The sequence below is a fragment of the Arachis stenosperma genome, chromosome 6 (genome assembly GCF_014773155.1).
Source record: "Arachis stenosperma cultivar V10309 chromosome 6, arast.V10309.gnm1.PFL2, whole genome shotgun sequence".
In the NCBI taxonomy this organism is placed as follows: Eukaryota; Viridiplantae; Streptophyta; class Magnoliopsida; order Fabales; family Fabaceae; genus Arachis; species Arachis stenosperma.
In genome coordinates, this window is record NC_080382.1 from 121,261,561 (window position 1) to 121,333,649 (window position 72,089).

At 36.4% G+C, this 72,089-nt stretch overlaps 2 protein-coding genes and 2 non-coding genes across 4 annotated transcripts; 2 read left to right on the top strand and 2 right to left on the bottom strand.

Annotated features, from left to right (window-relative positions):
• Positions 1-8,736: 8,736 nt before the first annotated feature.
• Positions 8,737-9,135, bottom strand: LOC130934503 (uncharacterized). Its single transcript, XM_057864067.1, has one exon. The coding sequence runs from the start codon at positions 9,133-9,135 to the stop codon at positions 8,737-8,739; it is 399 nt and encodes a 132-aa protein (XP_057720050.1).
• A 4,458-nt stretch (positions 9,136-13,593) lies between these two features.
• LOC130938209 (small nucleolar RNA R71) lies at positions 13,594-13,701 on the top strand. Its single transcript, XR_009069384.1, has one exon. It is a non-coding gene; the product is annotated as a small nucleolar RNA R71 (small nucleolar RNA).
• A 14,269-nt stretch (positions 13,702-27,970) lies between these two features.
• LOC130936093 (uncharacterized) lies at positions 27,971-31,388 on the bottom strand. The gene is made up of 2 exons (XM_057866080.1): positions 30,705-31,388; positions 27,971-28,535 (listed from the first exon to the last, which is right to left on the bottom strand). The coding sequence occupies exons 1-2, from the start codon at positions 31,178-31,180 to the stop codon at positions 28,286-28,288; spliced, it is 726 nt and encodes a 241-aa protein (XP_057722063.1). The 5' UTR covers positions 31,181-31,388; the 3' UTR covers positions 27,971-28,285.
• A 15,511-nt stretch (positions 31,389-46,899) lies between these two features.
• Positions 46,900-47,007, top strand: LOC130937796 (small nucleolar RNA R71). The gene has a single exon (XR_009068995.1). It is a non-coding gene; the product is annotated as a small nucleolar RNA R71 (small nucleolar RNA).
• Positions 47,008-72,089: the final 25,082 nt, after the last annotated feature.

Below are 72,089 nucleotides of genomic sequence, written 5' to 3' on the forward strand. Positions count from 1 at the left end.
CTTCAATACTAACAATCTCCGTGGGATCGACCCTTACTCACGTAAGGTTTATTACTTGGACGACCCAGTGCACTTGCTGGTTAGTTGTGCGAAGTTGTGTAATGCCATGGTATTGAGCCACCAAGTTCTTGGAGCCATTACCGGGGATTATTTGAGTTGTGAAAAAGTATTGTTCACAATTTCGCGCACCAGTCCCTCAGACATGCTTTCTGAATGGAGCATCATATGTATTTTCTATGATGGTCTCTCTGAACTATCCAAGATGTCTTTGGATAGCTCTGCTGGAGGATCTCTTCATCTGAAGAAGACGCCTACAGAAGCTCAGGAACTAATTGAAATGGTTGCAAATAACCAATTCATGTACACTTCTGAAAGAAATCCTGTGAACAATGGGACAAGTCAGAAGAAAGGAGTTCTTGAGATTGATGCTCTGAATGCTATTTTGGCTCAGAATAAGATATTGACTCAACAAGTCAATTTGATTTCTCAAAGTCTGTCTGGAATGCAAAATGCACCAAGCAGTACTAAGGATGCTTCATCTGAGGAAGAAGCTTATGATCCTGAGAACCCTTCAATGGAAGAGGTGAATTACCTAGGAGAACCCTATGGAAACACCTATAATTCTTCATGGAGAAATCACCCAAATTTCTCATGGAAGAATCAAGAGAAACCTCAACAAGGTTTCAATAACAATAATGGTGGAAGAAACAGGTTTAGCAATGGCAAGCCTTTTCCATCATCTTCTCAGCAACAGACAGAGAGTTCTAAGCAGAACACTTCTGACTTAGCAACCATGGTCTCTGATCTAATCAAAACCACTCAAAGTTTCATGACTGAAACAAGGTCTTCCATTAGGAATTTGGAAGCACAAGTGGGACAGCTGAGCAAGAAAGTTACTGAACTCCCTCCTAGTACTCTCCCAAGTAATACAAAAGAAAATCCAAAAGGAGAGTGCAAAGCCATAACCATGGCCGAATTTAGAGAGGAAGGAGATGAAGTGGACGCCACTGAGGAAGACCTCAATGGGCGTGCACTGACCTCCACTGAGTTCCCCAATGAGGAACCATGGGACTCTGAGGCTCAAAATGAGACCATAGAGATTCCATTGGACTTACTTCTGCAATTCATGAGCTCTGATGAGTATTCTTCCTCTGAAGAAGATGAGTATGTCACTGAAGAGCAAGTTGCTAAATACCTTGGAGCAATCATGAAGCTAAATGACAAGTTATTTGGAAATGAGACTTGGGAAGATGAACCTCCTTTGCTCACCAAAGAACTGGATGACTTGTCTAGGCAGAGATTACCTCAAAAGAGACAAGATCCTGGGAAGTTTTCCATACCTTGTACCATAGGCACCATGACCTTCAAGAAGGTTCTGTGTGACTTAGGGTCAAGTGTAAACCTCATGCCTCTCTCTGTAATGGAGAAGCTAAGGATCTTTGATGTACAAGCTGCAAGAATCTCACTAGAGATGGCAGACAACTCAAGAAAACAAGCTCATGGACTTGTAGAGAATGTTCTGGTAAAAGTTGAAGACCATTACATCCCTACTGATTTCATAGTCCTAGAGACTGGGAGGTGCATGGATGAATCCATCATCCTTGGCAGACCCTTCCTAGCCACAGCAAAGGCTGTGATTGATGTTGATGGAGGTGAACTGATCATTCAAGTGAATGAAGAATCCTTTGTGTTTAAAGCTCAAGGATATCCCTCTGTCACCATGGAGAAGAAGCATGAAGAGCTTCTCTCAAATCAGAGACAAACAAAGCCCCCACAGTCAAACTCTAAGTTTGGTGTTGGGAGGCCACAACCAAACTCTAAGTTTGGTGTTGAACCCCCACATTCAAACTCTGAGTTTGGTGTTGGGAGGTTCCAACATTGCTCTGAGTATCTGTGAGGCTCCATGAGAACCTTCTGTCAAGCTACTGACATTAAAGAAGCGCTTGTTGGGAGGCAACCCAATGATTATATTTTATATATTTCTCTTTGTTATTTTATGTTTTTTGTAGGTTGATGATCATAAGAAGTCACAAAATCAAGTGAAAAAGCAAAAACAGAATGAAAAACAGGAAGAAAAACAGCACACCCTGGAGGAAGAATTCACTGGCGTTTAAACGCCAGTGAAGCTAGCAGTTGGGCGTTTAACGCCCAGTCTGGCACCATTCTGGGCGTTTAACGCCAGAAAGGGGCACCAGACTGGCGTTAAACGCCAGAAAAGGGCAAGAACCTGGCGTTAAACGCCAGGAATGGGCATCAGCCCGGTGTTTAACGCCAGAAATAGCTCAAAACGTGATTTTGAGCAACAATTGGTGCAGGGATGACTTTTCCTTGACACCACAGGATCTGTGGACCCCACAGGATCTCCACCTACCCCACCACCACTCTCTCTCTTCTTCCCCCATTCACCAATCACCTCAACACCTCTTCCCCAAAACCCCTTCACCTATCAAATCCCATCTTTCTCTTCACCACTCACATCCATCCTTCATAAAACCCCACCAACCTCACCCTTCAAATTCAAACCACTTTCCCTCCCAAACCCACCCAATATGGCCGAACCCCATCCCCCCTCTCTCCTATAAATACCCTTCTTCACTCCTTCATTTTCACACAACCTAAACTCCACTTCCCCCCTCCTTGGCCGAATACATAAGCCATCTCCTTCTCCCTCATTTCTTCTTCTTCTACTCTCTTCTTTCTTCTTTTGCTCGAGGACGAGCAAACCTTTTAAGTTTGGTGTGGTAAAAGCGTTGCTTTTTCGTTTTTCCATAACCATTTATGGCATCCAAGGCCGGAGAAACCTCTAGAAAGAGGAAAGGGAAGGCAAAAGCTTCCACCTCCGAGTCATGGGAGATGGATAGATTCATCTCAAGGGTGCATCAAGACCACTTCTATGAAGTTGTGGCCTTGAAGAAGGTGATCCCCGAGGTCCCCTTTTCACTCAAAAAGGGTGAATATCCGGAGATCCGCCATGAGATCCGAAGAAGAGGTTGGGAAGTGCTTACCAACCCCATTCAACAAGTCAGAATCTTGATGGTTCAAGAGTTCAATGCCAATGCATGGATCACCAAGAACCATGATCAAAGTATGAACCCGGATCCAAAGAACTATCTTACTATGGTTCGGGGGAAATACTTGGATTTTAGTCCGGAAAATGTAAGGTTAGCATTCAACTTGCCCATGATGCAAGGAGATGAACATCCTTACACTAGAAGGGTCAACTTTGATCAAAGGTTGGACCAAGTCCTCACAGTCATATGTGAAGAGGGCGCACAATGGAAGAGAGATTCAAGAGGCAAGCCGGTTCAATTGAGAAGGCATGACCTCAAGCCCGTGGCTAGAGGATGGTTGGAGTTTATCCAACGCTCAATCATTCCCACTAGCAACCGGTCCGAAGTTACTCTAGACCGGGCCATCATGATTCATAGCATCATGATTGGAGAAGAAGTGGAAGTTCATGAGGTTATAGCCCAAGAACTCTATAAAGTGGCGGACAAGTCTTCCACCTTGGCAAGGCTAGCCTTTCCTCATCTCATTTGTCACCTCTGTTATTCAGTTGGAGTTGACATAGAAGGAGATATCCCCATTGATGAGGACAAGCCCATCACCAAGAAAAGGATGGAGCAAACAAGAGACCCCTCTCATCATGAGATCCCTGAGATACCTCAAGGGATGCACTTTCCTCCACAAAACTATTGGGAGCAACTAAACACCTCCCTAGGAGAATTGAGTTCCAACATGGGACAACTAAGGGTGGAGCATCAAGAACACTCCATTCTCCTCCATGAAATTAGAGAAGATCAAAGAATCATGAGAGAGGAGCAACAAAGACAAGGAAGAGACATTGAGGAGCTCAAGCACTCCATAAGACCTTCAAGAGGAAGAACAAGCCGCCATCACTAAGGTGGACCCGTTCTTTAATCTCCTTGTTCTTTTTCTGTTTTTCGAATTTTAGTGCTTTATATTATCCATGTTTGTGTCTTATGATCATTAGTGTCTATGCCTTAAAGTTATGAGTGTCCTATGAATCCATCACCTTTCTTAAACAAATGTTCTTAATTGAAAAAGAAAAGAATTGCATGAATTTTAAATTTTATAACAGTTTAATTATTTTGATGTGGTGGCAACACTTTTGTTCTCTGAATGTATGCTTGAACAGTGCATATGTCTTTTGAATTTGTGGTTCATGAATATTGGCTCTTGAAAGAATGATGAAAAAGGAGACATGTTGCTGAGGATCTGAAAAATCATAAAAATGATTCTTGAAGCAAGAAAAAACAGTGAATACAAAAAAAAAAAGAAAAGAAAGGGGCAAGCGAAAAAAAACCGAAAAAAAAAAGAAAGAAAAAGAAAGAAATAAAGTTGTGATCCAAGGCAATAAGAGTGTGCTTAAGAACCCTGGACACCTCTAATTGGGGACTCTAGCAAAGCTGAGTCACAATCTGAAAAGGTTCACCCAATTATGTGTCTGTGGCATGTATGTATCCGGTGGTAATACTGGAAGACAGAGTACTTTGGGCCACGGCCAAGACTCAATAAGTAGCTGTGTTCAAGAATCATCATACTTAACTAGGAGAATCAATAACACTATCTGGATTCTGAGTTCCTAAAGAGGCCAATCATTCTGAATTCCAAAGGATAAAGTGAGATGCCAAAACTATTCAGAGGCAAAAAGCTAAAAGCCCCGCTCATCTAATTAATACTGATCTTCATAGATGTTTTTGGAATTCATTTCATATTCTCTTCTTTTTATCTTATTTGATCTTCAGTTGCTTGGGGACAAGCAACAAATTAAGTTTGGTGTTGTGATGAGCGGATAATTTGTACGCTTTTTGGCATTATTTTTAGTATGTTTTTAGTATGATCTAGTTAGTTTTTATTATATTTTTATTAGTTTTTAGTTAAAATTCACTTTTCTGGACTTTACTATGAGTTTGTGTGCTTTTCTGTGATTTCAGGTATTTTCTGGCTGAAATTGAGGGATCTGAGCAAAAATCTGATCCAGAGACTCAAAAGGACTGCAGATGCTGTTGGATTCTGACCTCCCTGCACTCGAAGTGGATTTTCTGGAGCTACAGAAGCCCAATTGGCGCGCTCTCAACGTCGTTGGAAAGTAGACATCCTGGGCTTTCCAGCAATATATGATAGTCCATACTTTGCCCAAGATTTGATGGCCCAAACCGGCATTCAAAGTCACCTCAAGAAATTCCAGCGTTAAACGCCGGAACTGGCACCTAAATGGGAGTTAAACGCCCAAACTGGCATAAAAGCTGGCGTTTAACTCCAAGGAGAGTCTCTACACGAAAATGCTTCATTGCTCAGCCCAAGCACACACCAAGTGGGCCCGGAAGTGGATTTTTATGTCATTTACTCATCTTTGTACACCTTAGGCTACTAGTTTTCTATAAGTAGGACCTTTTACTATTGTATTTGACATCTTGGTAGCTATCTTTGAGTTTCATGCTATCTTAGATCATTTGGGAGGCTGGCCATTCGGCCATGCCTAGACCTTGTTCTTATGTATTTTCAACGGTGGAGTTTCTACACACCATAGATTAAGGTGTGGAGCTCTGCTGTACCTCGAGTATTAATGCAATTACTATTGTTCTTCTATTCAATTCCGCTTGTTCTTTGTCCAAGATATCACTTGTTCTTCAACTTGATGAATGTGATGAACCGTGACACTCATCATCATTCTCACTCATGAACAAGGTGACTGACAACCACTCTTGTTCTACAAGCATCTGAGGCTCTAGTGAATATCTCTTGGATTCTTGATACACGATGCATGGTTGATCACCTGACAACCGAGTGCTCGCCTGACAAATGAGCCAGCCATTCCGTGAGATCAGAGTTTTCGTGGTATAGGCAAGAACTGATGGCGGCATTCAAGAGAATCCGGAAGGTCTAACCTTGTCTGTGGTATTCTGAGTAGGATTCAATGATTGAATGACTGTGACGTGCTTCAAACTCCTGAAGGCGGGGCGTTAGTGACAGACGCAAAAGAATCACTAGATTCTATTCCGGCCTGATTGAGAACCGACAGATGGATAGCCGTGCCGTGACAGGGTGCGTTGAACATTTCCAATGAGAGGATGGGAGGTAGCCACTGACAACGGTGAAACCCTTGCATAAGCTTGCCATGGAAAGGAGTAAGAAGGATTGGATGAAGACTGTAGGAAAGCAGAGAGACGGAAGGGAAGGCATCTTCATACGCTTGTCTGAAGCTCTCACCAATGATATACATAAGTATCCCTATCTTTATCTTTATGCTTTATTCGTTTATCACTATACCCAATTGAGTCTGCCTGACTGAGATTTACAAGGTGACCATAGCTTGCTTCATAGCAACAATCTCCGTGGGATCGACCCTTACTCACGTAAGGTATTACTTGGATGACCCAGTGCACTTGCTGGTTAGTTGTGCGAAGTTGTGTTTATGCCATGGTATTGAGCACCAAGTCTTTGGAGCCATTACCGGGGATTGTTTTGTGTATTAAAAAGTATTGATCACAATTTCGTGCACCAGTAAGTGAGCTAAACAAGCAATGGCCTCAATCATATGCATGCATATAACACATTAACATTGGACATATAGGATAAAACAAAATTTAGATTACAATGATAGAGAAGTAGATACACAAGAAAAAGATATTTGTGGTTAAATAGTGTAACCATGTATTTAGGCTCAAAGTCTCACAGGTTGTGTGTTTTTAGCTTGAAAACCATGTTCCAATTTCAATTTCAAACAAATTTAACATAAATGTTTTGATTTAAATTAGTGAAATTTTCAAAAATATGGTCTTAAAAGAAACTTATTATCTTTTCAATCAGGTAGAACATGCATGCAATTAACCTACTACTATGTAATCTATCATATTCTAAAGAAAAAGAAATTGGTGTTAGGGGAAAGAATTACCTCCGAAAGTCAGGTACTGACCGACCTCCCCACACTTAAGGCTTTGCACCGTCCTCGGTGCCATCTGTCAGGAACAAGGGTGGGCTGGTGGCAGTATCTCCACAGTCGGGACCGTCATGGCTCACAGTAGTGATTGGGAAATCGTGCAGTGTCCTTTGCTGGGAAGGCTTTCTCCTTTTCATCGACCTTTATAATCCTTTTAATTCTTTTTGTTGAGGGCTTAACTGCAGTTGAAGATGGCTCTACCACTAATGCTCTTTTTGTTCCTCTCCTTACTGTGGATGTGGGAGTAGCTTTCTCTTTGCCTTTCTTGGTGGCCATCCTGAAAGGAAACGAGTAAAGACATGAACATTTCAAGGGATATAGCAAGGAAAAGAATGGGAAAGGTGGTAATCAATGCACAGAAAGGAATAATAATGTTAACACATGGTCATGACTACATGTGAAAAAATCAACAACGGAAGTATAGCAAGTGCATGTGATGACAGTTAAATGCAAGGTGTTTATTGGCATGTCGGCAAGGGCATGAGTAGCATAGATCAAGCATTCAATGTCCAAGTTAGATTACCAAGTCTTCCAAACTAACAATATATTTGTAATAACAATTATATAAAAATTAATAAAATAGAAAAAGGGTTTTGTGAAAAATAAGCATTTAGAGTAGTAGATTAAAAGAAATCTAAAAATAGTGCACAATGCCATATGGGCGTTTTCACAAACACATAGCATGCATGTTAAATAAGATACGGAAAGTATTAAATTGAACATGCAAGTAACCCTATAAGAATAATATATAACTGTTAAACAAGTCCTAAACAATCCACAAGCAACATATAAAAATAATGACCCAAATAAATCTCCAACACCAATAGGAGGAGAAAGAAAGAAAAAGAAAACATGTATAGGAAAAGTAGAAGAGAAAGAAAAAGAAAACATGAAAATAAGAAGAAGAATAAAAAAGTAGGGAGGGAAGAAGAGAAGAAAAATCTTGATAATGGTGGTGAGAAAGAGGGAGTAGAAGGGATGAAGAAGGGAGAAGGAAGAAGGGGGAAAAGTAGGATTGGGGTAAGAAAAGATAAGATAATCTGGCAGATTTGAATAAGTTGGGCGGCGCAAATGACGCGGACGCGTGGGTCACGCGGTCGCGCATACAGCCCTTGAATGAGGTGACGCGGACGCGTTGGTCACGCGGATGCGTGACATGATTTGCGCTAGTGGCGTGAGGGCAGCTTCGCGCTCGCACAACTCTCTGTGTGAAACATGTATTGCCAAATTTCAGGGTGACGCGGTCGTGTGGTTGACGCGATCGCGTGCATGGCCAAATTATGAAAATGGCGCAGTCGCGTGGGGCACGCGTTCATGCGGCAGGGCTTGTGCGGTTAGCACAGGTTCAGCCTAGCTCTAGCGCAACTCACTGCAATACACCCTTTTACGTCGAATTGCAGAGGCACGCGTTCGCATGGTTGACGCAGACGCGTGGGGAGACCATTTTACAAATGACGCGATTGCATCATCCACACAGTCGCGTGGGTCAAATGGTGCCAGAGGCACGCCTCCAGCCACACTCCTGCGTAACTCTCTGTTTCTTTTCTTCAATGTTGCGAAGGCACTATGACGCGAGCGCGTCGCATGCCTTAATCCCCCTTTTTTATATACAATATGCAATTTTCAGATGAGATGCAAAATATAGGCATTAGTATTGAGAAGAGTTATTGACGAAGGAAATTAAGGAGAGGGGAAGGAACGATCATACCATGGTGAGTTGTCTCCCACCTAGCACTTTGCTTTAACGTCCTTAAGTTGGACACTCCACTAGCTTAGTCTTCTACTGTAGGCGGATCTTCCAAGAGGAAGATCTCTAGTTCCTGGTTTTTCGCCATCTTTTTGCCATGGAATAACTTCAAGTGATTTCCATTGACTTTAATAAATTCAGAGCTTGAAGGATGGCTCAAGTGAAAGACTCCGTATGGTTCCGCCCTCTCTACTCGATAGGGACCGTCCCATCTGGATATCAGCTTGCCTGGCTTGAGCCGTATTCGGGAGTTATAAAGGAGGACTAAGTCCCTAGGTTGGAACTCTCTTCTCTTGATGTTCTTGTCATGCACAGCTTTCACCTTCTCTTTATACAGCCTGGAGTTTTCATAAGCTTCTAAGCGAAGGTTCTCTAATTCTTGCAGTTGCAACTTCCGTTCAGCTCCGGCTCTCTCATAGTCCATGTTGCATTCCTTTACCGCCCAGAAGGCTTTGTGTTCTAACTCAACTGGGAGATGACAGGCCTTTCCATAAACTAAGTGGAAAGGACTCATCCCAATCAGTGTCTTGTATGCTGTCCGATATGCCCAAAGCGCGTCTTGGAGCCTGGTGCTCTAATCCTTTCTATGAGGCTTGACTATCTTTTACAGTATGCGCTTTATCTCTTTGTTAGACACCTCTGCTTGCCCATTAGTTTGGGAGTGATAGGTTGTTGATACTTTATGAATTATCCCATGCCTCTTTAGTAAACCTGTTAGTCTCTTGTTACCAAAGTGAGTGCCTTGATCGCTCACGATTGCTCGTGGTGATCCAAAGCGACAAATAATATGGTTTCTAATAAAGGAAACAACAGTGTTAGCATCATCAGTATGGGTAGGAATTGCTTCCACCCATTTAGAAACATAATCTACAGCTAACAGTATATAAAGGTGGCCATTAGAATTTGGAAATGGACCCATGAAGTCAATGCCCCAAACATAAAAAATTTCACAAAAAAAACATAATTTGTTGAGGCATTTCATCCTTCTGGGATATATTACCAAATCTTTGGCATGGAGGACAAGATTTACAAAGGTCAGCAGCATCTTTAAAAAGAGTAGGCCACCAGAATCCACAGTCTAAAACTTTCCTAGCAGTTCGTTGAGGGCCAAAATGTCCTCCACTCTCAGATGAGTGGCAGGCCTCTAAAATGGACTAGAATTCTGATTGAGGTACACACCGTCTAATTACCTGGTCAGCACCACACCTCCATAGATATGGATCATCCCATATATAGTATTTGGACTCGCTTTTCAGCTTGTCTCTCTGATGCTTAGTGAAATCGGGAGGAAAAGTGTGGCTAACTAGATAATTAGCTACAGCTGCATACCAAGGAACTACATTAGATACTGTCTGTAAGCTATCAAATGGGAAATTATCATTGATAGGAATGGAGTTATCTTTAATGTGCTCAAGGCGACTCAAGTGGTCAGCCACTAAATTTTGGTTATCACTCCTATCTTTAATTTCCAGATCAAATTCTTGCAGCAGTAGCATCCAACGTATTAGCCTTGGTTTAGACTCCTTTTTAGCTAATAAATATTTTAGAGCTGCATGGTCTGAGTACACTACTACCTTAGTACCAAGTAAATAGGCTCGGAATTTATCCAGAGCAAAAATAATAGCTAGAAGCTCTTTTTCGGTAGTAGTGTAATTAGATTGAGCATAATCTAAAGTCTTAGATGCATAAGCAATTACAAAAGATCGTTACCTTCATGTTGAGCTAGTGCTGCTCCTACTTCATGATTGGAGGCGTCACACATGATTTCAAATGGTTGGCTCCAGTCTGGTCCCCTCACAATCAGAGCTTGAGTTAGGGCGGTTTTCAGCTTATCAAACGCTTGTTTGCAATCCTCACTGAACTCGAACTCAATGTCTTTCTGCAGTAGTTTGGATAAGGGTAGTGCTACCTTACTGAAGTCCTTAATGAATCTCCTGTAAAAACCTGCGTGGCCAAGGAACGAACGGACTTTCCTCACAGAGGAGGGGTAAGAAAAACTAGAAATAACATCCACCTTTGCTGGGTCTACAGAGATACCAGTATCAGAAACAACATGTCCTAGAATAATACCTTGTTTTACCATAAAATGACACTTTTCAAAATTTAAAACAAGGTTTGAACTAACACACCTGTCCAATACTCTAGATAAACTATCCAAGGAAATGTTAAATGAATCACCATATACGCTAAAGTCATCCATAAAAACTTCCATACAGGTCTCAATGAGATCAGAGAAAAGACTCATCATACACCTTTGGAAAGTAGCTGGTGCATTGCATAAGCCAAAGGGCATTCTTTTATAAGCATAAGTCCTAAAAGGACATGTAAAAGTAGTCTTTTCCTAATCTTCAGGAGCTATATGGATCTGAAAATAACCTATATAACCATCTAGAAAGCAGTAATGAGATTTTCTTGACAGGCGATCAAGCATCTTATCAATGAATGGCAAGGGGTAATGATCCTTGTGAGTGGCTTGGTTGAGACACCTGTAGTCAATGCAGACTCTCCATGCGTTCTGCACTCTGGTTGTTAGAAGTTCCCCTTGCTCATTCCTTATTGTTGTGACTCCAGACTTCTTGGGCACCACTTGTACTGGACTGACCCATTCGCTATCTGAAATTGGGTAAATGATATCTGCTTCAAGTAGTCTGGTTACTTCCTTCTTGACAACTTCTAAGATGGTGGGATTCAATCTTCTCTGAGGTTGACGGACAGGTTTTGCTCCTTCTTCTAAGAATATTCTATGTTCACAAACTTGAGGGTTGATACCTACTATATCCGCCAAGCTCCATCCAATTGCTTTCTTATACGTCCTCAATACACTAAGCAGTTGTTCTTCTTGTTGGGAAGTGAGCTCCCTTGCAATGATGACTGGAAACTTCTGCTTGTCCTCAAGGTATGCATACTTGAGGTATGGAGGAATGGGCTTTAATTCCATTTTCAGCTCATGGTTTGGCTCTGGATTATCTGGGGCTGGTGAAAATGGTAATGAATCTTCAGTATGTTCAGAGGGTGTCCCCACTCTTGGGTCTTGCTCCATGTGATTCTCTTCCATGTCTTCTTGGTGAGTTGCTACTATGATTTCGTCAATGATGTCACATTGGAATATGGAGTGATCTTCTAGGGGGTGCTTCATAGCTTCATCCAGATTGAAGCTCACTGTTCTTCCATCTACCTCAAAGGAATAGGTTCCCGAAAAGGCATCCAGCTTGAATTTCGAAGTCTTCAAAAATGGTCTTCCAAGCAGGATTGACGAAGGCCTTCCTGAGTCATTTTGGGGCATCTCCAAGATATAGAAGTCAATGGGAAATTTGAGCCCCTTAATGCTCACTAACACATCTTCAGCAATTCCAACCACTGTGATAATGCTTTTATCTGCTAACACAAAACGAGCTGCCGACCTTTTTAAGGGAGGGAGCCTTAAAGCATTATATATAGACAAGGGCATAATACTCACACACGCTCCTAAATCACACATACAGTCAGAAAATATCATACCTCCAATGGTACAGTTAACCATGCATGGGCTCGGGTCACTACATTTTTCAAGTATATTTCGCATTAAAGCAGATATAGAACTACCTAAAGGAATAGTTTCTAATTCATTAATTTTATCTTTATGTATGCACAATTCCTTTAGAAACTTTGCGTATTTAGGTACTTGCTGAATAACATCAAAAAGGGGAACAGTTACCTCAACCTTTTTAAAAATCTCTACCATTTTGGGATCAAGTTCCATCTACTTTCTGGATTTCTTAGCGAGGTGTGGAAATGGAATAGGAGTGGTATCTTTTACAGCTTCAGCTTGCTGGGGTTCCGCATTCCTTGGTTAGGCTGCTTCTGCTTCAGCCATGCCTTGTGCTTCATCTTCTTTTTCAACATCCTCTACCTCAACTGTGTCCGCAGCTGGGGCATGTTCTGGTGGGCTTAGTTCCTCAGAATTCCTCTCTTGCAGTGTGGTTCCAGATCTCAGGGTAATGGCATTGATGCCATCCTTGGGGTTGGGTAATGGTTGAGAGGGGAGTCCACTAGAGCTCGAAGACTGGTTGTTGGAGTTATTCAGTGATCCAATCTGTGAGACAAGGGCTTGCAAGGTAGAGTTCAGACCATTTAGAGTAGAAGTAAGGTTGTTTTACATGGCCTGTTGTCTCTGATCAATAGATTGTAGTAACTCATCATTAGAAGATAAAGAGGGATAAGTGATCTGAGGGGTCTGCTGAAATGCCTGAGGCTGCCTTAGATGAGGTGCTCTGTAGGCTTGATTCTGATTCTGCTGCCTGAAGTTGTTATTGTTATTCCACCTCTGGTTTCCATTGTTATCTCTGCCTCTTCTGTTATGATTGTCCCTCTAATCCTGGTTAGAATTATCTCTCCAATACTGGTTAGAATTATCCTGTCATCCATGGTTGTAGCTGCCACCTTGATTATACCCTTGATTGGGGCGATCATAGAAGTTATGAGTGGCTACCACAGTGTTGTCTTCCTGTTGGAGCTGCGGACATTCATCAGTATAATGACTGTAATCGGCACAGATCTCGCATACTCTTTGTGGAGCCAACTGTTGGTTTTGTTGTGGCGGAGAATGCTGAGCTTGTTGAGCTTATTGTTGACTCAATTACATCTGCTTCAGTAAGTTGGTCATTTCACATAAGCTCTGAGTTAGAGCAACAGTCTCTTTGCTAGAGGATACCTTTGCAACAGCTCTTGACCGACTTTGTTTCTGCCTGTGATTCCTAGTAGATTTAGCTAAGTCGCTGATCAATTGCCATACCTCATCAGTAGTCTTGTACTTTTTCATAGACCCATTGCTAGCACCTTCCAATGTGGTCTTATCTTGAGGCTTCATGCCCTGTGTAAAGTAGCCGAGCAACACTATCTTGTTAATCATATGGTGGGGACATGCTTCCAGAAGATTATTGAAGCGCTCCCAATATTCGTAGAGAGTCTCATATTCGTCCTGAACGATCATAGAAATGTCTTTCCTCAGTTTATCGGTAACCTCAGCTGGAAAGAATTTCTCCAAAAATTATCTTCTAAGCATATCCCAGTTAGAAACAGTTGCTCTGGGTTAACTGTAGTACCACTCTCTTGCCTTTCCCTCAAAAGAGAATGGGAAGGCTTTTAACAGAATAGAAGTTTTATTAATACCATCATGCTTAACAGTAGAACAAGCTGTCTGAAAATTCCTAAGGTGCTGGATAGGCTCTTGAGCAGGTAAGCCATGAAACTTGGGCATCAAGTTGAGTAGTGCAGTTTTTATTTCAAAATCCACAGCCACCACTGGGTGGTGCGCCTGATACAGCTGCAGTGTAAAATCAGGGGCTCCAGCCTCCTAGATAGTGACTCTCCTAGGTGCTGCCATGTCACCTGCACGTAAATCAACCGAATCACTAGAAAGGGAGCTTGTTTCTTCCTTAAGTGACGTTTTAGATTCGTCCTCGGAGAGGACTAACCGACGCCGAGCTTGCCTTATACGTGAAATAGTTTTTTCAATCTCAGGGTCAAATACTGGCAAGCTTGGATTAGGAAGTGAACGCGTCATTCAATGAAAGAAACATGCAGCTAATAGTAGCAAAATAAAAAGAAAAATGCAATTAAATAAATTCCAATCAATAAATTAGCACACTATTGCAATTCCCCGGTAACGGTGGCAAAATATGACGTAGGAGAAAATCGGCAGATTAAGAATTAATTAAAAAAATAGCGTTGCAAGTACAGTTCTTAACCGGCGAAAATTCATTTATCAATTTAGAAAAGAGTTGTCACAAATTTTAGAAATAAAATACTGGGAGTATGAGTCCCAGGTCGTATCCCAACGAGTTGCAGGAAAATGTGCTATTTTATCAATCAGAGGTTTTCCAAATGGGTTTTGAGTTTGATGAACAAAAAATTAAATTAGAGAATTTATATGATTTAAATAAAAATCTTGACCGGGAGAAGATTAATTGGAAGTTCTATCCTTGTTGGAATTTTGTCAAGATCAATTAATAATTAGTCATTGTTTTCATTTAGTTAACCCTCAACGAATGAAGGAAAGTCAAATTAAAAGTCAACTTCTATTCACAAGTCCTAATCCTCTCCCTTGGGAAGGATTAGAGTTAGTAACTAACAAGCCAACCAACAATGAACCAATTATAATTGAACTCTTGAGTATTCCAACTCAAGGTTCTCCTTTTAATCAACTCCCAATCAAGTTGGGGAACTACTCCATCATCATAAATATTGACTTCACAAAATTAATGGAGAAAATAAAAAGAGACATAATAAACAATAATCAAAGAGATTAAGTAAAAGTAAAAATAGTCTTGTATTAATGAATTCTGAAAATAATCCAATAACAACTCTGGACAAATTAAGAATATAGAAGAGTAAATGAAAAGTAAATAACAAACTATAATGACCAGTTCCGGAGGTAGACTCTTCTCAAAAGCCAAAGCCACAAAATCTTCAAATCCTAAATTATGAATGTCAAAAGAGAAACCTAGGGGAGGAGTGAAATCAGATCTAAAAAAAACTAGAAATTATGCGGAATGAATTCTTCCTCTCTGTCTCTGCATGTTCCCTGGCTCTAATCTGTGTTTCTGGACCGAAAACTGGGTTGAAATGTGGCCCAGAATCTATGCCAGCAACTTCTGTAATTTTGCAGATCGCGCACGTCACGCGACCGCATCGTCTACGCGTTCGCGTCACTCAGCATTTCCCGTGCCACGCCTGCGCGTCGTCCACGCATTCACGTCACTCATGCAGCTTCCAATCCACGTGGTCGCGTCAGGCATGCAAGCGCGTCACTGTGATTTCCTCCATTTCGCGCAATCGTGTGAGCCATGCGCCGCGTCACTTCTCATTAGTCATCTCCTCAATTCCTTGTGTTCCTTCCATTTTTGCAAGCTTCCTCTCCATTCCTTACGCCATTCCTGCCCTATAAAGCCTGAAACACTTAACACACAGATCACGGCATCGAATGGTACGAAGGAAAATAAAAATATACAATTAAAAGGTCTTTAGGAAGCACGTTTTCAATCATAGAATATTTTTAGGAAGGAATTGTAAATACATGCAAATCATATGAATAAGTGGGCGAAGACTTTATAAAACCACACAATTAAACACAATATAAATCATAAAATAGTGGTTTATCACCCCACCATGGTAAACTCTTTTCATTTTTCTCTTTTGTAAATATTGAAAAAAAAAACTTAATTTGATTTCATGTTTAGTTTAGTTAGTTGAGTATATTTGGTAGTATAATATGTTAAATAAGGTTTTAGGGTGTTTTGGTAGCTGTTCGGAGGTTTGGAAGGCTTCGTTTGGAGCAAGAACTTGGAAAAATTTTGAAAAACAGAGCACCAACCCACGCGTGCGCGCACTTGGAGCGTACGCGTGACCCAAGCATTTTCGACCATCCACGCGCACGTGTACATGGCGCGTACGCGTGGATGCAAAAATTCCATCCCCAGCCAAAAACCCGAGAGTTAGGCCTGCACTGTGCGAACATTGGGCCTAAGGCACAAACCAACCCGCGCGTACGCACACCTGGCGCGTACGCGTCCTTGATTCTAATTGCGCAATGCACGCGTACGCACACTGTACGCGTGCGCATCGATAGCGCCATATGCCCTCTTGGAACATTTTCCAGAGAGTTGGGCCAACCTTGGGTTAACGCTGTGCCATGCGCCTAATCCCACTCACGCGTGCGCGCACCTGACGCGTACGCGTCCTTCTGCCAATCTGCGCATCGACGCGTGAGTGTGCATGACGCATCCGCGTCGAAAAAAAAAGTTTTTTTTCTCCTCTTCCATTTTCTTTTGTTTATCGCATTCGTATACTTTTATTCTTTGCATTTCAATTTTGTTTTTATAGCTTATTTTCATTTTATTTTCTAAGTTTCTCATTTTAATAATAGTGTTGCATCTTCCTACTCAATGGTTGAGAATTTCTTGCATTATTTTGGTGCCTTTTGACTTGTTTGATATTATTGGGTGATGAAACTTTTAAAATCAATGCTCCATCTTTTATGACTCTTGTGTTCTTTGTGCATTGATATGACCTCATATTGTCTTTCATGACCCAATCTTTCTTATTTGATCTTGATGCTCAATATGCTTTTCATGCTTTGATTTTACTCTTGGATCAAGTATTAGTTGATATGCCTTTTGCCTATATTGCTTTCTCGCTTACATGTGTAGCTAACATGTAGTGAGAACCCTACTTTTATTTGGCATTAGCCCCAGCCTATGTTCTATTTTCTTTGATATCTTTGTTATAGGTTTAATTTTCTTTCTTTTCCTCTCCTTTTAGGTTGGCCACCAAAAAGGAAAAATGGAAAAAATTTCTAAATAGGGCAACAAACAAATCATCCACACAATCTTTTGAGGAAGCTCATCAGTTGTTTCAACCCATCCACCTTGCTCTTCTTTGCATGCACCGAGGATTGTGCAATCTTCAAGTGTGGGGAGGTCGTCCGACCGATCTCCATGGATAACAATTTCCTTTTTCAACACCAATGTTATCTAGTTATTGCATTGCATGATAGGTTGCATGTTAGTTAGAATTTGTACATATTTTTACCATTTATTTCTTATTAGGACTTTGGTTAGGGTAATGATTTCTTTTCCAAGAAACTGTTTTAGGGCACCCTACCAATTTGAAAAATTCTGTTGAACTTGCTTGAAAGAATTTATTTTGGAACATAGTTTTTGAGCTAAGAACACAAACTTGTGAGATTTGAGCCTAATGACATGGTTACATCTTATAACCTTCCTTCTTATGTGCATTATTCTCTTTCTATGATTGTGATCTTTGATTTGTTTAATTCTATATGTCCAATTATTCCTTATATTCATGCATTTATATGATTGAGGCCATCATTTCATTAGCTCACTTACCCAAATAGCCTTACATTTTATCTTCCTTTGTTAGCCAACTTTGAGCCTACGATTAACCCACTTATTCATAATTTTAGCACATTACAAGTCTTAAAGCGAAAAACAATAAATGTCCTTTATTTGGATCTTTGATTAGTTTAGGCTAGTGAATGTGTATCATTCAAGTGTGGAAAAACTTGGGACATTGGTTGAGAGAAAAAGATGTTTTTGTTTTGTATTTTTATATTTGGGACCTGGGTACATACTCATGTATTGATTAAATGTATAGACCTTGTGCATTGATAATGTTCTTGTATATTGCTTGAAAGAAAAAAAATATGAGAAAAACAAAAGAAAAAAAAGTGAAAAAGAAAAAAAAAAGAAAAAATAATAATAATATAGAAAAAGAAAGGAAAAGAAAGACAATAAAAAGGGGACAAAATACCCCAAAGTAAAACTCAATAAAGAATCAATGCATAAGTGTTGTGAAAATCAAAAGAGAAAATGCATGAGTATGTGAAAAAGTGAAGGATGGGTAGTTAGGTTAGCACTTAATTGTATAGGTTATTATATAGATTAGGTGGGAAAGCTTAAGTCAATCAAAGATTCAAATTGTAGTCCACTTAACCATATATGATCCTACCTTGACCCTAACCCCATTACAACCCTTAGGAAAGTCCTCATGATATTTGTAAGCATGCATTGAGTAATTGTTGATTGTTAGATGAAAAATAAATCTTGGAAAGCATAATTAGGGGAGAATTGAGAGAATTGACCCTATACACTTGAGCGACTAGAGTACAAACACTTCCGGTGAGGGTTCGATGCTCAATTCTTCGATTCCCGGCTTTCATGAGCGTTCTTCTTGCAAGTCTACTTGAACTTCATATTTATACTTGAATTGGTAGTATTCATGAATCGTCATATGACCTTAGCCCTACCTGTTTATACGTGCTCTTGGAGGATTGATTTATTTTTAACCAAGTAGGTAGAATCATTTTACATTTAGTTGTATTCATTTAGATAGGATGCATATAGATAGGTTGTATTGAATAAATGTCATACCCCTTGCTTCATTCTTGGTTTAGCATGAGGACATGCTATAGTTTAAGTATGGGGAGGTTGATAAATCTCATTTTTAGAATTTGTCTTGTGTTGAATTTAGAGGGTTTTGTCAACTTTTCTCCTATTTATCCAATGAAATAGCATGGTTTTATAACTTCTCCTTTAATTGTGCTTAAGAGTGAAAATATGCTTTTTGGGTCTCAAAATAGCTAAATTTAATTCACCTTGATTCCATTAGATACCTTGATATGTTTGTTAAGTAATTTTAGGTTTAGGAGGCAAAGATTGGATCAATGGAATGAGGAAAAAGCATGTAAAATGGAGAACTCATGAAGAAATGAAGGAATCGCAAAGCTGACAAGCCCGACCTCTTCGCACTTAATCGATCATAACATGAGCTACAGATGTCTAAATGACGTGGTTTCAGTTGCGTTGGAAAGCTAACATTCAGGGCTTTAAAAAGATATAAGATTTGCCATAGTTTCCATGCATCTAAGGACGCGTACGCACACTGTACACGTATGCGCCGATGGGTGCACGTGATTCACTTAATGCAACTCGTGGCCAGCAATTTTTTAGGAGCATTTTGGGCTCAATCCAACTCATTTCTGATGCTATTTAACCCAAGGATTGAATAGGGATGAGGAATCTTTACACTTAGTTAGTTTTAGTTTAAGTTTTGGAGGGAAAGTTAGTTTCTAGAGAGAGAAGCTCTCACTTCTCTCTAGAATTAGGATTAGGTTAGATCTAGATTAGAATTCTTAGATCTAGGTTAATTTCATGCTTTGATTTACTTTTTCTTTAGTAATTCTTCTTCTTCTACATCTCTTCTCTCTAGTTTAGCATTTAATTCTTGTAATTCTCTACTTTTATGTTGTGCACTTTTATTTCTTCTATTTATCTTAATGCAATTCATGATTCATGTTTCTTTATTGTTCATTTGATTTGATGTTGTTTAATTCCTTGCAATTGAGTAGTGTAGATTTACTTTTCTTGCAACTTTACTATGCTTTCCTTTTATGCATTCCAAGTATTTGATGAAATGCTTGGAAGGATGCTAGAGTAGAGTTTTATGCTCTTGGCTTGAGAATGTAACTTAGGAACTCTTGAGTTACTAATGTCCAAGTAATTGATGATTGGGAGCCATTGACTCTAGTTCTCACTAATTGAATTAGTGGAGAGTTAGGACTTATGGACTAGGATTGATATAACTCATTTGACTTTCCTTTACTACTAGTTAAAGGATGACTTAATGGGATTGATCCTTGCCAATTTTCATATTGCGGTTAGTGATTAGGATAGAGATCCTTGACCACCAACCCTTGCCAAGACCATTTTAACCATTAGTTTATTTCCTTGCCTTTTATCTTTCATGCTTCTTATCAAAACCCCAAAACATACTCCATAACCAATAACAAGACACTTTATTGCAATTCCTAAGGAGAACGACCTGAAGTTTGAATACTTCGGTTATTATTTTAGGGGTTTGTTACTTGTGACAAACAAATGTTTGTATGAAAGGGTTATTGTTGGTTTAGAAAGTATACTTGCAATGAGAGTTCATTAGTGAACTTATAAACCGTCAAAAATCCACTCATCATTCACACAGAGGTTAGTCACAGAACCTATTACCTTTGACATTGTTGTGCTCTGTTCTTTCTCTTTATTATTTGTTGATGATTTTTCCTATATTTTGTGTTCTATTACATTAATAAACTATTGTGTTTAATTTATGCATTCAGTTTAGGACTTAGGGTTCGCTGCTAGGGGTTGTTTTTTTGCTTTGCTAGGAAGTTAGTTATTTTGATCGGTTAAAGTTTGGTTGTTTTTGGATTGTGAGTTGTATGTAGTTAATATTGAAATATCTTTGCAGATGAAGGATCACATAACCATAGCATTTCACCATGGAAGTAGGTTTGTTTCCAAGGAGAATGGTTCTGTAGTTTATGCCAGAGACAACACAAATGAATTGGTTGGGTTAGATGAAGACACGATGGATGTATTTTCAATTAAAAGCTACTACAAAATTTTAGGATATGATAACATAGTGGAGTGTTAGTGGTTGGCTCCTGAAAAGCCTCTGAAGAATGGGTTGAGAACTCTGTCGCATGATGCTGAGTTGTTGGGGAAGTGTTATCATGCAAAGTGTAACCAAGGGATTGTACATATTTACTTTGAATACGGAGTGTCCTAACCAGAATTTAATGATGACTGTCCAGAGTTGTGTCAGATTCTTCCTAACCCCATTCCCTCACCAAACCCAAGTAAGAATGACAAGAAAGCCTCACCTAAGAAGAATGTCATAAATTCGAACACAAGTAGTAGCTCTAAGACAATCACAGAACCCAATTCAACCTACAAGGCCAAAGAAGTTGTCTCTCAAGAGAAGAGCAACTCAACCCCCAAGTTTTACAAATTTAGACCCAATACAGAGAGCAAGCTCCAGGATAGCAGCAAGATTGGCAGGGATTATGAAGTTTGTCCCTATCCCCGATTTCATACCTCCAAAGAAGAAGTGATGCATTATGTTTTGTAACTTTTACTTGGCTTGAAGTTGGATTCAATTTGATGATTGTTTTTAGGAATGAGTTTATGTAATGATGCAATTGTATTTTGATGAAATTGCATTTTGGTAAAACTGTGTTTCATGAATTTATGTTTGGATACATTTACATGGTTTTATCTTGAAGAGTTTAAGAAATCTATATAATGATGATATTGTATAAACATCAATGTTAGAAGTCCTTATTATTTTGAATGTTAGAACAGCTAGTGCTGTCACATTGTTATTATCTTGGAAATAATACTTGCATATTAGTTGTTATCAATCAATCTAGTGCTATTATTTTAATTTCCAGTCATTTTGATTTCCAATTAGAATTCCAGTTTTAAAATTGTACACCATGCCAGAATTGAACAAATTGTCATACTCAATAATCAATTGCATTCATGTTAATTTCATTTTTACAATCAGCAATAATATAATATATTATTTTTCTACAACTAAGTCATAACTAATGCACACAACTACAATTAGAAATAAGCTTAAAACACAACTGCATATTTTTAAAACCTAACATCAGTTTCCAAATTTCTAATTGTCCAACTTAAGCTCATCCTCCAATGGTCAGCATTTTTTTCAGGTTCAGCTCTCCTAACAATGGCGTCATCCTCCTCGTCTGCCCAAACAAAAAGATTGCACTATCTCTTCTCCGTAGTCTGATGATTACACAAGAAAAAAAACATAAAATACAACTCATAATGGGAAACAATTAGTTCTAAAAATTCAACTACTCATATTATAGTTTGGGCACCCAAAAAAAGGATGCTCGGGATTAGCCTCTGTACTAGACCAGCAAAAAACATAGCGTATCCCGCATCCACACCATTGAGGAAATTTCCCTATCTGCTACGATTGGTGGTTCTCGCCCAAGTTCTATGTGAACGTGACCTACTTAAACTCCCCAAATCTTGATTGCTACTCCCAATCATCCCTATGAAGACGACGATGGGTTATCAATCTGCGGAATTTTGGGACTTTATCTAGGGATTTATTTCAATTGCAGTGGCTAGATTATTGAGACATAGAATACCTTCTCCACGTCATATAACCGTTACCAATTCCACTCAGCACTTAACAGGTCATGTGTAATCTACCATATCATGCAATTGCGCCACCAGATCAACATTTCGGTGACAAAAATGATCGTAGAGATATTGCAGAGCCACAATTACAAATTTAAGGATTCTAATTGAAACCAAAAGAATTGTAGAAATCATTTTGAGCATTATCAAATTTTACAAGAACCAAATTGAGATTTAACTTTAATTTTCACTCTATTATCTTTTCACGTCCACTTTAATTTGCAGCCAAGATCTTCCTCCCAATCGTTATTCTAGTCTCTAGAAAATTAAAGAATTTAATGATGCCTTTACATGTGTGTCTTTCAAAGGATAAAGCAAGTGTATTAATGAAGTTAAGGTTTATGTTTTGTTTCCTTGGATGCTAGGAGAAATTTAATGAGAAAAAAAAGAAAAAAAAGAAAAAAAATTAAATAAAAGGTTCTAGTTAGGGCACGTCCAAATTAATGTACTAATTTAGGCGGCATTTGAGTATTCTTGTTTTTGGATATCCTAAAAGACACAATTAGAAAAATAAAAAATAAAAACCTACGCTTAGATATAACTGTTGTAAAGGTTGAGCAAGACATTTTTTATTTTCTAATAAAAAAGGAAAAAATAATAAATTATATATATGGTAAAAAAAAATAAATTGATTTATACTGTGAAATGAGTAACAATTTTTCCAAGTTGAACATGTTTCATACCAGCAAGGCCACGATAGCTGTATGGATCTTTGGAGTTGCTGCTTCGTGATTGCACGGGAATGGGTTCCTTTGATAAGAAGAGAGTATATTCTTTGATTTCCTAAATTCTAGGCACAAATTTGCAGGTAAGTAGTTGTGGTGACAAACATCTTTAATTAGCTCATTCGTCTATTTTAAAAATGTATTATAATATTTAAATTTTGTCATATATATATAATAATTTATTGATCAGTAATTACAATTTTTTAAAATAGAACTGATATTTTAGAAGAATAAATATTAATTTATAAATAATTTATTAATAATTTATAAAAGATAAATTTACTTATATAAAATTATAATTAAATAAACTTAAATAATTAAAAAAAAAGTATATGACTCTTTTTTAATTATATCTTTTAATTTGACAAGTTAAAAATTAGTCTAAATTTTATTTAATGGTTTATCATTGACTAATAAATTGTTGTATATACAAAGTAAAATTCGAATACAAGATATAACCACTCCACTAATTCAAATTAATTAAAGTGCATGACTCTTTAACAATCAATATATATATATATATATATATATATATATATATATATATATATATATATATATATATATAAGAAACAAGAAATGGATCAAGGGCAAAATCTAGTTTCTTCTTGGCTGAGTTACTTCCACGGTCCACCCCTTATTTATTTAATTTGGACCAACATGAAACAAACATGGAGGTAAAATTGATGTTGACGCCTACTTTCATTGAACCTTCGCAAGTAGGTCATACACATTCACATGATCCTTCTCTTTCTCTTTGAATTGATACATAATTCTCACCAAATTTTCTAATAAGCTAACTAGATTTTCCGGCTTTAATTTGTACAGTTTGGCGATCAAAATCGCAAATTTATAAGCCGAGAAGACAATATCAAGTCACTGCATTTCGCACTCACATTAATGACATTATTGCAATCTAATTTACATGAAGAAGAATATCCTTATGTATGAATTGCAATGTCTATATTATAACTTTTTATTTTTTTTATAAATATAAAAGGTAAAAGCTTTATACATTTATCTACAGCTCAAAGCTTAACTATATTTATATCCTTATAATTATCGTGAATTTGGCTTTCATCTTTAAATAAACGGGGAGAAAGGATTGGTCTTTTTAGTCTAAATTTTAAGAACATTTGGTTTTGAGTCTTAGAAAATTTCATATTCACGTTAGTCCAAATATTTCAAAAAAGAATTAACAATTGATTTTACTACCTTAAAATTAGAAGACTGGATAAATTATTTGTAGAAAATATGAAGTTTTAACCAAAATGATTTAGACAAATCATTATCATTTTTAAGGACTTAAAACGAATTATATAGAGTGAAAACCAAACAAAATAATAGAGTCAACCCAACTTTTTAGGGAAAAAATTAGACCTAAATAAAAAAATATATGTAAGGAGCAAAATCAAAATCTACAATATCTTTAAGGACGAAAATCATATTTAAACCAGAAATGAAAGAGTGATTATATATACATTCAGACTAGAACTTTTAAAATAATGAATATGCAACAAAATAGTGAAAATACATCTCTCTCTTCTTTCTTGAGTAGTTGTTAGAGTAGTTAATGCAAAGAGATGCTTATGAAGCACTTCTAGTTTTTATTATTTTTTATCAAAGTTTTAGTAATGTTCTTATTTGTTGCCCTAATTGTCATGGCACTTGGCACATACCGTTAACGTGACAAGAAGCTTTTTCTTCTTCTTGGCACTTCTAGTTTTTATTATTGAAAAAGTATAGAGACTAACAACTTTATTAAATTCTGTCTAGTATGTAACCAACAAAAAAAAATGAATAATCTCATACTATTGGATAAAATCTTATACCTTTAAAAACATCATTAATAGTTACTTGATGACTATAAATCACAAAAGTTATTGCGTTCTAATACTTCTCTTTTATTATTTTCTTATAGGAAATTGGTTTTCTATATATCTCGAATCGCACTATAGTACAGAACCCTTACGATGGCCCACTTCTTTTTCTTCTTTTGTTGCATTTATTGATCATAATTCATACCAATATAACGGGTATCATAATCAAATGTAATAAACTCAGAAAATATAGTCGAGCATGAGGTACTTTCAGCATGAAAAAGTGAAAAACTTTAAAACAATAAAATACCTTTTCACTAATTGAGGTAGCTACAAATAAGGAAAGATTATACCAACGTTGAACAGAAACGGTATTCAAGTGTTACACTATTAGTAGCTATTATAAAACAAAATGCAATATAAGTACTTTTTTTTTTTTTTGTATTCTACTCCAGCTCGATAACTCGATAATAAAACTAGTAGTATAATATCTGACAACTAGGTTTGGTTAACAAAGGCAGAATCTGTTTATTTATTTTTTCAAGAAGTGAAACCACACTTGATCAATTCAAAATCATAGATTGACCTATTTAGACCCTAAAAACAAGAATCAAGATGATATATAAATCTCATTAGGATTATCTTATTACATCTTGCGGTTCAAGCCCATCATCATAAGGCAACATTTTTCAATACTCTAGTTTTCTACCAAAATCTATGTATAAAAAGTCATGATCTACTGACTACTAGTCAATCAAATAAGAGTCAATGGCACTCGTAACAAGCAATGTGGTCATGAGATGGAATGGCTCGCAAAAGTCAATTATTACTAGAACTAACAAGTGAATAGCAGGCATAAATTATTAAGAGAAGGGAGCATCTTCACTTCACTAAGTAGTGTTTAGAAACTCTCCTGGGATACAAATATAAGAACAGTGAAACAATAGAGGCAAAGATAGAGACAAACAAAGAAGAAGATCAATACCAAGAAGAGTGTGAAATTTTGTCAGTGTCCTGTCTCCATTGCTGCCCCTACTTTTTGGGAGGATAGAAAAACTTCGTTGCCTTTATACCTGTCTAAGCTACCAAATAGGTTTATGTACTCATTGTCTCTGTGTTTGTGTACAAGAGACAGTTTCGAAATGCTACCTTACAATGTTAAATGGTTCCACATCAACCAAATCTCAAATATAATGGAATCATAAAATTTGGAAAGAACCAATCTATTACTTCTTCACATGCAGTCAATATGTTAAGAACTTGAAATTCATACAATGCACGAGTATAAGAAACTTTTTGCACTATACTGCCATGTTCTACTGAATCCAAATGCAGCAAAATGATTAATTCTAAACAACGATAATCATCGTCCGTATGGCGGCAATTCATAATAGATATCATGCCGTTGAAATTGAACAACAGATGAGGGATGACATAGTCACCAACAAGGGCAGGCATAGAGCAATGCTATAACAGATGCACATAGGTTGATTGAGATAGTTGGGCCATGCGGTATGATGATGGATTTTATTACTTAGGAAAATATCAAGTCATATTTCATAGAAAACATCAAACTAAGAAAAGGAATTTAGCTACTTTCTACCTTAACGGATTCATTATACCGCTAGAGGCAAAGACTAAACCACTCAATTCCCCCTGAAGGTACTGGACATAATCAATTTCTGCTGCCAATACCTAACACCCTATTTTGGAAACCTATAATCCCATGATGAATGCCAAACACAGCTCATTAGTGTACCAAGTTAACACATAAATGTAGCTCACCTCAATGCAAACCAAAATTTCACCAGTCAAATCCACATCAATATCATATTACTTGCTTGTCATATTCATTTAATTCCAACACAATATCATGAACATACCTAAACAATTTTCCTAATACAAAGGTGAATTGGCTTAATCCACCTTACTTGAGCAACACAACTATTACAATGACAACAATAAAAAATAATAGCAGAAGTCCCTTCCCACTTGGTGCCTATAAATAAAGAAACCAGAGAACACTGGAGGGCTGTAGCACTCTGCTACAGTGTCAAAACCAGAACATATATTTCTAGATTCTGTTTATACCAGTAGTGACAGTACTACTAACTTATATTCTTATGTTGTTGAGTTAAAGAATAAAACATAAAAAGCCTTAAAAGTCAATTTATGGACTATTTGGTCCTTTCAATTTATGTTATGCATCAGGATTTAAGTATATAACTATATATTCTATTTCTAACACTTTCGCTGTACATAGAAAAGGGAGCAGTTTATGCAATATGCTCAAAAAGAACATTAAAAGTGATACCCATGTTCACCTACTTCTAAAAACCAACTTTTATATACTACTAAATGGATTTTAGCTCCTCTAAAGTAAGGAGCTCACTTGAACTATAAATTGAGGAATATCTTGATGACAAAATTAAGGGAGTGGATTCTGACAAACCTGGGCTTAGTTATGCATGTGATTTCAATTTATCATAACATCAATCATCGATTTTATCACTAAAAACTGAGATTTCACGTGTTTCCATTTTTCCATTTTTCCCTCTAAAACAATTTTTTTTTGCTTTAGAGGAGCTAAATCCCTTTTCAATAACAATAATACTTTTTCCTTTAATTGAAAGAAACATGAGGTATTTTCTAAAATTATTGTAGAAAATGTGATCACCCAATAGCACTCACAAACATTATTGCTAGAATGTGACTATCACCAAAATAATGGGGTATGTGTATTTTCTTTCAATCATATGTACTTGATATCAGTAGCATCTGAAATTCTGAATATACAACTGATCACTTATGTTAAAGTCAACAATTCAACATTTAGAAACCGAACAGGATCCAAGGAATTAGCAGACACTTATATTTCTTTATATTTTTTAAAGTGCTTAGTTGCAGTGCAAGTACTGAAATAACAAAACTGTCAAGCATATCCACTAATCCTTATAAACATGTAGCTAGTCAAGAGAACTTTGAAATTGAATTGAACAGTTGAACCTTTCAGTTTCAAGTTATCATTTTGACATTCTTGCAACAGTAGAAAGTCTCTAGTGCGGTATTGTCAAATGATCAATAAGTCATTAAATGAATCCCAAAACTTTCAACATATCAAATGAACTAATTATGGCTTATTGCTATTCTCATAGATTCACAAAAGGATTCTTAATCCAAGTCAAGAAATTCTGGTTATTAGTAACAATCAACAATTGAAATATTGCAATGCTGCTCATAGGGTCAAAGTATGTGACTAAACAAGAAAAGAAAAAAAACTAATGACATACCTGAAATAATTATGATGTACAGACATCTAAGTACATTTCTTATTGATCGTCATTCAACACCAAATCATTAACCAATTTCTCCCAGATACTGGAATATGCCTAACACCATGCAATGTCTTTAGACAACAATCATCTTCTAAAGAATAAGAAACTTAACCTTGTTTCTTATTGAGTCTCAACTTTAGATACACCTGCTTTCAGTGCAACTTCTCGTTTATTTTGGATTTGGCGAACAAATTCATTAATTACTACATGTAACCTTACATTAGGCTTACGATTAATTGGAACATTATAGCCTGCCCTTTTTACAGCACGAAGAAGACACTTTTCACCTAATTGGTAATGAGTTGTGCAAGCAGCAGGAACCACAGACCTCAACACTGGTTTATTACAATATGAAGGCCCTGTTGGCAAACTGCATAGAGCCATAAACCTTTATCAGTAAATTTGTCTGTCTGAGAAAATGGTAATTATTATGAATAGGAATTAGGACAGCAATATTGTAATACATCAAAATAGAAAAGGACAAAGCATCAATTTTAAAATTACAGACTTTAAATTAAGAACATAGTACAAATTACAAACAAAGCTTCTCATACCTTGAACAGCAAGTAGGGATAAAAAAATCAAAGGGTATGTTTGTAAGTGAAGGCTTTGACGGGAAAGAGAGGGAAGGAATGAATTGAATTAGAAATCAGACTTATAATTAATCATCAAGCCTTTCCAGGAGCTCCCTTCCCTTCCAAATCCTCAATTCACAAACACACCTTGTGATAAGGAAGTTGTCTCTATGGAATCTAGAAACTGTGTGGTAGAAGGTGAAGTGAAACTCTATGCATTTATGCTTCAATGATGCACAATTAGATCAGGAACAGACGTCAACAGATGTGTTGTGAGTTTTTCAGGTGATAATGATATTTCTGAATGCAACCAAAGAATAAACTATTTGCAAGACATTGTTGACCAATAAAGTGCAATGCTTGGATTCTTTGGTTGGCTTGAATCCATAAACTAGTATGAATAGCTGGTAAGCGAGAGTCATATGACACTACTGAATACAAAATAAGATACTCTTTTAGTAAGCAAAGCAGCCATAACATAGTTTTTCTCCAAGAACTTAAGTAAGATTGAGGTGGGCATAAAACGAACTGACCAATAGGAATACCATTTATAATAAAACTTTGGTATAATGGGATAATTATGAAAAGCAGTTGCATTTTCAGCCAATGAATGACAGAAATCAGGACAGCATTATATATATAAAAGCATCTTACATCATCTGTATTACTTTGTATGGGTTGTCTTTGTGCTAAACAAAATTTTCCAAATAAAAAATGCTCGACTTTTACCAAAACAAACAAATTAAGTAGATACTGATTATTAATTAAATCAAACTATGCAACCATCCAGGCCTTTGGGAAGAAAGTTGATACTACTGCTGGTTGAGAAAGAAGCCATCACGGCATCACCGCTGCCGCCAGTTGGCCCTCCTCCTCCACTCTAGGTGGTTTTCCTTTTTCCAACTCTTCCCTCTGCTCTCTTTTCAAGACTGTTTCTGTTCCAATTGTTCAATACTCTGTTTCAGTTCTATTTTTAGTCTTTTTCTTGGCATTCGTTCTTCTTCCACTTCATCTCTAGTCAATCTAGATACTTCATTTGTTAGTTTAAAAACAAGATGAGACAACGTCTTTGGTGTTTCTTTTGAGTTTTTACTATTTGACTATGCCATAGTTTGCACTTAAGCTCTATGTCTTTGTATTTTTGTGCTTTATGGCTTAATGTACTCTTTATCTGTTGATTAGCTGAATTAATTGCACACTGCATGAGTAAAAAGTTGCTTATATTGCTTAGATTTTATAATCTATTACATGTGCAGCTTTTCTACGTTTTGTGGATATACATGTATTTTCAGTCCTACTAACATTTCCACCATTTCTCACAATGCCATTCGCCATAATCCTATGGCGGAATTTTCGCTCTCCGCCATGAGCCGCCATTCACATTCAAAAACCATGCTGTAACGTTGAGGTGCACTATAGAGGGGGTAAAGTGCACATTTTCAACACAAGGAAATTAAATATACATATTACCAGATACTTCTAAGTATCTATCATTAATGGCTTTACATTTGCAATAGAGACACTCGCACCAGTGACGACTCGAGGTGAGGAAACCTTGGAGACTAGGCGTGACATACTCAAATTAGTTTCCTTTCCCGATAGAATACCATGGGGATTAGTCTCCTAATTCTCAACTATTAAAAACTTTGGATTCTATTTACCCTAAGTATTAGAGGAGCCAAATCCATCATCAGCAAGTGCAAAATTATCAAGCCACGCTGAACCACAAACAAAGCAGGTTACTTCCTCTCAGACTTTAACCCATCTTTTCTAAACCACACACGCATTATGATAAAAGAATTCCATTCATTGTTCGCTAAAAGAAAAAAGCGCAACATGAAAACGAACACAAAAAACAAAAAATTAAAATACAACTCTTTAACAAATTTCAAATTGCAAGAAAGCCTATCAACCAAAGAAAAAATTGCAAGAAAAAAAAAAACTTGGGGTAAAAAAGAACTCACTTTTTAGCGACGGTTCTGCATCCCCGATAGAGCTTCTGTTTCGGATCCGAAAGTATGTGAGCGTGACAGTAGCGAGTAAGCGCCATAGCCTTAACCTTACATCCACCAAAAGCGCACCGAACAATGTCATCTCCTCCAACTCCCAAAACGGCATTATTGTTCCTCTCGTTGCCGCCGATTGCGTTGTTATTGTTCTCGTCGCCCAAAACGACAGCGTCGTTTACGCCGCTAGTTTCCTTGAAGGGGCTCTTACCGTAGGTCCAATAATACTCCTTATACTTGGACTTGATCTCTTCCATTAGAGCCCAGTAGTGCCCTCTGTAGCACCGTCTGAGTTGCCTCGTTCGGCGGAGCCGACGAGCGGTTACCTCGCGTTTACTCAGCACAAGTGTCTTAGCAAAAACGGCGTCGTTTTCAACTCCGTCCAGGGTCATAGGAGGAGGTGGAGGTGGCGGTGGCGGTGGAGACTCGTCCATTGGTGGTGGTGGCGGTAGGGCTGCCGGAAAAGTTTGGTGTGTGATGGACGGAAGGTAGGGTAACAGAAGAGACTGAGCAGGGATTTGATTTAATTTGATTTGGCTTTTAATTATTGGGATATTAATTTGGTTGTGTGTGCCTGTGCGGTATGAAAGTTCAGTTTTGTAAGCGGAAAATCTATTTTATCGTTAAAAGCTTGGCCAACTGTCTTATCAGTTATCACTCTTACGGCCTTATGGGAGACTAACCGACCGAGGGCGGGAGGGTTTAGGCTTTAAAACTGAACAGCGATTGAATCGGTCATGTTTTTGGATCATTAGATTACTAGCTTAATCGGGTGAATCACTAATTGAATCGATTGATTCGGTTCTACATAAATTAGAAAAAAATAAAATAGTTAAAAATTTAAAATACATATATCTTCACTAGTCTTTTAACAACATTTAAGTTTCAATATAAAACAGCAATAATATAAAAAAATATATATAAATTCACAATAACCATATCAAAACAACAGTTTTTTCACAGAATCTATTCCGTATCTAACAATATAAATTCACAGCAACAATATAGCACAGTAATTAACAAATTTGAATAATCTACTAAGAATTAACAAATTATAATCAATAAAATATAATCAGCAACAATCAAGAATAAACTGAATCAGTTAATCAACATCAGTTAATCAAATTATAATCCAACCACTAAATAACTAAAGAAAAATAAAAAAAAATACTTGATGACAAGAAGGTAGAATGTGGGCAAAGAAGAGGACCGTAACAATATAGAATAGCACCAACACTATAAAAACAACTCAATTCATAAAGCCTATCCACTATCCAACAATGGGCTTGTTTGGGTGAACTTTAAAAAAAAAATCTTTTTTTTAGTTATCTTTTTTTAGAAAATTTTATAGAGAAGTAAAAGTAATTTTATGTTTGGATATCTCATGTAAAAAGGTCTTTTTATCTATCAATTATGTTTGGGTATAACAATATAAAAGTACTTATTTATTTATTTATTACATGAAAAACATCTTTTTTTTAAGGAAAAAAGATCTTTTAAAAAAAGATGTAAATTACAGCTTCTCAAAAAAGATCTTTTTTTTTATTTTACTAGTACTTTTACTTTTACTACTAGAAATTCGCCAAACACGTTAAAAAATAAAAAAAATCTTTTTTCATTAAAAAATATCTTTTTTTTAACAAAATAATAGCACCCAAACATGCACAATATATATTCACAGAACAGTATAAAAACAACATCAACACTATAAAAACAGCAGCTCAATTCACCATAATCATATAAAAACAGCAACAAATCAACAGATTATAATCCAATAATGAATAATTAAGAAAAATTAAAAAACTTACCTGATGATGTGAAGGCAGAATGTGGGGGAGAAGAGGGAGACCAAGCACGGCGATGCAAAGACTAGCGGGGGGAGGCAGCAGCGACGCGAGCCCCACCAGATGAGGACGCGACGGCGACGACGACGATGATAGACACACAGCGGCACAGGAGCAAGGAGATGCGACGACACAATGAAGACAAGCCACGGACGGAGGCAACGACGCAGTGCCGGAGATGCACAGGAGCCGGGACGAGATGCAGAAGAGTCGGCGATGTGGAAGCGACCGTGCGGTGGCGGTGGGCAGTGGCAGATTTGTGAGTGTGAGAGAGTGAGAGGGAGGCTCTAGCTCTGGAGTGAGCGGGGTTGGGGTTGGGGTTGGGAGTTCCTCTGAGCTAGCATTAAGGTATTAATTTATTAAAAAAAATCTTGAACCAGTCCGGATTTTTGGTTTGCCGATTTTTACTAGAATCGACCGGATCAAATCGGTTTTTACCGGTTTTTTTTTCTTGTCTAGTGCCTTGCTTTGCCCAAATTGGTCTCGTGACTGATTCATCAGTTTTTTTGTCTTGCCAATCGAGTCGGTCCGATTTTAACAACTATGATTAGAATGTTAATTTGGTTTCATGTGGTATAAAAATTTGCACAATGCTGATGAATATGGTAATAGAGATGTAGGGCTGGGAACAAGAAAAAAGACAGAAAAGATTACAAACACAATCAAAGTAGATGACTTAGTGATGCAGAATAGCCTTGGACAAGCAAATTGTCCAGTTGGGAGCATTAAAAAGAATGTTGAAACAACAATAAAGAGTGGAAAAGACCTTGAGGAATCAAACTCAGGAAAGGAAGGTACACTGGTGGAAGATACAAATTTTATGTTTGGAGGGATTGAGAAGGATTTAGAGGTTTCTGGAGACTCAGAGAAGCAGGAAGGGAGCTCGTGTTGTCAGGAAAGGCTAGGGAATAGTTGGGAAAAAGACATGGCAGAAAACATATTCGCATGAAATTTAGCGGTAGAATCAGGAGCAATTCAATATAATGAGGAAGAAGATATTATGGCCACTATTCAAGTTCAAAATGAGGCAATTGCACAGAAAAAAATCAAGCAAAACAAAAGGAGAAAGCAAGGAGTGCCTATAAGAAAGGAAGAGCGTAAAAGGTGGTTAATTGTTTTTTTCCGCTATTATCTGAAATACATGGATGGAAAGGAATAACAAAATATTCAGGAGTCATGAAACAGGAGTAGCGGAAGTTATTAACAGGTCGATTATAAGCTACAAATAGTGGTATGGTGTTGATCCCAACAGTTGTTGAAGGCAATACCAGAGATGTCTATGGTTTGATTTTTGTTTTTCTTTGTTCTTTGTTGTTTATTTTCTTTTTACTTTTGTTGCTCCACCTTGTTGTGTTGAGCACTTTTACTTCAAAAAAATAAAAGTTCAGTTTTATAAATGGAAAATCTATTTTAACGTTCAAAAATTGGTCAACTATTTTATCACCATATTTATCAAAACCGAAGTGGTAATTGATCTGGCTAACTTACTAGATCACTGAGTCAGTGGTTCAACCGACGAATCACTAGTCAAACCGTTAGACCCGGTAATAACTAAATAAATATATCAAAGTATAATAAAATTAAAATTTATAAAAATAAAAATATAATATTAATATTGAATAATAAAAAATATTTTAAATAACTTAATTTTAACTAGTGTATGTATCCGCACAATGCATAAAAAATATTTAATATTTTATTTATCTCTAAGGTATTTTTCACAAAACAATATTTTTTAACATATTTAATTTTAAATTAAGTCTAATTTATTTCTTTTCATTCATGTGAATACTAAATAATAGTGCATAACAAAGAAATTTCACAAGGCTTTTTTATTAAAATAAATATTGAAAAAACTTTATTTCCTTAAATACGCATAGTTCAAAATATTTTTCAAAATGTGCAGCACCATGTCTTATGAAACAGACACGAAATGGATTTAGGTACCATTTTAACACTAGTGCCCACAAAATGGTGCCATGCATAGCAGAGGAAACGTTGACAAACCGAATCCAACCTGGCCAAACGCGAAATGGGCCATTTTATTGATGGCACCAACAAAATGGGCACCTCACCAACGGCACACACGAATTGAGCCAAACTAAGTCTGACAGACACGAATTGGGAGACATCATTTGCGGCGCCCACGAAATGGTCACTCCAATTGTGGCAGACACAAAATATGGGTGGCTTTAGTAAAGGTTGCAGGTTTCAGATGCTCCAGTCCCCGTACTAGCATGCATTGGGTGCACCGAGTAGCATGAGAGAAGGCATGAAGGGGTTGGTGTGTATATAAAAGGGAAGAAGGGGAAGGGGATCAAGTGTAGCATAAGTTGAGGTGAAATAGGAATAAAAACAATTATAATCCGTGCAAGAAAAAGAAAAAAGTGCATGTAGTTAATAATTTTGTTTTGTGGTTTGATAAAAAAAAATATAAAATGAGCAGTGGTAGTAGAATTAATATGGAAGAAAATCTTAATCGGTTAGATGAAATTTATATTGTTGCACATTTTACTAATAAGGTTAGTTTCAGTGATCATATGTTGTCAATAATGTCATTAGTTTTCTCATTATAACAAATTTATTTAATAATGGTTATTGTAATCTTAAGTGTGTTCTTCGTGTTTCTTTGTTGCAGCTCGCACGTGTTTTGACATCGCATGGCACACTTGTTGATGTTTTCACGTCTGATCCGCCGGATCCAAGCATGGAGACCAGGCGGCAGAGGCTTGAATCTTATCTACGACGATCAAAATTTTATTATGCTTCATTAATAAAGCATTTCGAGTATGACAATCAACTGATAAATGCATTTGTTGAAAGATAGTCTCCCGAGATGCACATATTTCACCTCCCCTAGGGTGAGTGTACCATAACACTGGAAGATGTGGCAATGCAGTTAAGCTTACCAATTGATGGCGAGCCTGTCAGTGGTACTCTAAGGTCATGGAGCAAGTTTCACCAGAAAGACATATGGCAATAGTGCCAAGAACTTATTGGTGATGTTCTAGTCGAGCATGTAGGGACAATGAAGTTCGACATAAAGTTAAAGTGGCTTAGAAATCGTCTTTAAAAGATGTCGCTTGACTTACCAGATAATGCCCTAATTTAGTATGCCTGTTGTTATATTTTGTATTTGTTGCCGCGGTCGGGGGGTGCTACTACTGCCGGACAAGGCCAACAACACCGTCCACCTTCTTTTCTTCCTCTGTTGGCCAATTTTGATGCCATCAGTACTTATAGTTGGGGTAGCGCATGTCTTTGTTGGTTATATCGAGCCATGTGCTTGGCAACTGATTACATCATCGAAGGTATGGCTGGCTGTCATACGTTGTTAATGTCATGGATATATTACAGGACATCGTTCTGGGCACCAAATGTGTCGACGCTGTATAGTTTTCCATTAGCTACAAGGTGTCGTATCATGTTTACTGTTGTTACGTCTTAAATTTTGATTTATTGTTGAGTAGGCAACTTATTTTCACGTACTTATTTTTCATCAGGTAGGCGGGTAAGAAAGGACAGAATGACTACGCTGAGCAACGCCTAGTGAGGCACCGCCTGGGGTTGGACAATCTACAAGTGGATGAGGTAGGGTTTAGCCTTTATTGAATTTTATTTATTGTGTTCATCTTAACATACGTTGACGTGGATACCTTTGCGTGCAATTTAATTGGTTATCGTACATGGATCCTAGTATTCTGTCTAGAGTGCCTGCGGAATTTCTCGACTACCCCCGTGGAGATTTCTACACCTCGGTTGTGCCACTAATATTATTCAGGTGGATTGAGATTCTTAACATTAACATAGTGTTACGTCAATTTGGGGGAAAACAAGGACCGCCCAACCCTCCCTTGAATATCGATACATTCCATCGACAGTCGACCCGCAACGACGATGGTTGGTGGCCCATCCGCCTGTTAACTTGGTTTGAGGTATGGTCTAGCCGTCGTACCGAGGCATATTGTCTGCGAATTGATCATGCAAACACCTTGCGTCCCAGCCAAGATTACTATAGGTGGTACTGTGACCGGACCTGGAGGTTTCTGTCTGCACCTGAAGCATTGCATGATCCACGGGGTAACGACATTCCTGTAGGTGCCCTGGCAAAGTATGGAAGAGCACCTGTGGTTAGCTTACCTGCTGTTCCACAAGACCGTAGCCGCCGACGTACACGCTAAGAAAGACACCACAGTGATGCTAGGGTACGTGATGCATGAGCATCTTTCTTATCTTTTCCTATTGAATTTGCATTTAAATTGTTGAGTTTAATCAAGAATTAATTATCTTTTAGCCACTATGGAAGCTACTTTGAGTCTCGTGTAATTTTGTTTATTTTAGGTAACATTTGGCTGAATTTGATGGAGAGGAAGCTTGCACAATTGGAAGGAGCACAAAAATTAAAGGAGATTATCAGCGAGGAGCGACGCGTGGGCGTACCTGACGCGTGCCCGTGATTTGGAGATTTGTGCAGCGACGCGTGCGCCTACCTGACACGTACGCGTGACGTGCGCCACGTGTAGAAAATGCAGAAAATGGTGGGGGCAATTTCTGGGCCCCATTTTGGCACTCAAGTAAGGCGCAGCTCTCTACCAAGTTAGGCGCGGATCCAGTGAAGTCAAGTGGTCTCCACGTTACAAGACGCAGATTATTTAATTAGTTCTGATTTAAATTTAAATTTTAAAATAGGAAAAAATATTATTTTAATTTTAGAAATTAGATTTTAAATTAATTAGGATTATATATAAAAGATAATATTATTCCATTCCATTTTGATAATGTAAATTACAGTTTACCTGAATCCTAGTTTTCCTCTCTGAACCATGAGCAACTAAACCTCCACTGTTAAGGTTAGGAACTTTGTCTATTTGTATGGATTAATTCTATTATTTTTCTATTTTAATTCATGTACTGATTTATAATTTAAGAATTGTTTCGTTCTTTATCTACATGAGTTCTTGTATAACTTGGAAAAGCTCTTTACTTGAACAACAGCTTGAAAACAATTTCTCCTAAATTCTAATTATCTGGATTTAACGGGATACGTGACATATAATCCTCTTATATTTGGATAATTAGGATTTCTGTGGCATATAAACTAGAATTGAATTTTACCCTCTAATTGGAATTAATTAACCAAGGAATTAGCGGTTGATGAGAATTAGAAGAGACTAGAAAGGTCTAAGGAATTAGGGTCTAGTCACATATACTTTGCCATGAATTAAATCTTACATGATTAAAATAAATTAAGAAAAGTCAATCCAAAAAATAGATAACTCTGAAGCCTTAACTGCCTTCTCCATATTATTTTCCCAACTTATTTATTGCCTGTCTTCTGATATTCTGAAGTTCCTATTTAATGCTTTTTGAACTCTCAAACACCATTTTCTGCTTGTCTAACTAAGTAAATTAATCAACTATTGTTTTTTAGTCTATCAATCCTCGTGGGATCGACCCTCACTCACCTGAGATATTACTTGATACGACCCGGTGCACTTGTCGATTAGTTTGTGGGTTATAAATTCCGCACCAGTACGAAGAGGCAGAGTTTCCCGCACAAGACCGACCACTTGATGAGCCAGAGGTTGGAGCACAGGGTCCACCGCAACAAGCTCAATTCCATGGAGATTACTACTACCCTCAACCATTCGTGGCAAGAGATCTCCCTCAGCCATCTTCCATGCAGCAGGTTATGCCATACCTGAGTAGCTATGAGGTCGGTGGTTCATCCCAAGGGGGTAGAACACAGGACTTGATTGATTCCATGGATAGAGTTGGTTGGACAAACTTCTCTTCCTTGTTTGACGGTTTAGAGCATTTCATCCCTCAGCAGCCATCACCGCACACACCTACAGATCTTGGACTGGCCCTTCCACGGTCCGATACCGACCCACAACCCGCAATTGCAGTAAGGAGATCCGCATCTATCGGTGACACTACTGTATTATCTCTCCGACCATACGATGTCTCCTTCATGCAGGGCCGAATGGGCAGTATGTTATTATTCACGAGTCAGTATTCTCCCTTTCGACAATTACAAAAGTAATGGGCAAAAATAGGGATGTCAATGGGACAGGGCGGGGGCGGGGGATGCCTCCCTGCTCCCCATCCCCGCCCCCAGATTTACTCCTCGTCCCCGCCCCCGTTCTCCGCCGTGGGAGAATATTGCTCCCAATCTCCATCCCCTACAGAGCCCCATTCCCCGCGGGGACCCCATTCCCCATCTATCTGATAGTTCTAACTAATTATTAATTTCCATATGAATAGAGGTGTAAGTATCCATTCTATACAAAAATAACAAGATTTTATACAAAAAGTCTAAACAACAAAGATGGTGACTTTTTTTGAAATGATGCAATGGGAGAACGCAACGGCAAGCCAAAGGATAGAGAAGTGGACAAGGTGGGAGACGCGACAACAGAGAAGAGAATGTACACGACGACAAAGTTACGAAAAGTAACCCCGCAAATAGAGAGCACGATGCGGTGAGGATCATGGCACGGTGAGGTGTGACGATGCAGTGAGAAGGGAGAGTGGCGAAAGGGTGGCTAGAGGTTGGATGGAGTATGGACAACGTTAGAGATTTCTGAATTGAAGAAGAGTTATGCAAATGAGGATTAGAAGTTTTGGGTTTATATATATATATATATATATATATGTGTGTGTGTGTGTGTGTGTGTGTGTGTGTGTGTGTGTGTGTGTGAAATGAATAAAAAATATATATGAGAAATAAACTATTAAGGAATTTATGAAGTTTGGGGATTAGCAGGGATGGGGCGGGGATCCCCGTTCGGGTCCCCGTGTCGGCCTCGGGGGAATTTTGTCCCCCGTCCCCATCCCTATTGAGAAAATTTCCTACAGTCGGATCCCCATTCGGGGCAGTTCCCGCAGGGATCCCCGCGTCTCGGGGAGTTTTGTCATCCCATCTACAGGGTCCTTGTGTATTTACCATACAAGTGCGTTCCGTCCACTGAGACCAGTGACTTACAGTGCTTGAAGGCTTCAACACAGGACAGAAACAACCAAAAAACCTGATGAAATATGACACTGTGACGGTCCAATGTGTTGCCGACATAGTATGGTCGCGTTTACAGGTCAACAATTGTACCTGGCACGACTATGCTTAATTAGAACCACACCGAAAGGACTCCAAAGATTACCATAACATAACTTTCAATTGCCAAAGAATACCTAGAATAAAAGTTTGCAGTGCATTGAAATATCTTCCCAACTAGTCGTATGACTCCTCCCAATCACCATAAATTTTTGCAATTGCTTCTTTGCGTGCCAAACCTTCTTGTAAGAAATCTTGTACATGTATGCTTGCTCGACTGATCCTTGCAATACCTTTATGCAAATAGTCACATCTGCATGAACCATGGAAAATATATGTTGGCAGATGACGTTGCTATCAAGTTGAGTATAATCTTGTGACATCAATCTTGTCAAACAACTGTGAGTCCCTTCATATTTTCGAATAACCCAAAATCTGGAGGCCCTTGTATTTGCAACCCATACCATCCAACGATATTGGTCCCCAAACTGCTTGCATCGACATACATATCGAGTTTGATCTGACTCTACCACCTTGTATTCCGCACTTCTACGAATGTTGTAGTTCTTTACATCAAGCATCACAGTTTCTCTATTCAAAAATTTCAGCCCAACCTCCAACTCCATCTCACCCGACAAAGCTAGTTGCTCGGTCTGTCTTCGGCAGTGGTCGAGTTCATTGCACCAAGATTTAAAGAAAGATAGTGGCCTGGAGTCCCGCTAGATCCACTACCATCCACCGCCACACCAACTGATTCGGCACGAGTTGAAAGATCCCTCTTGCGGTAAAGCGGTTGGGTTTTGGAAACCACTTATGCTTCTTCACCACTATCATCTTCGATCTCATCTTCATCAGAAGTCTTTGCCAACCCATCAACAATACCTTCTGGGGATGCAACACGGTTGGAAGGGGAGGAACGTGCAGGATGATTTCCTATATTTTTCCCGGCATCACAAAGGTGTTGAAGGTGGGACTTCGAGCTCTAATGATTTCCTGAAAGGGCCTGAAATCTACTGCACCGAAATTTCCAACCTACTCCACATCATTGGGACTAGAGGAGCTTCCACCAACATCTTGGAGATTCACACATAGTTTCAACGAGTAGATACTTCCGATGCTACGATGATAAGAAAACATCATAAAAATATGTTGGTCAGATTTAATCTGTATTTTCTGATTTGCAAACGAGTTGGCAACTGCAACTGGTATCCTGTAAGTTCACTTCGTGATTTCTTTCTTTCTGACCATACCGGTATTCATGAGAACCAAAATTTTCAGCTCTTGCAATGATGTTTGGGGCGGGATCATTATCCATAGTGGATTGTCACAAACAAATGTAATACCTTCAAATGTATAAGATATTTCTGCATTCAGATATACGATGACATACACATTTTTAGAAGTCATAGGCACAACAAACTGCAAACTAGCTTAATTTAGAAACAAAGTAAAGAGATGGAAGAGAGTTATGGGTGATAGATTACACCGTAGTACAACTATGATTTCCAACCATGGCTGCACACTGGTAGCCACGACCTTTTATATAGCAGAATCCAGATACCATTTCGCGAGGGGTATAACTTAGTTGCTCCATTTCGTGTGGGGTACCAATAAATTGGCTCCATTTCGCGTCTGGCCCACTTGTTTTTATCCTATGCCTCCATTTCGTGTGTGCTACATGTGTGATGGCCTAATTCACATCCGTCATACCTGAGTAGGCCATTTCGTGGGCGCCACCCACATAATGGATTATTGGCACCATTTTGTGGGCGTCAGTGTTGAAATGGTGCCTAAATCTATTTCGTGTTTTCTTTACAATACATGGTGCTGCATGGTGCACGAAATTGTGATCAATACTTTTCAAAACATAAACAATCCCTAGTAATGGCTCCAAAGACTTGGTGCTCAATACCATGGCATAAACACAACTTCGCACAACTAACCAGCAAGTGCACTGGGTCGTCCAAGTAATAAACCTTACGCGAGTAAGGGTCGATCCCACGGAGATTGGTGGTATGAAGCAAGCTATGGTCATCTTGTAAATCTCAGTCAGGCAGACTCAAATGGGTATGGTGATGAACGAAAATAACATAAAAGGTAAAGATAGGGATACTTATGTATATCATTGGTGTAAGAGCTTCAGATAAGCGTATGAAGATGCTTTCCCTTCCGTCTCTCAGCTTTCCTACTGTCTTCATCCAATCCTTCTTACTCCTTTCCATGGCAAGCTCATATAGGGTTTCACCGTTGTCAGTGGCTACCTCCCATCCTCGCAGTGAAAGCTAATGCACGCACTCTGTCACAGTACTGCCAATCACCGGTGTGGTTCCCTCCCCTACCGGAATAGAATCCCTCTTTTGCGTCTGTCACTAACGCCCAGCAGGTTACAGGTTTGAAGCACGTCACAGTCATTCAATCATTGAATCCTACTCAGAATACCACAGACAAGGTTAGACCTTCCGGATTCTCTTGAATGCCGCCATCAGTTCTTGCCTATACCACGAAGACTCTGATCTCAAGGAATGGCTGGCTCGTTTGTCAGGCGAGCACTCGGTTGTCAGGCGATCAACCATGCATCATGCAATCAGAAATCCAAGAGATATTCACCAAGCCTCGAATGCTTGTAGAACAAGAATGGTTGTCAGTCACCTTGTTCATAGGTGAGAATGATGATGGGTGTCAATCATCACCTTCATCAAGTTGAAGAACAAGTGATATCTTGGTAAAAGAACAAGCGGAATTGAATAGAAGAACAATAGTAATTGCATTAATACTCGAGGTACAGCAGAGCTCCACACCTTAATCTATGGTGTGTAGAAACTCCACCGTTGAAAATACATAAGAACAAGGTCTAGGCATGGCCGTGAGGCCAGCCTCCCAGTGATCTAAGAACTAGATGTCCAAAGATGATCAAAGGATCTAAAAATAATCCAAAGATGAAAATACAATAGTAAAAGGTCCTACTTATAGAAAACTAGTAGCCTAAGGTGTACAAAGATGAGTAAATGACATAGAAATCCACTTCCGGGCCCACTTGGTGTGTGCTTGGGCTGAGCAAATGAAGCATTTTCGTGTAGAGACTCCTCTTGGAGTTAAACGCCAGCTTTGGTGCCAGTTTGGGCGTTTAACTCCCATTTAGGTGCCAGTTCCGGCGTTTAACGCTGGAATTTCTTGAGGTGACTTTGAACGCCGGTTTGGGCCATCAAATCTTAGGCAAAGTATGGACTATCATATATTGCTGGAAAGCCCAGGATGTCTACTTTCCAACGCCGTTGAGAGCGCGCCAATTGGGCTTCTGTAGCTCCAGAAAATTCACTTCGAGTGCAGGGAGGTCAGAATCCAACAGCATCTGCAGTCCTTTTCAGTCTCTGAATCAGATTTTTGCTCAGGTCCCTCAATTTCAGCCAGAAAATACCTGAAATCACAGAAAAACACACAAACTCATAGTAAAGTCCAGAAAAGTTAATTTTAATTAAAAACTAATAAAAATATACTAAGAACTCAACTAAAACTACTAAAAACATACTAAAAACAATGCCAAAAAGCATACAAATTATCCGCTCATCACAACACCAAACTTAAATTGTTGCTTGTCCCCAAGCAACTGAAAATCAAATAAGATAAGAAGAGAATATACTATAGACTCCAAATTATCAATGAAACTAAGCTCCAAATTAGATGAGCGGGACTAGTAGCTTTTTGCCTCCGAACAGTTTTGGCATCTCACTTTATCCTTTGAAATTCAGAATGATTGGCTTCTTTAGGAACTCAGAATCCAGATAGTGTTATTGATTCTCCTAGTTAAGTATGATGATTCTTGAACACAGCTACTTTATTGAGTCTTGGCTGTGGCCCAAAGCACTCTGTCTTCCAGTATTACCACCGGATACATACATGCCACAGACATATAATTGGGTGAACCTTTTCAGATTGTGACTCAGCTTTGCTAGAGTCCCCAATTAGAGGTGTCCAGGGTTCTTAAGCACACTCTTATTGCCTTGGATCACTACTTTTATTTCTTTCTTTTTCTTTCTTTTTCTTTTTCTCCCCTTTTTTTTTCGTTTTTCTCCTCTTTTTTTTTTTTGTATTCACTGCTTTTTCTTGCTTCAAGAATCATTTTTATGATTTTTCAGATCCTCAGTAACATGTCTCCTTTTTCATCATTCTTTCAAGAGCCAACAATTTTAACATTCATGAACAACAAATTCAAAAGACATATGCACTGTTCAAGCATACATTCAGAAAACAAAAAGTATTGTCACCACATCAAACTAATTAAGCTAGTTTTAAAGATGAATTTGAAATCCTGTACTTCTTGTTCTTTTGTGATAAAAACAGTTTTCATTTAAGAAAGGTGATGGATTCATATTCATAGCTTTAAGGCATAGACACTAAGACACTAATGATCATAAGACACAAACATGGATAAACATAAGCATAAAAATTCGAAAAACAAGAAAATAAAGAACAAGGAGATTAAAGAACGGGTCCACCTTAGTGATGGCGGCTTGTTCTTCCTCTTGAAGATCCTATGGAGTGCTTGAGCTCCTCAATGTCTCTTCCTTGTCTTTGTTGCTCCTCTCTCATGATTCTTTGATCTTCTCAAATTTCATGGAGGAGGATGGAATGTTCTTGGTGCTCCACCCTTAGTTGTCCCATGTTGGAACTTAATTCTCCTAGGGAGGTGTTCAGTTGCTCCCAATAGTCTTGTGGAGGAAAGTGCATCCCTTGAGGTATCTCAGGGATCTCATGATAAAAGGGGTCTCTTGTTTGCTCCACCTTCTTCTTAGTGATGGGCTTGAGGTCATGCCTTCTCAGTTGAACCGGCTTTGGATGCCATAAATGGTTATGGAAAAGCAAAAAGCAATGCTTTTACCACACCAAACTTAAAAGGTTTGCTCGTCCTCGAGCAAAAGAAGAAAGAAGAGAGTAGAAGAAGAAGAAATGGAGGAGAGGGAGATGGCTTTGTGTTCGGCCAAAGAGAGGGGGAGAAGTGGTGTTTAGGTTGTGTGAAGATGAAGAGGTGAAGAAGGGTTTATATAGGGGTGTTGAGGTGATTGGTGAATGGGTGAAGAAGAGAGAGAGAGAATGGTGGGGTTGGTGGTGATCCTGTGGGGTCCACAGATCCTGTGGTGTCAAGGAAAAGTCATCCCTGCACCAAATGTTGCTCAAAATCACGTTTTGAGCCATTTCTGGCGTTAAACGCCGGGCTGGTGCCCATTCCTGGCGTTTAACGCCAGGTTCTTGCCCTTTTCTGGCGTTTAACGCCAGTCTGGTGCCCCTTTCTGGCGTTAAACGCCCAGAATGGTGCCAGACTGGGCGTTAAACGCCCAACTGCTAGCCTCACTGGCGTTTAAACGCCAGTGAGTTCTTCCTCCAGGGTGTGCTATTTTTCTTCCTGTTTTTCATTCTGTTTTTGCTTTTTCAATTGATTTTGTGACTTCTTATGATCATCAACCTACAAAAAACATAAAATAACAAAAGAAAATATATAAAATATAATCATTGGGTTGCCTCCCAACAAGCGCTTCTTTAATGTCAGTAGCTTGACAGAGGGCTCTCATGGAGCCTCACAGATACTCAGAGCAATGTTGGAACCTCCCAACACCAAACTTAGAGTTTGAATGTGGGGGTTCAACACCAAACTTAGAGTTTGGTTGTGGCCCCAACACCAAACTTAGAGTTTGACTGTGGGGGCTCTGTTTGTCTCTGATTTGAGAGAAGCTCTTCATGCTTCTTCTCCATGATGACAGAGGGGTATCCTTGAGCCTTAAACACAAAGGATTCTTCATTCACTTGAATGATCAGTTCACCTCCATCAACATCAATCACAGCCTTTGCTGTGGCTAGGAAGGGTCTGCCAAGGATGATGGATTCATCCATGCACTTCCCAGTCTCTAGGACTATGAAATCAATAGGGATGTAATGGTCTTCAACTTTTACCAAAACATTCTCTACAAGTCCATGAGCTTGTTTTCTTGAGTTGTCTGCCATCTCTAGTGAGATTCTTGCAGCTTGTACCTCAAAGATCCCTAGCTTCTCCATTACAGAGAGAGGCATGAGGTTTACACTTGACCCTAAGTCACACAGAGCCTTCTTGAAGGTCATGGTGCCTATGGTACAAGGTATGGAAAACTTCCCAGGATCTTGTCTCTTTTGAGGTAATTTCTGCCTAGACAAGTCATCCAGTTCTTTGGTGAGCAAAGGAGGTTCATCCTCCCAAGTCTCATTTCCAAATAATTTGTCATTTAGCTTCATGATTGCTCCAAGGTATTTAGCAACTTGCTCTTCAGTGACATACTCATCCTCATCAGAGGAGGAATACTCATCAGAGCTCATGAAAGGCAGAAGTAAGTCCAATGGAATCTCTATGGTCTCATTTTGAGCCTCAGATTCCCATGGTTCCTCATTGGGGAACTCATTGGAGGTTGGTGCACGCCCATTGAGGTCTTCCTCAGTGGCGTCCACTTCATCTCCTTCCTCTCCAAATTCGGCCATGGTCATGGCTTTGCACTCTCCTTTTGGATTTTCTTCTGTATTGCTTGGAAGAGTACTTGGAGGGAGTTCAGTAATTTTCTTACTCAGCTGTCCCACTTGTGCCTCCAAATTTCTAATGGAGGACCTTGTTTCATTCATGAAACTTTGAGTGGTTTTAATTAGATCAGAGACCATGGTTGCTAAGTCAGAGGGGTTCTGCTTAGGATTCTCTGTCTGTTGCTGAGAAGATGATGGAAAAGGTTTGCCATTGTTAAACCTGTTTCTTCCACCATTATTATTGAAACCTTGTTGAGGTCTCTCTTGATTCTTCCATGAGAGATTTGGGTGATTTCTCCATGAAGAATTATAGGTGTTACCATAGGGTTCTCCTAGGTAATTCACCTCTTCCATTGAAGGGTTCTCAGGATCATAAGCTTCTTCCTCAGATGAAACTTCCTTAGTATTGCCAGGTGCATTTTGCATTCCAGACAGACTTTGAGAAATCATATTGACTTGTTGAGTCAATATCTTGTTCTGAGCCAGTATGGCATTCAGAGCATCAATCTCAAGAACTCTTTTCTTCTGACTAGTCCCATTGTTCACAGGATTCCTTTCAGAAGTGTACATGAATTGGTTATTTGCAACCATTTTCAATTAGTTCCTGAGCCTCTGTAGGCGTCTTCTTCAGATGAAGAGATCCTCCAGCAGAGCTATCCAAAGACATCTTGGATAGTTCAGAGAGACCATCATAGAAAATACCTATGATGCTCCATTCAGAAAGCATGTCTGAGGGACATTTTCTGATTAATTGTTTGTATCTTTCCCAAGCTTCATAGAGGGATTCTCCATCCTTCTGTCTGAAGGTTTGGACTTCCACTCTAAGCTTACTCCATTTTTGAGGTGGAAAGAACTTTGCCAAGAAGGCATTGACTAGCTTTTCCCAAGAGTCCAGGCTTTCTTTAGGTTGAGAGTCCAACCATCTAGCTCTGTCTTTACAGCAAAAGAGAATAGCATCAGTCTATAGACCTCAGGGTCTACCCCATTAGTCTTGACTGTGTCACAGATTTGCAAGAACTCAGCTAAAAACTGATGTGGATCTTCCATTGGAAGTCCATGGAACTTGCAATTCTGTTGCAGTAGAGAAACCAACTGAGGCTTAAGCTCAAAGTTGTTTGCTCCAATGGTAGGGATAGAGATGCTTCTCCCATAGAAGTCGGGAGTAGGTGCAGTAAAGTCACCCAGCACCTTCCTTGCATTGTTGGCATTGTTGTTTTCGGCTGCCATGGGTTTCTTCCTTGAAGAATTCGGTTAGGTCCTCTACAGAGAGTTGTGCCTTAGCTTCTCTTAGCTTTCGCTTCAAGGTCCTTTCAGGTTCAGGGTCAGCTTCAACAAGAATGCCTTTGTCTTTGTTCCTGCTCATATGAAAGAGAAGAGAACAAGAAAATATGGAATCCTCTATGTCACAGTATAGAGATTCTTAAGGTGTCAGAGGAAAAGAAAAGTAGAAGACAGAAATAGAAAATTCGAACTTATCAAAGAAGATGGAGTTCGAATTTTGCATTAAGGAGTAGAGTTAGTTCAGAAATAGAAGGATGTGAGAAGAAGGGAAGTAATTTTCGAAATTAAGTAAAAGATTTGAAAACATTTTGAAAAACACTTAATTGATTTTCGAAAATAAGAGTGGAAAAGAAATCAAGTGATTTTTGAAAAGATTTTGAAATTAGAAATTAAAAAGATTTGATTGAAAACTATTTTAAAAAGATGTGATTAAAAAGATATGATTTGAAAACAATTTTAAAAGATATGATTTGAAAACAATTTGAAAAGATATGATTTTAAAAATTAATGACTTGCCTAACAAGAAAAAATATGATTCAAACATAAAACCTTCCTCAACAGAAAAGGAAAAAATGTTCAATCAAATCATTAATTGTTAGTAAGTATCTTTGAAAAAGGAAAGAAATTGATTTTGAAAACATTTGATTGAAAAGATATGATTTGAAAAAGATTTGATTTTGAAAAACTTTGAAAACTTGAAAAAAATTGATTTTGAAAACAAAATCTTCCCCTTTGCCATCCTGGCGTTAAACGCCCAGAATGGTGCACATTCTGGCGTTTAACGCCCAAACTATACCCTTTTGGGCGTAAACGCCCAGCCAGGCACCTGGCTGGCGTTTAAACGCCAGTCTGTCTTCTTCACTGGGCATTTTTGAATGCCCAGCTTTTTCTGTATAATTCCTCTGCTGTATGTTCTGAATCTTCAATTCTCTGTATTATTGACTTGATAAGACACAAATTAGAAATATTTTTGGATTTTTTTAATGAGGAATAATCAAAATGCAACTAAAATCAAATAACAATGCATGCAAGACACCAAACTTAGCAGTTTGTACACTATTGACACTAACAAAATAAGAATGCATATGAGAAACAACAAAACACTCAAGTCAATAGAATTCAAAGATCAAAACAAGGAAATCATCAAGAACAACTTGAAGATTAATTAAGATACATGCATAAATTCAAAAAATGCAAGAAGAACAGAAACATGCAATTGACACCAAACTTAAGATGAGACTCTAGACTCAAACAAGAAATATTTTTGGATTTTATGATTTTGTAATTTTTTTTTTGTGTTTTTTTTTTTCGAAAATTAAGTGAAAAGGAAAATAAAGGTATCAAAGTTCTTAATGAGAATTCCAGGAATCATGCAATGTTAGTCTAAAGCTTTAGTCTAAAGGAATTAGACATGGCCGGCTAAGCTTCAGCAGGACATTGTATTAAAGAGCTAAATTGATGATGATCAATCAGCTTTGGTGATGATAAGAACATCACCTTGAAACACTAGAATTCATCCTTAAAGAACTCTGAAAAAAAAATACCTAATCTAAGCAACAAGATGAACCGTCAGTTGTCCATACACAAGAACAATCCCCGGCAACGGCGCCAAAAACTTGGTGCACGAAATTGTGATCAATACTTTTCAAAACATAAACAATCCCTAGTAATGGCTCCAAAGACTTGGTGCTCAATACCATGGCATAAACACAACTTCGCACAACTAACCAGCAAGTGCACTGGGTCGTCCAAGTAATAAACCTTACGCGAGTAAGGGTCGATCCCACGGAGATTGGTGGTATGAAGCAAGCTATGGTCATCTTGTAAATCTCAGTCAGGCAGACTCAAATGGGTATGGTGATGAACGAAAATAACATAAAAGGTAAAGATAGGGATACTTATGTATATCATTGGTGTAAGAGCTTCAGATAAGCGTATGAAGATGCTTTCCCTTCCGTCTCTCAGCTTTCCTACTGTCTTCATCCAATCCTTCTTACTCCTTTCCATGGCAAGCTCATATAGGGTTTCACCGTTGTCAGTGGCTACCTCCCATCCTCGCAGTGAAAGCTAATGCACGCACTCTGTCACAGTACTGCCAATCACGGTGTGGTTCCCTCCCTACCGGAATAGAATCCCTCTTTTGCGTCTGTCACTAACGCCCAGCAGGTTACAGGTTTGAAGCACGTCACAGTCATTCAATCATTGAATCCTACTCAGAATACCACAGACAAGGTTAGACCTTCCGGATTCTCTTGAATGCCGCCATCAGTTCTTGCCTATACACGAAGACTCTGATCTCAAGGAATGGCTGGCTCGTTTGTCAGGCGAGCACTCGGTTGTCAGGCGATCAACCATGCATCATGCAATCAGAAATCCAAGAGATATTCACCAAGCCTCGAAGCTTGTAGAACAAGAATGGTTGTCAGTCACCTTGTTCATAGGTGAGAATGATGATGGGTGTCAATCATCACCTTTATCAAGTTGAAGAACAGTGATATCTTGGTAAAAGACAAGCGGAATTGAATAGAAGAACAATAGTAATTGCATTAATACTCGAGGTACAGCAGAGCTCCACACCTTAATCTATGGTGTGTAGAAACTCCACCGTTGAAAATACATAACAAGGTCTAGGCATGGCCGTGAGGCCAGCTCCCAGTGATCTAAGAACTAGATGTCCAAAGATGATCAAAGGATCTAAAAATAATCCAAAGATGAAAATACAATAGTAAAAGGTCCTACTTATAGAAAACTAGTAGCCTAAGGTGTACAAAGATGAGTAAATGACATAGAAATTCCACTTCCGGGCCCACTTGGTGTGTGCTTGGGCTGAGCAAATGAGCATTTTCGTGTAGAGACTCCTCTTGGAGTTAACGCCAGCTTTGGTGCCAGTTTGGGCGTTTAACTCCCATTTAGGTGCCAGTTCCGGCGTTTAACGCTGGAATTTTGAGGTGACTTTGAACGCCGGTTTGGGCCATCAAATCTTGGGCAAAGTATGGACTATCATATATTGCTGGAAAGCCCAGGATGTCTACTTTCCAACGCCGTTGAGAGCGCGCCAATTGGGCTTCTGTAGCTCCAGAAAATCCACTTCGAGTGCAGGGAGGTCAGAATCCAACAGCATCTGCAGTCCTTTTCAGTCTCTGAATCAGATTTTTGCTCAGGTCCCTCAATTTCAGCCAAAAAATACCTGAAATCACAGAAAAACACACAAACTCATAGTAAAGTCCAGAAAAGTGAATTTTAATTAAAAACTAATAAAAATATACTAAGAACTCAACTAAAACTACTAAAAACATACTAAAAACAATGCCAAAAAGCATACAAATTATCCGCTCATCACTGCACATTTTGAAAAACGTTTTGACCCATGCCTATTTAAGGAAATAAAGTGTTTTCAATATTTATTTCAATAAAAAAGCCAATTTTACAAAATAATTGGATTAATTAAAGAAAAGTGCGTAATATGCAATAAATCAATGTCTTAATTTCAGTGAAAAATATGCGTACACATTTTTTTGTCTCTAACATTGATCTTTGCACATCTATAAGTTGTATCTCCATTTCAGTATCAAATAAAATTTAAATATTATTTATATAAAATCTTCTATCCAATTCCAACTAAAAAAAAATATGAAAAATACAATTAACAATAAAGAGATACAAATGTATTAAACAGCACTTGATCATATCAATTTATCAAAGACTTCTCAATACAAAATATTAATTATGCAATTTTCAAAAACTCCCTCGTAATATAAAAGTTTATAATCACATAATACATTAAGGGAACATATATATTGTATAGGATTAATCTACTCTAAATTAAAAATAAAAATATTCAATTAATTTGATTATCTATTTTAGAACAAATCATTATTATTATGTGCATTTGATTCTTAAAATTAAAAATATACTATTTTTTTTAATTAATAGTATTTTTATTTATGCATATGTATATATTAATTATTTAATTAATAGTTTTCTTGTGAAGAAGATATACTTATTTGTTTATATAATTCTAAATATTATATATATATATATATATATATTTATTGTATATAAATATATCTAAGTCACATAGGTTAATTATTTTGTTATTATGATTATTTTCTTTTAAGCCCACAATTATTTAATGATTTTTTTATTCTATATGTATTAATTATTTTTTTATTATAATTATTTTTTATAATTAATAGTTTTTTTATTCTCAGATATATTTATTTCTTAATTACCATTATTTCTTTATATATAAAAAATTTTTGTTTTGAGCCTACAATTATTCAAAAATTATGGTAATTTTCATTAATTATGGTAATTTTTATAAATCATTATTAAAGACATAAATTTGTATGAAAATAGTGGTATAATAGAAATAATAAAATTATAAATAGTATTATAATTACATAAAATAATGTTAATTATAATGGTATATTATTTAATAGTAATAATGATAGAATTGATTTCTTTAAGATAGAAAATAAACTTTTAACTAATACTAAATTAATTTGATATATATATATATATATATATATATATATATATTATATATATTATAGTCGTAAATTTTAACTATTAACATATTTTTTTATACTAATAATTATTTATATATATATATATATTATTGGACAACTAAATTTTATTTTAATATAATATTCCTTCATTATAGGTTATCATACGATTATACGGGTAATTAACTATACGATAATATATTATAATAAAATTTTAACACAATAATTCTATAATTACATACTAATAAAATTTTAACCCAACTAAATATATTATTGGACATCTAAAATTTTCAATAAATACTATTGTTAATAAAATTTTAACCCAACTATTAATTATTTTATTATTTCTTTACAATAATTTTACATAATTGATTAAAATAATTGTCATTAAACATATTATTTGTTGTTAGCATATTTTTTAACTTAACTATTTTTTTTCTTAGATATACTGAGAGTAAATAAGAATTAAAAATAAATTTAAAAATAACATATTCAAAAATAATAGTCGTAATATATAAACTGAGACGACAATTTAAATTTTTTAAAACTAATTTAATTAATTACTAATATTAAAATCTATTAACGACATCCAACTGAAATAATGTCATCAACTCGAACATCTAGAATCCATGAAAATATAGACCATTCTCTTATTAAATAAGTTTCATCATCCGCTATCTATAGAATGCAGCAAGGTATAAAATGAGAAACTAAATTGACATTTATTCCCATCAATGGCATTGCATTAAAACAGCAGAAGACTGATAGTTTCTGAAAAAAAAATTACAATATCATATAAAATTATTTTATTACGAAAAGTTTAAAAAAGATTAAATACAGTACCAATATTTGAAAGGAGAGTGATAGGTAAACAATGACTATTTTGAACAATATGAACAATCACCAATCAAATAAAGATATACTATACTCTAATTTAATGCTACTAATTTAAATTTACTCTTTTAACCCTATTAATTCACATTGTTCACACATTGTTCAAAAATATTATTGGTTACCTATACTTTTCCTATTTAAAATTGCATCTCTAAATTTGACATAATTCTAGCAAGATTGAACCTGAATTGAGGAAATTAAATCATATTATATGTTCCACTTCAAATATTTTCGGGTAGACGTAATGAAAGGGATAAAATTTGAACTTAGCCTATAAAGCTCCTTGGAAGCAATTGCTCGATAGATGAAAAGAATAAGTTTGAGTAAGAATAATTATCAAAAGAATAATAATAGATTGGCTACATAAAAAATAGCATAAAAAAATATAATTTGTACATAAAAATAATCAACTTTGATGAAAAACAAAGAATACATTCTTATTTTATAATGTAAAAGAAAAATAAAAAATTAAAAAAATTAAACAAAATACTTTAGCTCTCAAACTTAAACTCATGAACCACAAAAGAAACACTATATATAAACTTTGTAATACAAAATTAATTATAAAAATGAATTGATATCAATTTGTCATTAATTAATACACACATGCATTATAGACTATTTTAACAAAACCATTTATGTTAATAAATCATAAATTTATGTTTAATTTTTTGGATTTTTTTGAAATAAAATAAAAAAATTTATTAGTTTTCCAAATATGATTTTTAAACCTTAATTCCTCGAATACGATTTTTTTTAGAGCAAATTTACTGCACTCCCGACGAACCCTATAAAAACTATAGAGTTTGCCATGTTCCCGCAAACTCCACTCAAATTTTTAAAAACCCACATTTTTAATCCATATCATCGTCTCCAAAATAGTATATAGATCTCAAAACAGTATATAGGAGTACACAAAAGTACACAGACAACAAGCATGACTTTTTCAAGGATTTTTTTTAATTATAAATTTTAAAAAATAAGCCATATTTAACAATAGCAACCATTATCATCGTCTCCAAGAATACACTGGTACACCGGAATAAGTCATATTTAACAAGAATTTTTTTAATTATAAATTAAAAAATAACTATTTTCCAAAAATAAAATACAACTTATTCATGTGTACTTTTGTGTACTCTCATGTACTTTGGAGACCATGATAATGGTTACCATTGTTAACTTTCCAAACTCAATCTGATATATTTGAAGTGAAGTTCTTATAGAGTTTGCTGGGGTGCGACAAATTTGCCAAAATGAAAAAAAATCGTATTTGGAGAATTAAAGTTCAAAAATCGTGTTTGGAAAAATAATAATTTTTTTTTATTTTATTTTAGTGAAAAACCTTAATTTTTTTATTATTGATATCAATATCAATTTGTTATCGATTATGTTTCATTAAAAGTTATATTATAATGATTGATAATTAATATAATTAGAATGATTGAAAATATTAATAATTGACAATTAATCTTAAATACTAATTTTTATATATAATTATAAAGATAATTTTCTAAAATAAATTGAAAGGAGAGAAATATGTATATTGGTACCATAATGTGTCACATTAATATTTTTAGCATTAAAATGTTATCTGTTGTAGAATAATATAATTATTAAATTATATATAAATAATAATTTAACCAATGATTTTAAAGTAAAGAAAAAAACTGAAACGGAAGTTGAACTAGTATTATTACTATTCTACATTAGAGATGGTAAAAATATCCGAATTCACTAAAACTTGCAGAAAAAATTCGCAACGAAAAATAAAATGAAAACCCGCAAAATTTTTACAGGGATGGAAATCCCTCCCTACGAATAAACAGGACAGGGGCCGAGGAATCCTTGCTAGCATAAAATTACTAAAATATCTTTTATATATATATATATATATATATATATATATATATATATATATATATAAATTAACGTAAAATCTTAAATTTCTATATGTTTAATTTTTCTATTTAAAAACAAATCAATAATATGCATAATACTTAAATTTGTATCAATTAATTATTTAAATTTATTTTAGTATAAGAAGAGAATATTATTATTAAATTATGATCGTTGATTAAGATTTGTTATGTTACTATATTAAAAAAAATTTATTTTATTTTATATGTAAAAAATTTTGAATTTATATTATTATATTAAATATGGATGAATTATCTTTAATTTGATATATTTTAGTTGAATTACATAAAATTTTATCATAATTTTTTTTTAATTTAATATCCATAAATACTCGCAGAAAAAATCAAATGAAAATCCGTTACAAAAATGCAACAAGAATGAGGGACAAAATGTTTTAAATAGAAATAAGGAGTGGGAAGAAGGTCTTTGCCCTATAACCCATTGTCATCCTGCTATACATCCATAAAAATAAATTGAAAAAAAATTAAATTGAGAATTTAGCACTTGCTTGTTATTTTAAATTTAGGTAAAGTTTAAAAGATTTTTCTCTTGCCTAAGTACAAGGCTCGACCCTTGGCGCCAGCATTTTTTAATTGAGATATAAATTAATATGCTTGTGACAATAACGAGGTCTTTCCACATTTTTTATTATTATAAATGGACTTTAAATTAAAATTAAGATAAATATAGAAGCTAAAATAAACAAAATTACTTAATTATTTTTATTAATTAAAAAATAAAAAAATAAATTATATTCCATTCTCTTCTTTCTTTTCTTTTTCTTTTTGAGAATTATCATCATCGTATAATCATCATCATTAGAATAAAAGAAAGAAAATAATGCCAAAACAAAACTATAAAAATGATTCAACGAAAAAAGGGTGAAATCCTGGCACCTTCATGACTCAGATTTTCATATAGTCTATTAACAGTTCTTTTTCAACCACGTCGAAAATGGATAGTGGATAGTGGTCCGCCAGTCATTGGTAAAATGCTGACACTCCCATGATTCCAATTTAGTTTGAGAAGGACAAAAAAGACGATGGTGGTGGACGAAGAAAGTGAAGATGATATTGTTGTGTTCATCGATGTTGGGGATGCCATTAATGACGATGCCGCTACTGCACTTCGACGATGAAGGGAAGGTGGCAATGGAGAAAGGAGACTGTGCGATGTGATGATGAGTGATGGTGTGTTGAGAGAAGGGAGAGGGAGTGAGAGAAGAAAAAAAAAGTGAGAGGTGGGATAAAGGTATTTTAGGAATAAAATGTTATTAAAGTTTCAGTTTTTATTTTTAGAAATTTCAATTTTTTGTGTCTCTATTTTTGGAGGTACTGAAAGAACTGAAATTTTGGAGATGAAAATTGAAATTTTAGTTTCAGTTTCTATCTACCAAACATAATATTGAGTCTCAGTCCTAATACCTCAAAACAAACGCTACCTATGGACCCACAGTTCAATCCTTCGAATTGCCACTGATTTGCGCTGACTCATCTAGTTTTCGGCGAGTTTAACAGTCATTGACCAGGTTGTATGTAGGAACGGTGTAGGAGGCGAACAAAACTGGTTAAACTACTGGTTCATTGGTTTTTCGGTCGAATCAATCAGTTCGGTCCAATTCTGATAACTATGCTTGTCACTCTTGTGGGCTTGTGCGAGACTAATTGAGAGTGAGAAGGTTTAGGCTTAGTTTGGTCGAGTAAGGGCTTATTTGGTGAGCTTTTAAAAAAAATAAGTGATTTTTTTACAAAAAGTCTTTTTAAAATTAAAAATAATTTAATATTTAGATATTTTGCATCTCCTGATGAAAATTTAAAATTTTTTTTTAAGTATTTTGGGTATTTATTTGAATAATTTTCGGTGTATTCGATAAGCAATATAGTGTATTATAGAATTTATTCTTCTTTTTTGCAATTTTTTTAAACTTGGATTCATTTAGATTAACATCATTTCAATACAGTATATGCAGGTTCATAGAAGTTTAATTTTGTAAATAAAATTTATGAAAAATTTGGATTAAATATTTACAAAGATACAAAGTATGTGTTTGTTTGAACTATACATTGCACAGATAATTCAGTACACAACTAGTATAAAAATTCTTAATAATTTACAATATTCAAATTATTTACTATCAATATCTCCTGATTCTAATGTATAGTAAGGACTTAATAATACAATAGATGGCTTGGATAATCTTATGGGTTCAGATTCTTGAATGGCTTTATTTATGAATTGATTTATTTCACCAAATAGAATGAGTGAAGCATATTCGACTCTAAAATGATCAACTTCTTCATACAGTTTAAAGAAATTTCTTTATTAAACTTTGTTAATTTAGTAATAAAGAGTTATTTATTTTTAAAGATAGTTACCTGTTTCCAATTCTTCCATAAATATTTTTCTTTTGAAACACAATAAAATAGGACAGTAAGAAAAAATACAGTAAAATTTCTTAGATAGTAAGATTGATACCTTGTATTCTGTCCAGCGATGTTAACATATGGTGCTTCGACTCCTTCATCCTTGTCCATCAAAGGTTTTTCTCCAACAAACATCCTATTTTTGAAATCATGAAGCCCTAAAAAGAGGATAAGAAACACTATATTTAACACCTAATTATACCAAAATGAATAAATGATAATGTCATACAAACAACTGCCAATGCACCTTATTTCATACAGAACTACACCGAATTTATATAATGATAACAACAAACAGAAATAAGAGAATTTATAGAAAAAACAAAAATATGTATCAGATAAATAACTTACAACAAATTTATTAAGTTCTGTTTTGGCTTCCGAAGGAGATTTTTTGTTATATGGGTCAAGGATATAAAATTTTTTCTTTTGAACATCCGTCATCCATATCCACCAATGGTTCGCATAACAAACTGGGACAAATATCTGAAGTTTGGGTAGAGAGAATAATTTTTTTAATTTAATTAACACCTAATGAAAGAATTATTTAAGAAGCTTTATAAATGAAAACTTACAAATAGATGGGATGCAAGCTTTTTTTTTAATGAAAGGGCTTGTTAGTTTCTCGATGATTGAAATTGCCCTTATGACTCGTCAACACCGCATTCTACAAAATTTATATAACACCGAAAAAAATAGTTACAATAAATAATATATTTTAATAATACACCGAAATTTTAATGTACTACAGCTTATCACAATATTAAGAGGGAGACAGTATATGAGTTTTTCAAATTTTTCAATTTTTTGCTGTTCAGAATTTGACACATTACAGAAACAACCTACGAAAACAAAAAATCCAAACCTATTATATATATATATATATATATATATATATATATATATATATATATGGCACAACAACTCATAAAAAAATCATTAATATTATTCTAGGATTACCATGTTTTCGATATATGAATTGGCTTTTAAAGATGCAAAATGCGTTCTGGTTATTTTCAATTGAGATTCATGGTTCAGCTTGAATATCGTCTCCCACTCATTAGTGCTTTTATCTTCATAAGTCTTGATATTTGTGACCCAATGAAAGCATTTCTCCTTCATATCATCTGTTATTTCCTTTTGCCTCACCGGAGTTTTGAACTTGTCAAGGAAGCTTAGAGTAGACTGCATCTTTTCTGGTGGCAAACTTTTCTTCTTAGCATAATTTAATGCTGCTGTAACCCCAGTATTCATCAAATCAACCAACTTTTCCAACTCTTTCACCAATACTGGACTATCTTGAGATTTTTCTATGTCAGCTGGTGGTGTACCCTCTTGAGTAAGTGTAGCTTCCTCACTTGATTGAGTAAAATCAAGGCTAAATGATAGTGTAGGAAAGTCATTCTTCAATGCAGCATTGGCAACTATCATTATTCCATCATTTACGGCTTGAGCGAGTGGATGACTGCATGGTAACGCATAAAATAGTTTAAGAATATATAAATACATTAAAAAATATTAAGTAGAACTTACACATTAGTAGGAAATTAGTAGGAGCTACTTCCTCATGAGATTCTTGTTGAGGTTGTTGAGGTTGTTTTTCAATATATTCCTCTGTCGGAGACTTGACAGTAGGTTGTTGAGGTTGTGGAGGACTACAGGATTATAAAAAAGAAATTTAATTAATACAGCCAAACTAAGTGCACTTCAATTCATATGAAATATATCGAAATACGAACCAAATACACCACTATTTAAAAAGACATGCAACTCAATAAAACATGTACAAAATAGAACCAAAAGTACTACAACAAATTTCTATGGGTTAGTTACAACAAATGCATCAACAAAGTCGTTCAAAATGGGCAAAATCAATATTTAGTTACCTAGTTACAATAAAAAGAGCACAACAATACCAAGTGCACCTCAAATCACATGCAATATACCAAAAGATAAACCAAATACATCGAAACTATTAGAAAAAGAATTTAATACTTACGCATTAAAAGTTTTTTCTTCTATATATTCCTCTCTGGGAGATTTTGCAGCAGTTTGTTTAGTTTGCAGAGGGATCGAGGCAGATGTTTCTGAAGGAGGAGCAAATACTTGAAGTGGAACTCTGATGAAGAAAAAATGAAAAAGTTAATATGGATTAAACATTCAAGTTCAAATGATTAACTTAATGAATAGAACATTGAAAGTGAATTGGAAAACTCACATGTCCAATGGCTCTGATTGAGAATGAGTCTATTTTCGAAGAACAATAATTTTTTCTTTAGGATTATTATCTATTATTGCTTCCCGAACAGAAGCTGGTTCATTCAATGATTTTTCTTGTTCCTTAAACCTGAATTACACCAAAATCATCTCACCACTACACCTCATGCATTCAATAAAAACACAACTTCTGTTGTATGAAAACTTACATAATTGCAATTTTTACTTTTTTTTTTGTTGCCTTTTTTTCTTGAATAAAATTTTAAAGGACTTTTTTTCCTAAAAAATATGAAATCAGAAGTAGAATATAGTAGCACAAGAATTAAAAAATGGTAAGAGAAACAGAAATTATATATTATCACTTTGTTGATTTACACTACTCTGATAGCTTGTCTGTGTTTAAAACACAGAATCTTTTTTACTTTGTCAAATTTACATATGGTATTCTAAGGATAAAATAATTATTCAGTAAAACTAGAGTAATTACATCCGATTTTAAAAAATCTTAGCAAAGAAAGAATTTCAGATATTGAATCCTATGTTTGCGAAGAATCATTGTGAGTTTCTGTGGAGTGGAACTCGCTTTCTGGAATACCTGTTATTTTTTCCTGCAATCTTGAAAAAGCAAACAATCATCAGAAAAAAATACAATAAAATTGGTAAAATACACCGAAAAATAACACATACTTTTGTGCAGGCTTATCATTTGTTTTCTTTAATCTTGTTTTTCTTGTTTCTTGCATTTGTTCACTTTTAACAAAATATACCGAAAAGTAACACTTACTTTATTATAGGCTTGTATTTTTTTTCTTCAATCTTCTTTTTCTTATTTCCTTCCTTTCTTCATTTCTGACAATACATGCAAAACATTCTGTTAATAAATAAAATTTTGACGAAAAAAATATAGTATTACAATGATAGTTTTTTAATCTTACTCATCATCAGATTCAGTTTATTTTTTGGAAGATGAATCCTCAATCACGTGTTTTTTTTTGGATTCCATTCTGAAAAAACAAATAATCATCAGGCAAACAAATACAATAAAATAGATAAAACACATGAAAAAGCAATACATACTTTTTTGTAGGCTTGTAAATTTTTTTCTTAAATCTTCTTTTTGTTATTTCCTCCAATTCTTCACTTCTGATAATACATGAAAAAATTCTGTTAATAAATAAAATTTTGATGAAAAAACAAAACATAGCATTCCAATGATAGTTTCTGAATCCTACTAATCATCATATTCAATTTGTTTTTCGGAAGATGAATCCTCAATAACGTGCTTTCTTTTTTTGGATTCCAACTTTGAAAAGCAAATAATCATCAGGCAATAAACACAATAAAATTGACAAAATAGACCAAAAAATAATACTTACTTCTTTGTCATTCTTTTAGGTTGTTTTCTTCTTTTTGGTATTTCATCTGAGTCATGTTCAGAATTAGACTCAAACTCAGCAACCAGTGACGGATTCAGAAAATTTTGATAGTGGGGGCAAATATATATATATATATATATATATATATATATATATATATATATATAATAAATTTTTATAAGAAAAATATTATGTGTACATAAAAATTAGTTATCGAATTATTTATTAATCATTATGTATTCGTATATAAATATATGTATTGTTTAATTTATTTTTAATGTGTATTACATAGATAGTTATTTTTTATGTAAATATAACATGATTAGTTTTTATAATATCTAATTTTACAAATTAAAACACTAAAAGAATCATTTATAAATAGGATAAAGTATATTTTTTGTCCTTAAAGTTTGATAAAGTTTCAAAAATATCTCTAAGTTTTATTTTGTTTCAATTTTGTCCCAAAAGTTTTCTATTTGTATCAAATATACCCTTGACAGCTAATTTTTCAAAAAATTTAAGATCGATTCAACAACAATTTCATAAGAACAACTCCTCAACACAAGTAAATCAAGCATAATTTTCATGCATTATTGTTATATTGGTCTTAAATTTTTTGAAAATTTAGCCTCCGAGGGTATATTTGATGCAAATCGAAAACTTCTGGGACAAAATTGAAACAAAATAAAACTTAGGGGTATTTTAAAAACTTTTGCCAAATTTCGGGGACAAAAAATATACTTTACCCTTATAAATATATGTCTTTTTATATAGGATAATGCTACATATTCATATTTTTTTGTTAACCAAGTCCAATCAAATTTGTCTAAAACAACAAAAATCAATTATGACTAATATTATTTTAAGTTTTATTGTTTAACTTGGTTAGACTTAGTTCATAAAAAGACATGGATGTATAGTATTTCTTTTACATATATATAAGTAAATATTTATTTAGTAATTTACTTCTTATACAATTAGAAGTTAATTCTTATTGAAATTCATAGTTGAAAAAGTTCTTTCAATTAGTGTAGTTTGATGAGCGGATATTTTATACGCTTTTTGGGGGTATTTTCATATAGTTTTTAGTAGGATCTAGCTACTTTTTAGTATATTTTTATTAGTTTTTATGCAAAAATCACATTTCTGGACTTTTCTATGAGTTTGTATGTTTTTCTGTGATTTCAAGTATTTTCTGGCTAAAATTGAGGGACCTGAGCAAAAATCTGATTCAGAGGCTGATAAAGAACTGCTGATGCTGTTGGATTTTGACCTCTCTGCATTCGAAATGGAATTTTTGGAGCTACAGAAACCCAAATGGCGCGATTTCAATTGCGTTGGAAAGTAGACATCCAGGGCTTTCCATCAATATATAATAGTCCATACTTTGCTCGAGTTTAGATGATGCAAACTGGCGTTCAACGCCAGCTTTATGCCCTATTATGGTGTTAAACGCCAGAAACAAGTTGTAAGCTAGAGTCAAACGCCAGAAACAAGTTACAAACTGGCGTTCAACTCCAAAGAAGGCCTCTACACATGAAAGCTTCAATGCTCAGCCCCAACACACACTAAGTGGGCCCCAGAAGTGAATTTCTGCACTATCTATCTTAGTTTACTCATTTTCTGAAAACCTAGGTTACTAGTTGAGTATAAAAACTACTTTTAGAGATTTATTTTTTACCTCATGACATTTTTACATCTGAATTTGTATCTTTGACAGCATGAGTCTCTAAACCCCATGGTTGGGGGTGAGGAGCTCTACTGTGTCTCGATGGATTAATGCAATTATTTTTGTTTTCTATCCAATCACGCTTGTTTCTATTTTAAGATATTCATTCGCACTTTAACATGATGAATGTGATGATCCGTGACACTCATCACCATTCTCAATCTATGAACGCGTGCCTGACAACCACTTCCGTTCTACCTTAGATTGAATGTATATCTCTTGGGTTCCTAGTCCATGCGTTTGATTGCCTCTCCTGACAACAGAGCCTTTAATTCCTTGAGATCAGAGTCTTTGTGGTATAAGCTAGAAATAATTGGCAGCATCCCTGAGATCCAGAAAGTCTAAACCTTGTCTGTGGTATTCCGAGTAGGATCCGGGAAGGGATGACTGTGACGAGCTTCAAACTCATGAATGCTGAGCGTAGTGACAGTGTGCAAAAGGATCAATGGATCCTATTCCAACATTAGTGAGAATCAACAGATGATTAGCCATGTACATGGACCCTTTTTACTGAGAGGACGGCTAGTAGCTATTGACAACGGTGAGCCACCAACATACAGCTTGCCATGGAAGGAGACCTGCGTGCGTGAAGAAGAAGACAGTAGGAAAGCAGAACTTCAGAAGACAGAGCATTTCCAAAACTTCAACCTGTTCTCCATTACTGCATAACAAGTATCATTTAATTCATGCTCTTTTACTCTTCGCAATTAAAACTAAGAACTACTATTGATATCTTAACTAAGAATAATAAGATAACCATAACTTGCTTCAAGCCGGCAATCTCCGTGGGATCGACCCTTACTCACGTAAGGTATTACTTGGACGACCCAGTGCACTTGCTGGTTAGTTGTGTGGAATTACAAAGTGTGATTGTAATTTTCGTGCACCAAGTTTTTGGCGCCGTTGTCGGGGATTGTTCGAGTTTGAACAACTAACGGTTTATTTTGTTACTTAGATTAGGAAAAATTTGTCTTTTTGGTTTAGAGTCTTTTACTTTCTTTTCAAAAAAAAATTTCTACAAAAATATTATTTTTCTTTATTAATTGTTAGTTTCTCATTAAGTCTAGTTGCATGTTTTAAGTTTGGTGTTCTTTGTGTTTTTGTCATCTAAAAAATTTAGTTTTTCTCTGTTCAATCCTTGCATTTGTTGAATGTGTCTATGTTCTTGGGAATAGTTGCCCCTTTGAGTCTTCCGTTCTAAAATGTTTTTAAAAATAATTTTTTTTATTAAATCTTGTGCCAAATTTTAAGTTTGGTGTTCTCTTGTTAATTTTTCTTTACTTTTCAAAAATTTTATTTTGGTTTTCTAAAAATCTTAAGTTTGGTGTTCTTTCTTTTTGTTCTTATTGTTCTTGTGAGTCTTCAAAGTGTTCTTGAGTCTTCTTTGTATCTTTATCTTAAAATTTTTAAGTTTGGTGTGCCTTGGTGTTTTTCCTCCAAAATTTTCGAAAACAAAGAGCATTGTATCTAAAAATTTTAAGTCTTTTGTCTTTTATGTGTTTTTCTCTTTCATAATAAAATTTAAAAATAAAAAATATCTTTTCCTTTAATTGCTCATAATTTTTGTATTCATTAAGTTGACTTGGTCAAAATTTTTAAAAATCATATCTTTTTCAAAAACTCCTAACCACTTTCTCTCCCCTCATTCTTTTTCAAAAATCCTCATAAAATATTTTCAAATTATTTTATTTTATTTTATTATTTTAATATCCATTTTCTTATTCTTATTATTTCGAAAAAAATTAATAAATAATATAATAAAGTAAATAAATAAATCCACATCATCTCCCTTTCTCCATCATGGACCTAAGTGGAAATGAACAGTCCAGAAGGACTCTGGGGTCATATGCTAACCCCACTACTGCTTCATATGGGAGTAGTATCTGTATACCCTCCATCGGAATCAGTAGTTTTGAGTTGAATCCTCAGCTCATTATCATGGTGCAGCAAAATTGCCAGTATTATGGTCTTCCACAGGAAGAACCTACTGAGTTTCTCGCACAGTTCTTACAAATTACTGACACAGTACATGATAAGGAAGTAGATCAGGATGTCTACAGATTATTACTGTTTTCATTTGCTGTAAAAGACCAAGCTAAGAGGTGGTTAAATAACCAACCTAAAGCTAGCATAAGAACATGGAAATAGTTGTCAGACAATTTCCTGAATCAATATTTCCCTCCTAAGAGGATGACACAGCTAAGGCTGGACATCCAAGGCTTTAAACAAGAGGATAATGAATCCCTTTACAATGCTTGGGAGAGGTACAGAGAGATGCTAAGGAAATGCCTTTCTGAAATATTTTCAGAATGGATGCAGTTAGACATCTTCTACTACGGGCCTACAGCAAAGGCTCAGATATCTCTAAACCACTCAGCTGGTGGATCAATACACATGAGAAAAATAATTGAAGAGGCTCAAGAGCTCATTGATACAGTTGCTAGAAATCAGCATCTGTACTTAAGTAGTGAGTCCTCCATAAAAGAAGAGGCTAAGGCAGTATCCACTAAACTTAGTCCTCTAGAACAAGTTGCTGAAATCAATTAGCAATTATGTTATCTGACAGAATAATTGGCAGAATTTAAAGAGATGTTACAAGACACTAAGGATGCTAACAGGAACATGGAAGCACAACTTGACCAGACAAGACAGCAGTTATAAAAATAGATTACAGAAGAGTGCCAAGCAGTTCAATTAAGGAGTGAAAAAATATTGAATACCTCAACTCAAAGCAGTAAAAAACCAAGAAAAGAACAAATAATAGAGGATGAGCAGATTGCTATCCAAAATCCCTTTGAGGACAGTAAGAGCCCAGAGAAGAATGATTATGGCATTCAAACACCAGAAAGGGGTGAAAAACTGGCGTTAAATGCCTAGTGGATGCCCAGTTCTGGCGTTCAAATGCCAAAAAAAGGAGGGAATCTGGCATTAAACGCCAATCCAGCCCCCAATTCTGGCATTCAAATGCCTATGAGGGGTCAGACACTTGCAAGTGCTGATAATAACTCCTTCAAGAAGGCTTCTTAACCTACCTCTGTAGGAAATGAACATGCACCAACCAAGGTTGAAGAATACAAAGCCAAAATGTAATACTCGGTCTAACCAAAATTAACTAAATAATAAGTTAAATAGGAGCGAATATGGTTGGAAGATTTGGCAATTGGAATTTGATGATTTAAATATGATATTTGGATTCAGTGAATTTTTCCGAGTCAGAAAACATAGTTTTCTGCGTAAAAGTGCACAGTAGAATTTTGACCGGCAGTACCAGCTGAGACCTGTCTGGTACTGCAGCTGAGAAAATTGATTATGAGTAAATAAGATTAAGAAATGATGAATTATAATTAAGGGAGGCAGAAATATTTAAAGTGCGATTTAGAGTGCCAATCTTAAAGGGATTTGGCCCAAAAATTGGGCTAACAGACAAAATAAGTGAACCGGGTCTAAGTGGGCCTAAGACCCAACATATATAAACATTATTTATGAGCATTTTAGCTTATTTTACCCTAAAAATAAGAAGTGGGGCGCTGAATTGAGAAGAGAGAAGAGAAGAGAGAAAACCTAACTCTCTTTGATCTTCAAACCACCATAACTTGAGCTACGGAGCTCCGATTGATGAGCCATTTGCGGTTACGCGTCACTCTTCTCATCCTCTATAATTTTATATAAGTTTTGTGGTGAGTATTCCATTCATCTCTGCCTAGTTTTCGAAATTTCTCACTGCTATACGTTTTTGGGTAGTTAGTATTGAAATCTTGTGATTTTGGGTGTTTAGGGATACTCCAACATGGATTCTAAGCGGGTTCTATCCCTACTTCATATGAACTGAGGTAAGAAGTGCTCAAACCCTTGTGATTTGTCATTTTTATGAGCCCTAGGTTGATGTATATATGTGAAATTAGTTATGTTAGTGTATTTGGTGATTTTGATGCACAATTGGAAGGTTGGTGTTGCTTGTGGAACTTTGGTGAGGCTTGGAGCTAAGGGTTGGTGGAGACTTCCATATAAGAGGCTCAATTAGTTTGGCTACAAGAGGTATGGTTTAAGTTTCATTTAAGTACCATGTGGTATGATGAGAATTCCTAGGCTAGATGCCCCTAGGATTAAGTTTGGATTGTGTAAATGGTTGGTGCTAATATGCATAGTTGGTATGTAATGTGAATTAATGATTGGGTTGAGAATTGTGTGGCCTTGTGTAAATGAGAATTCCTAGGCTAGATGCCCCTAGGATTAAGTTTGGATTGTGTAAATGGTTGGTGCTAATATGCATAGTTGGTATGTAATGTGAATTAATGATTGGGTTGAGAATTGTGTGGCCTTGTATGCTTGGTGTATTGAGAATTTGATGGATTGGGTAATGAGTATTGATTTGTGGTTTATGCATTTAAATTGTGAAATTGGGCCGAGGCCGTGAATCTTGGGCCGGAGGCCAGAAAGAGGTAAGGAAGGTAAGTTGATGTGTGCATTGTATGATGACACAAGTGATTGGATGAATTTCAGATAATGAATATATGAATGATTGGGTTGGTTATTGAATAATAAGGTTTGAGGAGTTGAAGTGTGGAATTTGGTAATTTTGGGTGAAATTATATAGATGAGGTATGTTTGGTTTTGGTTGAGATATATTATGTGGTCATATATGTGATTAAGATTATTGATGCCTTGATGGTATGATGATGCATGAGAGATATGTATGTTATGATATATACTTAAGAAATGATTAAGGTTGATTTGTGGGTGAAACCATGTGATAGTGAGTATGATATTGATTATGTATAATGATGATTGATTGGAAATAGTATTGTTTGAAATTGGGATGAGGAAGGATGTATGACATGTTAATGTGTTTGTAATTTAGCCATTTGTTTGAAATGGGTAAGAATGGTTATATGGCAGTTTTGTGAATTGTGGTAAGGTGTTAATGTATGAGTTAAGGAGGCTTGATGTTGATTTTGGTATATTTTGATTGATTTCAAAAAGGGTCGAAATTGGCATGCTTTGGTTAACTTTGAAAAGGGTTGAAAATGGCTTGTTTTGAAAATGGCACTTTGTGGTTTTGTATGAAAATATGATTTTTGGGCATACTTTAACGGAACATAACTTGGACTTCGGACCCCTGTTTTGTGCCAAACTTATTTAGAAATAAAATTGGATCCGGGGTGTCCATACCGTTTGAAGAACGGGTGAAAAATGATTTAAAATGAGGAAGTTATGTCCGTTGAAAGATTGGGGGGTTTAATCTGTGAATTCTGCAGTTTTTAACTTAGAAAAATTTTTAGCAGAATGCCCCCCATGCATAGGCGTTCTTGACGCGTATGCGTCGCTTTTTAAGAAGGAACCATCCACGCGAGCACGTGGTGTGCACGTGCGCGTCGATGCGCTGCACCCAATGCCGAGCCATTTCTCCCGAGAGTTGTGCCGGAGTTGTGCCAGTTTTGTGCGTGGGGCACAAACGCAGCCACGAGTACGCGTCGCTGACGCGGGCGCGTCCTTTTGCTATTTTTCCACCCACGCGTACGCGTGGATGACGCATACGCGTCGATGAACATTGTAGCCATCCACGCGTACGCGTGGAGAACGCGTACGTGTAGCCCTGTTTTCATGCCAAAGTTAATTTTTAAGTTTTAAAAGCCAAATCTCATACTTCTAAGCCTTCAATCTCACCCCTTATGTATTAAATCATTATGATATGCCTAGCAATGAGAAAGAAGCTAGGGGATGTGGTAACTTGCGAATGAAGCAAGGGAAAAAGTTATGATCAATGATGATCAAAGATGATTATATGAGATATAGAGGATGACGGTGGAAGTACCGTGTATGACATGAGCCAAAGGGCTATATTTATTGATAAATGGCTGGTTCTTGATTGAACCATGAGCCGGATGGCTGAGTTATTGCCGGGTCATGGCAAAGCCATTATTGATTATGGCTGAGTATAAATGCATATATGATTAATGAATGAATGTGTTAAATAGATAATAATAGAAAATGTTGAAATGTGATGTGTGACCCCGGGTAGTAGGCAGTGGCGTTGTCCACTTGCTCCGGGTATGAGACAGGAAAGGATGTTTATGATAAATGAGTTTAATTATGGAGTTTTGAATGAATGTATTTATGATTCCTGGGTAGTACTAAAGGTGGTGGTTCATCCCACTTGCTCCAGGTTAATGTTTGAGATTTGATAACAATGATGATTGCTTTTAAACTGAACGAATGTATTTTTTGAGATCCTGGGCAGTAGCAAAGGTTGTGGTTCATCCCACTTGCTCCAGGTCAGAGATTGTGACGCCTGGGTAGTAACGGCAGTAGTGGTGAATCCACTCGCTCCAGGTTGAGCTTTTAAACACCCGCCTGGGTAGTAGCCGCAGTAGTGGTTATTTCACCGGCTCTGGGTTGAGCGGGTAGTAGCAAGGAGGTTGTAGCTCAAACCTACTTGCTCCACAAGGGGTGTTTCTGTCAATGGTTAGCTACCAAGACATGTCGGGTTGGCTATATAACCGACAGATGATATCATCAGCCATAGGGCATGCATACATCATTTGCATATGTTTGAATTGTTTGGGTTTGCCTATTTATTTTGGATTTCTACATCATATATGCTATGTTACCTGATTGTTCTACTTGTACCTTATTTGTGTATTACTTGCCTGTATTGCTCGTGTTTGTACAACTGAGAGGCCCCTCATGCTGGTGTCGGTGGATGTTGAGGGCTGTTCTTGATGAGATGAATTGATGATGCGATTGCATGATGATGATGATGATGATCATTGAATGAGATAATTTGAGCTCCCTGGGTAGACGCAGTGATGTGGTTTCACTAGCTCCAGGTGAGGGTATGATGTATTGGTATAGAATTGCTGAAGTAGAACAACTGTTAATGGTTTTGCTTATGATTCTGAGTCTGATTCGTGAAAGAGTCAGCGAGTTGAGAAACATATGAAACATGAATTAGATTTAGCACTCCCTTATGACAGTTACCTATTCATGGATTAGCAAGAACCTAGGATGGATAATTGGTGAAGAGGTTTAGGATGCTTAGTGAGTTTTTATTGCAGTGCATTATATTTATTTGGCACTTTTACTGTACTGGGAACCCATGGGCCCGTGGTTCTCATTCCGTATATATCTCTTGTTTTTCAAATACAGGTCTAGATGCTCAAAAGTGAGTTGTGGGTCATTTGAGAAACGGCGAAGATCCTTATTTTTTCTACTTTGTGTTTTGCTTAGAATCTCTCCACATTTGTTTTGAAGTGATTATATTATGTATTGAACTCTTTTGAACTTGCCTATAGAGGTTCTCATGTTTCCTTTGGGAGAGATTAGGATATACTGTTGTCAACTACTTTCATACTGTACCCTAGCCGGCCTAAACTTCGCGGGTCGCGACTAGTGGCTATTTACTTATGTTATATATATCTATCTGCTATCTATCTCTTAATCTCCTTTATGCCTTGTCCGTATATCGCTTTCGACTTCACGGTTTTTCTTTTTTATTGTCAAAACACGAGTGATACGTCTTCGCGATTTTATTTATACTCTTTTCAGGCTTCTCGATTAATACTCTTTCTGAAATTACCTATATTTATATATTAAAAGTCCACCTGAGAGTCGTACCACTGTAGTATCATTGACTTATGACTCGAGCAGGATTCTATAGGAGGATTATAAAGGATTTTTCAAAAATTGCAAAACCCTTAAGCAACCTGCTAGCTGCTGACACGCCATTTATCTTTGACACAAAGTGTCTGCAAGCTTTTGAGACGCTGAAAGCTAAGTTGGTCACAACACCTGTCATATATGCACTAGACTGGACATACCATTTGAATTAATGTGTGATGCCAGTGACCATACTATTAGTACAGTATTAGGACAGAGGCATAATAAGCTTCTGCATGTCATTTACTATGCCAGTCGTGTTCTAAATGACGCATAGAAGAATTACACAACCACAGAAAAAGAGCTGTTTGTAGTGGTTGATGAGCGGATAATTTATACGCTTTTTGGCATTGTTTTTAGGAAGTTTTTAATAAGTTTAAGCTACTTTTAGGGATGTTTTCATTAGTTTTTATGTTAAATTCACATTTCTGGATTTTACTAGGAGTTTGTGTGTTTTTCTATGATTTCAGGTAAATTCTGGCTGAAATTGAGGGACCTGAGCAAAACTCTGAAAGCAAGGCTGACAAAGGACTGCTGATGCTGTTGGATTCTGACCTTTCTACACTCGAAATGGATTTTCTGGAGCTACAGAACTCCAAATGGCGCGTTCTCAATGGCGTTGGAAAGTAGACATCCAGAGCTTTCCAGCAATATATAATAGTCCATACTTTATTCGGAAATTGACGACGTAACTTGGCGTTGAACGCCAAGTACATGCTGCTGTCTGGAGTTAAACGCCAGAAACACGTCATGATCCGGAGTTGAACGCCCAAAACACGTTATAACTTGGAGTTCAACTCCAAGAAAAGCCTCAGCTCGTGGATAGACCAAGCTCAGCCCAAACATACACCAAGTGGGCCCCGGAAGTGGATTTATGCATCAATTACTTACTTCTGTAAACCCTAGTAGCTAGTTTATTATAAATAGAACTCTTTACTATCATATTATCAACTTGGTTTTGATCCTTGGATTGTATTTTGATCCAATGACCACGTTTTGGGGGCTGGCCATTCGGCCATGCCTGAACCTCCCTCACTTATGTATTTTCAACGGTGGAGTTTCTACACACCATAGATTAAGGGTGTGGAGCTCTGCTGTACCTCAAGTTTCAATGCAATTACTATTATTTTCTATCCAAATCAATTTTATTCTTATTCCAAGATATACGTTGCACAACACTTTGATGAATGTGATGATCCGTGACACTCATCATCATTCTCACCTATGAACGCGCGTGATTGACAACCACTTCCGTTCTACCTTAGGCCGGGCGCATATCTCTTACATTCCCCAACAGAATCTTCGTGGTATAAGTTAGATAGATGGCGGCATTCATGAGGATCCGGAAAGTCTAAACCTTGTCTATGGTATTCCGAGTAGGATTCTGGGATTGAATGACTGTGACGAGCTTCAAACTCCTGAAGGCTGGGCGTGATGACAAACGCAAAAGAATCAAGGGATTCTACTCCAACCTGATTGAGAACCGACAGATGATTAGCCGTGCCGTGACAGAGCATAGGACCATTTTCACTGAGAGGATGGGATGTAGCCATTGACAACGATGATGCCCTACATACAGCTTGCCATGGAAAGGAGTAGGAAGGATTGGATGAATGTAATAAGAAAGTAGAGATTCAAGAGGAGCACAGCATCTCCATACACCTATCTGAAATTCCCACTATTGATTTACATAAGTATCTTTATCCCTTTTTATTTTATACTTATTCCATTAATCAAATTTAAACTAATAATCCAATTATCCTTGAATCCGCTTGACTGAGTTTTGCAAGGTGACCATAGCTTGCTTCATACCAACAATCTCCGTGGGATCGACCCTTACTCACGTAAGGTATTACTTGGACGACCCAGTGCACTTGCTGGTTAGTTGTGCGAAGTTGTGAACCATG

Excerpts from the sequence above, each read along its gene's own strand:
- LOC130934503 (XM_057864067.1), bottom strand. The coding sequence starts at position 9,135 with ATGGACTATGAGAGAGCCGGAGCTGAACGGAAGTTGCAACTGCAAGAA.
- LOC130936093 (XM_057866080.1), bottom strand. The coding sequence starts at position 31,180 with ATGGACGAGTCTCCACCGCCACCGCCACCTCCACCTCCTCCTATGACC. Across the intron at positions 28,536-30,704 it reads TGCAGAACCGTCGCTAAAAA|TTTGCCAACAGGGCCTTCAT; the intron begins GTGAGTTCTTTT and ends GGCTCTATGCAG.